General features: G+C 35.9%; 1 protein-coding gene and 1 long non-coding RNA gene across 2 annotated transcripts; both read right to left on the reverse strand.

The window, feature by feature from the left end:
* Positions 1-11131: 11131 nt before the first annotated feature.
* Positions 11132-25025, reverse strand: LOC5574514. Its single transcript, XR_002500344.1, has 3 exons — positions 24779-25025; positions 24121-24626; positions 11132-11331 (listed from the first exon to the last, which is right to left on the reverse strand). It is a non-coding gene; the product is annotated as an uncharacterized LOC5574514 (long non-coding RNA).
* A 5316-nt stretch (positions 25026-30341) lies between these two features.
* Positions 30342-44422, reverse strand: LOC110674256 (the record flags this gene model as incomplete). Its single annotated transcript, XM_021838522.1, has 3 exons — positions 30342-30435; positions 43643-43714; positions 44355-44422. Coding segments are annotated over 3 exons (234 nt in total), but the record flags the coding sequence as incomplete, so codon positions are not given.
* Positions 44423-72089: the final 27667 nt, after the last annotated feature.

The raw sequence follows: 72089 nt of genomic DNA on the forward strand, positions 1-72089 counted from the left end.
TACAACCTAGCGCGACTGGCCCAACCGAACGTCGCTGCCGCATACGCGCAGCATCTCGAGGTAGCGTTGCCGGAAGAGGGCGAGCTTGACGAAGCCCCTCTTGAGGACTGCTGGAGCAACCTAAAGGCAGCCATCAACAACGCAGCCGAGAGCATCGTCGGGTACGTGGAAAAGAGGACATGTGACGATTGGTTCGACGATGAATGCAGGCAGGCTTTGGAGGAGAAGGATGCAGCGCGGGCTGCAATGCTGCAGCAAGGAACGCGACAAAACGTGGAGCGATATAAAAGAAAACGAAGGCAGCAAACCCGCCTATTCCGGGACAAAAAGCGCCGCCTGGAAGAAGCGGAATGTGAAGAAATGGAACAGCTGCATCGTTCACAAGAAACGCGAAAGCTTAACGCATCCTGAAAAGGCTTCGTGCCGCGAGCCGAAATGTGAAGGGATAAGGACGGAAGCATCTTGACGGACGGACGTGAGGTGATTGAAAGGTGGAGGCAGCACTACGATGAACACCTGAATGGCACGGAGAACACAGGCGCTGAGGGTCACGACAGCGGAGGAAGTGGCTACGTCAGCACGGCGGATGAAGGAAACCAACCTGCCCCCACATTGAGGGAAGTTAAGGATGCCATCAACCAGCTCAAGAATAACAAGGCCGCTGGTAAGGATGGTATTGGAGCTGAACTCATCAAAATGGGCCCGGAGAGGTTGGCAGTTTGTCTGCACCGGCTGATTGTCAGAATCTGGGAAACGGAACAGCTGCCGGAGGAGTGGAAGCAAGGGGTCATATGCCCCATCTACAAGAAGGGCGACAAACTGGAATGTGAAAACTATCGTGCGATCACTATCCTGAATGCCGCCTACAAAGTGCTATCCCAGATTATCTTTCGTCGTCTATCACCAATAACAAATGAGTTTGTGGGAAGTTATCAAGCTGGTTTCATCAACGGCCGCTCGACAACGGACCAAATCTTCACTGTACGGCAAATCCTCCAGAAATGCCGTGAATACCAAGTCCCAACGCATCACTTGTTCATCGATTTCAAAGCGGCTTATGATAGCATCGACCGCGAAGAGCTATGGAAAATCTTGGACGAGTACAGCTTTCCCGGGAAGCTCACAAGACTAAAAAGAGCAACGAAGGACGGTGTGCAGAAAAGCGTGAAGATTTCGGGTGAACATTCCAGTTCGTTCGAATCCCGCCGGGGACTTCGACAGGGTGATGGACTTTCGTGCCTGCTGTTCAACATCGCGCTAGAAGGTGTCATGCGGAGAGCCGGGTTCAATAACCGAGGTACGATTTTCACAAGATCCAGCCAATTTGTTTGCTTCGCGGATGATATGGATATTGTCGGCAGAACATTTGGAACGGTGGCAGACCTGTACACCCGCCTGAAACGTGAAGCGACAAAAGTCGGCCTGATGGTGAATGCGTCAAAAACAAAGTACATGCTGATAGGCGGAACCGAGCGCGACAGAGCCCGCCTGGGAAGCAGTGTTACGATAGACGGGGATATTTTTGAGGTGGTTGATGAGTTCGTCTACCTCGGATCCTTGTTAACGGCTGATAACAACATAAGTCGTGAAATACGGAGACGCATCATCAGTGGAAGTCGCGCCTACTATGGGCTCCAGAAGAAGCTGCGGTCGAGAAAGATTCACCCTCGCACCAAATGTACCATGTACAAAACGCTTATAAGACCGGTAGTCCTCTATGAACATGAAGCATGGACAATGCTGGAAGAGGACCTGAAAGCACTTGGAGTGTTCGAACGAAGGGTGCTTAGGACGATCTTTGGCGGAGTACAGGAAAACGGTGTGTGGCGGCGGAGAATGAACCACGAGCTCGCTAGGCTCTTCGGCGAACCCAGTATCCAGAAGGTTGCGAAAGCCGGAAGGGTGCGCTGGGCAGGGCATGTTGCAAGACTATCGGACAACAATCCTGCAAAGATGGTGTTCGCGTCGAATACGGTTGGCACAAGAAGGCGAGGAGCACAGCGAGCGAGGTGGCTTGATCAGGTGCAACAAGATCTGGAGAACGTGGCCCAAAATCGAAGTTGGAGAGACACAGCCATGGACCGAGTAAATTGGCGTAACATCGTTAACGATGTTTTATCAAATTAATTGATGTAATACCAACTAAATAAATAATAATAATCAGGCAGATAGCGCAATGTTGGTACCTGAGACAAAAACATGTTCCGCTGTGAAATTGAAGAACCTGAAAGAATCTATAATAGAGGACAAAGTGTTCTAAAATGTCATCAAATTGTTTATCCCTAACGATTAATCGTGGGTCATGATTAAATATTTACTGACTTATCATATTTTTGTAGCATGAAAAGGCACAACGTGAGTCTCGAAAATGTTTTGCATGGCTTATCTTCTCAATACGACAATTCCGTATTTGGATGTGTATAAACCGATGTAGAACACCGTTCGAATAAACTTCTGTCTTGTTTCGTACGTTCGTGAAACTTTCAAGCAGCTAACAAACAACCTCCGCTCCAATAATTGTACCACGTACCTACACCCTTTGCCTCCTTGCCATGGCCCAAGACACCGTTTATACCGAGAAGAAGGCAGAGATATCGATCGCTTCAGCCAAAGAAGCGAATATACTGCGAAAAGAATGAATAATGAAAAGATCCGGCCTCCGAGCTTGAAAACGACACCTCGAGAATCAGCAACTGCTCCTGGCCCTGATGTACAATAAATGTAGTGTATATGTAAGTACGTACAGTATTGGACAATACATTTGCAACATTTTCGATTTTCTATATAAGATGGTCAACATTAGAGGGTTAGATCTGAAAAAGATCATAATCTGTTGTTCTAGAATTAATTACTGAAGATCATATCAGTTATTGGTTTGTTCGATATAGCAGATAAAGGATAATAAATAATACATATGTATAAGAAATAAGTATGGTATGGAGAAGTTTGTGAATGATATTATAATTAATAAGATCAAAATAATACGAGGTAAGATTGTTGGTTGACCATAGAGTAAGGTGGGGCAAAAGTTCGACCTTAGTGGTATAATCAAAGTTTTCAGGAAAAAAAATAGCAGTTAAAACAAAACAAATACCATACAGTGAACCTTCAACATATTGGCTATAATTTTGCAGAACAAACTTATGTCAAAATATTTACCCATTTTTAGTTATAACAGTTTCAATATTGATTGTCTTATTCGAACTTTTGCCCCACCGGTGGGGCAAGAGTTCGAATCTAGTGTGAGGCAAAAGTTCGCTGGCTAAAACACAAAATATCGATCCTTTTATGACAGACATACTTTACACCAGCCGTTAACTTAAGTTTGACGAAAAATACACACTAAATTTTCATCAAAAAATTGCCCAAAACTGGGTTAATTGTAATATACCCAAAAATAGCAGTTTTTCGCAAAACTAAGTGGAAATGTAAAATTATAGTGACAGTTTTCACACGATCAGACAAATTTAACTAAATTTGAAGATAATATGTGGATTTTAGGCAATTTGCAAATTTTTCATTGATTTCATACATGGGTCGAACTTTTGCCCCGCTGATTCGAACTTTTGCCCCACTATGGGCCAAAAATTGTTTTCAAGCATTTATGCATAGCAACCTTAGGATAGGCCTAGAAACGCCCTTACATAAAATATTGAAAAGATTTTATCTTCAATTGGTTCCATGCAACGAAAGTTTGACCAAAAATTACAATATTCACGCCGAAAAACAACAAATAGCCATAACTTTTCCAAATCTCAATCGATTTTTATGATTTTTGGATTGAAAGTCTCTTGCTTGAATAGCATTCGAACCACCATGACATTTATAAGATTTGTTTTGAATTGAGCTAGAAATCTTAAAAAGAAACTCTTTTGCAATTTTAAGGAAAACTTTCCGTTTTACGGTTCAACGAAAAGCTACCGCAGCTGTCACATCACTGATTTGCACTGGTAAATTATCAGTAGGCTTCAATGATACCTTGGATACCGTCTTGATGATTGTTGTTTGTTGCTATTTTTCATAGCGTTTTCTCGTTCAAGCATACTACGATTGAATTTTTGCTTCAATGATGGAATGATTTCGAAGCCTACGGTAGAACTTTGACAGCTGCGGTAGAACTCTGCGGCTATCGCAAACTGGAAAATTTTCTTAACAACTGTAATATAAAGGGAGAATGTTGCTGGCATCACTATCGGAACATCTTTTGCTGGAGATAGGCGGGGCTATAAGTGCATAAGTGAAAAAGTATGCAATTTGACCAAAGACGAAATAAAGACTTCCATGTTCCATGCAAATGCCAAAAATTTTATGGCACATAAGATAATAGAGCAAAATCTAGAAAGTCATGAAAAGTGTACAGCGATCTCTCAAACTTGAGTTGCAGTACCAAGGGACCTAATGCGAACCGACTACTATGTCTCAATTCAAAGACAACAAAGGGAACAGCAACCAAATTTGTTAATTTTGTATGGAAGATCAAAAAAGTTGCAAATGTTTTGTTCATTACTGCACGTATGCTGCTATTATGCTACTCACCACTGCTTTGAGATTCTCAGTACTTGCCCAAGAAGCGGCATGCGAATACCTTCACGATCACACCGTTTCTACCCATTTAAGGCCGGTGAAGAAGCTCGTTCTGGCTTTCTTCCGAAAATCGTTTACAAGCAACATTATTACCCCGCAAAGTCAAAGACGAAATAAAGACCATCATGTTCTTTGCAAGTTCCCAACATTTTATAGCTCATGAGGCAATGGAGCTAAATCTAGAATGCCGTGTAAAGTATACTGCGATCTGTTAAACTTTGGTATCGAGTGTAGTACCAAGGGACCGAATGTATGTAATACTAGAAGTGTTCCCATTCTGAGCCCGACTACTATATCCTCAATTCCGTCTTTGGCCCAACGGAACGTTGGATGTAAAGGATAAGCGAAACACACGTTGGCCCCCAAAACTCGGCACATCCGCCGAATTCGGCCTGGTCGGATGCACGCCATTGAAAGTGATCATCATCGCAGACAGACTGGCAAATTTATATAATTATTGGTTACAAATACATTTTCTGCACGGAGCGTTCGTTCGCAATGCGTCGAGAAACGTACAATGAACTCCCCTGATACCTGGATGTTTTCCGATGAATCGAACGCATTTTCGGTTCGCGTAACCTTATCGCCTATTGCGGAACGCATTGTCACCAATCGTAGTAAGCCCGGTAGCAAACATCTCGATGTCGAATGGCGTTTCCTGGTAGAAATAGGCTGGCTATGGGATTTCCCCACCTGTGTAACGTACCGTACCCCATGGGCTGGGTTCCGCTTATCAACGTGACGTGAACTGGATTTATTCTAGGCTCTAGCTTACACTATCGGGAAGATTGACAAGCGGTGTTGCCAAATAGTAGTTTACGGAACAAGTTACAGAATGATGGTTTTTACAGCACGAGTCGTAAATTCATCCTACGAGGGTTGCCGAGTAGGATAATTACGACGAGTGCTGTAAAAAACGAGTTCTGCAACGAACAACAGTTTTTGCAATTTCGTAGAAGACCACTTGAGGGTACCGTAAAACGGGGTAACTTTGATAATGCGGGTAACTTTGATAGTGCGAGACCCCCAACATAGTAAACGAAATATCGAAGTTTCTGTCAATCAGTTAAGGAAAACGAATGCAAAAGTAAAGAGTATTGGTATAACACTTCATGTCAAAGCTATTTTCGTTGAAATCAAGTGCATTTGAGGATTTTTATGCAAATATTTAAAATTTACAAGATTTTAGCATTTTTGCAACGCTTACAAACAATCTGTTCTACGACCACTATTTGATAAAGTCATAATGAGTTCGTCACTTACCCATGACAGCCTAGTTATAGTAGAACATGAATACGGTCTCAAATCTCTTAGCGAAAACCATTTTTACAAACTGGGACCATTTTTGTATTCTAAGTCAGAAATTTCCATATAGCGTTAAACGCCTAGAGGTATGCAATGCCCTATAAATGTTCCGTGATTCATTCAATCTTGTTCGATTTATACTCCATTATCAAAGTTACCCCAAAACAGAAAACCGACTTTCGATTATATGATAAATTATATATCCATTCAGAATAAATCTTTTGGCAATCTATCAAGTGCAATCGATAGCTAGGATGTCAGTACTTGTTTTAAAAATATGAAATATTATTATTTGATACAGAATGCATAAATATTGAAGTTTTCTTCGAAAAAACTATCAAAGTTACCCCGTTTTACGGTATCAGAAATTATATCGGAATGCATCCACCATCTATTTTATATCAATTGTTGTGTAATGATTCATTACGCAACTCAAAGCGTTGCGTAATGAATCATTACAGCACTGGTTTCAGTTGCGTAATGACTATTCCCGCACTGCACTGATGGCGTGATGAAAAGCAGCCTGTTACGATGAGAAATTGCAAAAAGATATTATTCAAACTCGAAATCTTTGAAAATTATTAGCATATCAGTTTTCTCGATTGATTTCAATGCGCATCGTATTTTCGTGCTGAGCGTAAACAAATTCTTTCCGCAGTCCGAAATTTTGAAACGTCCTAAAGCAATAAAACAGTGCTTCTTAGAGTAACATTTTTACCAATTAATCGCTTAATGATCTATCCCAGGTTCTTCAATCAAATGATGAAGCAAAGGGTGCCGCCAATCCTGGACAGTATTTGCGAGTTTGAAGGATTTAGGCAGGAGATCTTGAACTCCAATCCGGGATCAAGGTTCACATCCGAATCGTTAAGAAAGGAGACTGTTGCAATAGGGTCCTAAAGCCCTGTCCCAATATTAGTGCCAAACGCTTAAGTTTAGGACAAAAACACTTGTTTACTCAATTTTATAATGTTTTTCGTTTGTCTTAGCCCAAAAAACAGTTTTTTTTTATGTTTTCAATAGATACCCCTTGGCTTAAACTCAAATTTCGGGTGTATTTTGTTTTCTGTGTTCACTCCGATATGTCAGATAGGAACAACCCCAGTGTTAAAACTAAAAGCCCTGTGGTGTTTTTGTCGACTAAGCGAACGTCAAACATGATCTCAAGTGTCAATGTTCATTTATGGATCCAATTTTTAAATTAAAGTTGAAATATGATATAGCCGTTATTTGAGCGGGAAAAATTGCTATAGTAGCTGCAGTAACATGCTCTTTAGTGTTATTAAATAAAAACAAGATTTCATTAAACATTTTAGGACCCTATTGGCCGGAAACCCTTAAAGATTGCGAACTTTTTCTCCAACAACTTAGAGAGAAGAAACACAAATTTTTACTTATGACGACAAAATTTAACGTCAAGTCAAGGTCGTCTAGTAAGCCCGGACAACCAGAATTCGCATAACAGTTTAAGATCAAAGTCGTTGTTTATACAAATTGTAAATATTGCACCCGCACAACATGGTGGATGGAATCGTTTGATTGGTGAGTTTCCTCACATAAAACGGCATTTTATGACGTCATATGTGCATTTCGTTTCGTTCCGTACGCTGCACTCGAACAAAGTAAGTCTGATCAATATTTAGCAGCGGCGAAATCAACTAAGTTATCATAAATTTATAAGCATAAGAGCACAGATGGATTCGCAATAAAATCATTGTACGCTATTTTCCATAATATAGAACATGCGACAACTGGAAACTTCATCACATGCTACTTTAGAATTTAATTTTGAAATATCTCCTGTTTTTTTGAAAAATTTCACCGATAATTCCTGAAAATCCTTGATCATTTTCTGGAGATATACCTAGGAAAACGATTGGGGAAATTCTTTAAAGACATCGTTGGGAAATTTCTCTAAGAACTTCTAGAATAAGACCTGAAGGAATCTTAGGAACAATCTCTGGAGTAATTCCTGAAGAAATTTTGTGAATGAAATCTGAACGATAATTTTGAAGGAAATTCAAGAAAAGCCATGGAAAAAATACTTGTAGAAATCTTGAAGATGCTGTAAACGGGACCTTGGTAGAAATTTTAAGAAAACGGTGGTAAAATCATTGAGTACAATCTTGGAGTACTTATGATTTTCTTGAAAAAATCCGAAAGAACCTTTGAAAAAAATCATGAGGTAACTTCTATTGTTAGGAAGTTCGTGAAAATTACAAAATGAACTTCTGAAAATCTTTGAAGTTTATTTTGTTTGAAATTTATTTAAAGCAAACTTTGGACAAATTTATTCATTTTGGAGGCTCGTACTGCACAAGGTACACAAGCTTGACAGATCCCAAAATTTTCAGGGCTGATAACGAATCACAAATCCAATTTTTTCTTTAAACATTTTTTTTAATCCTCTAGATATCTTGAAATACATATATACCTTAAAATATCCTTCAGGGATTTCTCCAGGAAATCCTGCAGAGATTTTCAGACATTCGTCTGGACAAACTTCCAGAAATTCCACGATGGATTTTCCAAGAAACCCAAAAACTCCTTAAGTTTAAGGTTTAGAAATTCCTTTAGAAACTCTCTCAATGATTCTTATATGAAATCCTCGAGGGATTTTTTCGGAATTATTTGCAGCGATTACTCCGTGTATTCCTCCCGTCATTTTTTAAGAGAATACTCTAGAATTTAGTCCAAGTATTCCTTCAGATATCTTTCAAAGAATTCAATCTTACCATTGAAGAATTTCTCCTAGTTTTTTCTCCTGGAATTTCTCAATACGTGTCTATCAGATTTCCTCCAGAGATTTATCCAGGAATTCCGTCAAAAAATCCTCCAGGGCTTTCTCCAGGTATTACTCCAAACGTGTTTCCAGGGGTTCTTCTATTAATTCCTATCCTGTAGGATACTCCAGGGATTTCTCCCAAAAATGCTCTAGGGTTTACTTACGGAATTGCTCAGGAATAGTTTGAAAAGTTCCTGTAGAGATTCTTTGAGAAATTACGCCAGGGATTCATTAAGAAATTTCTTCAGTTATCTTATCAGAATAACCTCCAAAGTTCTCCTAAAACTTCCTGCGGTAGTTCATACAGCTAATGCCTTAGAGGAAAAATTCAAGGAGTTTCTTTAGAGATCGCTCCTCAAATTACTCCAGACATTTGAACAACAGTCTTTATCATACCTCCCAGTTTCCTTAGGAATTCCTAGAGGATTCCTCCAACAATTCCTCTAGGGGTATTTTTTTGAGGAATTTTTGAATACATACATCTTCTGAGGAATTCCTGGCAGTGGTATACCTGGAGAAATCTCTTGGCGAGTTTCTTAAGATGTTTCTTGCTCAAAAGCTCAATAAATTCATGAACAAAATTTCAAACGAAGATTTCCTTGCTGAAACTATGATGTAATTACTGAAGGAATTGTTGGAGAAATTTGCAGGAAAGTCCATGAAAAAAATCAGGAGAGATTCGTGGAGAAACACCTGGAAGATTCTATGTAAAACTTGAGAATAAATCTATTGAAGAATTTTGGAAAAAAGTTCGTGGAGGAATACCTAAAGAAACTCCTGGGGAAATCATTGCAAATATTTTGAGAGGAGCCTCTGGAGGGACTTCTGAAAGGCTCTGAAATCCCTGACGTTGGCATGCATGGATGAATCGTTAGAAGAAATCCAAGAGGGAATTCCGGACGTATCTCCAGAAGAATTCCATGCAGAATATCTGGAATAATTGCGAAGTAATCGCTACAAAAATTTCGGTAGGAATAGCCGGTCAAAATTATGAACAAATTCCTAGATGATTCCAAGGAGAAATATCTGGAGGAATTTCTGAAGTAAGCCAATGAACAATTCTGCTCAATAGTAGCTCTTACCTTTTTTTTTGCAATTTCTCATCGTAATAGGCTGTTTTTCATCCCGCCATTATGTCATGAAACGGCCTACTTTCCTGCACTGAAGTATGCAGTGCGTGAATAGTCATTACGCCACTGAAACCAGTGCTGTAATGATTCATTACGCAACGCTTTCTCGTCGTAATTATTTTACTTGGCAAGCCTCGTAGGACAAATTTACGACTCGTGCTGTAAAAATCATCATTCTGCAACTTGTTCCGTAAACTACTATTTCAGTTCAATAAACTATTGTTCAGCTACTAATGTTACATGGGAATTCTTGTAGATATTACAAAGGAATTCCTGAATGATTCGCAAGCGAGCGACGAGAGAAATGAATAGAAGTTGTAGAAGAATGTAGAATCTAATTGGCAAAGAAATTTAACATCAGTTCGAATAGGATCACTTGGGCAAATTAGGGGTATGCGAGATTAGACGCGAAAAAATCCAATAAGTAACGTCCCTTTCGTATCAATCTCCGGATATATGCCAACGATCGATAGAACTGTTACATACGCTGAACAACATCTACAACATCTAGCCGTTCAAGACCAGGACGTTAGGCAACGGTTTGTCGTTTCGATTGTGTTGTTCACACACATGGCCCTCTGTTAAAACAAATTTTCAACTTCTATCAATTTCTTTCGTCGCTCGCTTGCGATTTTATCCATCTTGTGATTTCATTACTTTCGTTACTCCCTTCCACTCTGAGTATAGGTATTGCATTCACCGAAAAAAGCCAATAAATTTTCATAATATTAAATTCTAGAAATAGTTACTGACTGAATTTGTGAAAGAAAACTGACGGAGTCAATGAAGAAGCTTATGGCAGAATTTCTGGAAATTTCTAGTGGAAGCTTTGAAGCAATTTCTAGAAGAGAGATTGTGAAATTTCAGAAGCAATCTCTGGAGGAATACATACACAGCAAAAAAAGTTGTTGAATATTACATCGAAACCGCTGCAACCAAGTCGTTCCCTCGGTTGGGTAATATTACACAGCTCGACGTACTCGCGGGCTATTGGTGTAATAAACGCGACCGATGTAATTTGCCCGATGTAATATATTCAACGTACACAATTCGATGTAATCGATGCGATGTAATAGGAAAGCTATGTAATCTAAGGGATTTAAGCAAAAAAAAAAAACGATCGCAAATTCTGTTCAATGGCTGATTGAAATGCTTTTTTATCCTTTTACGCTCATAAATTTAATCTTCAGGTTTTAAAAAATTGTTTACTTTAATAAAACAGTATCTTAATAACTTTCATTAGAAATAAAAGGATAAATAGCATTTCATTCAGCCATTGAATAGAATTCTTATGTAACCAGATACATAATAATTGAGAAGAAGAAAATGCGTTGATTTATCATATTCTCTTTATTTTTCACTATTTATTATTTACATGATTTTACACGACAGATCGACGGCCACCTGGGTCATATTTCCAAATGGATGGATATATGCCTGAAGGACAAATACAAAATATACTTGTTCCCTTAAAGCAGACTATGGAACGGGCAGTACAATTCGATCAGGAATTCCAAACTCGTTAACCTGGCAAAAAAAATAAAAGAAATATTAGATGAATATAGAACCTAACATTTACGTGTTTGAAGATAAGTAAGCTGATAACAAAAAATATTATATTTAAGTACTTCCATTTTCTTGTAGAAATGCTAATAAAAAGTTCTGGAAGTGTTCCTACAAGAACTCAACCAAGATTCTTTTCGCATTTTTATGAGGATTTGTTTAGGAACTCTAGCATTCATTAGAAATTCTATAATACTTCTTATAGTCTGTTTAACATTAAAAAAAAATGTCTTGTACGTTTTATTAACCCTTCTACCGACAGCTTCCTTATTTTACTACAAAAAATAACGATAACTTTTTATTTTTCGATATTTTTTCACACGCCCTCAAAAAACGCTTCTATTTTTATAATCTGTGTCAATATTGAAGATATTTAGATGTTTAGGGGATCGACATTCGCCATATAAAAATTGTTTCCCCATATAAAATTTATTTATTTATAATTAAAATGTGGGCTATAGGGTGATCGAAGTATTTTGGACAGACCGTTACACGTACATAATTTGACCATTTGCGGTAAAACCAAATGGAGGTGGCCAAATTATACACTCGTAACGTTCTGTCCAAAATACATAAAACACCCTACAATGTCAGGTTATAAGGAACTTCTACGAAAATATCATGGAAATCGGTTGAGTTGTCTTCAAGAAATCTAAAAATTACAAAATTATGTTTTTTTGAAGATTTCAAGATTTTTATACGGCTCGAACGGTACCAGAAACAAACATTTTCATTACTCCAAAACTGGTGCACCAATTTACTTATTTTTTCACATCAGTCTCTCATTGAAGTATTGTTTCGAGTATCGAATGATCGAACATGAGAAAAATTCGGTAGCCTGAGATATTTACGTTGGTTATGGATAAACGTCGGTCCCCCAAAAAAATTCGGAATTTCTCCGAAACCAGATGACCAATGATCAATATCGACACAGATTCTTAAAATAGAAAAGTTTTTTGAGGGCTTGTTAAAATAGAAAAGTTTTTTGAGTGAAGCTGCCGATAGAGGGGTTAAAAAAAGCAGAACGCACCGTAAGATTTTGAAATACGTAATTAGGACCTTGCGCATGAAACATTTATTTTGTTTGCTTTAACGCCGGTTTTATAAATAACGCATAGTAATTGCTCAAGATATTTTCCTGGAAAGTTCTTAGTGAACTTTTCCGGTCATCCAGGATTTCACCGGATTTTATATATTACATTTATTATTACATTATTTAATATTACACAACTAACTCGTGAATGCAATAAATATTGTCAGTGAAGACAGAATCAAGTTTTCTTATATTTCAATATTTCTTCCAATCACGAAAAAAATCGCTCAACTAATCATCACACGACGAAAAGCTAGCTGAACACTGGTCATTTTTACGTGTTGGTGTTCGAGCGACACAGGCAATTTCAATACGTCGCTGGACTGCTCTTCCACGCCTAATTGTCCCATGTTCTCTGTAAATCTTATAGACAAATATAAGGAGAACGGCAGTAGAGCACTAAACGGCGAAGCGTTCGCCAGTCCAACGACGCGATTATTGAGCGATGTTGCAGCATTACTTGGATGTACTAATCCCAACAATGTTTTTTGTTGCGGACTCACAGAAGTACAATCTGGATTATTTTCTCATCATCATATTCCGTCGCCAATTGCCGCAAAAATTCTGTACGGAAAATTTCAGCGAACTCTTCACGGAGCTTCTTTACAAATTCCTCCGGGCTAATTCATTTAGAACCTGAAATATTAGATGAAATATCAGTTACAAATACTTTATTATTTTTAATATCTATTCAAGAGTTGTAGATTTTGAGATTCGTATGTACATAAATATTGAGAGAAAAACATATATAAAATTTAAGATAGAATTTGTTTAAATAAACACCTAGGTTTAGCGGATACTTAACTATTACTTTCGTACAAGATTATGGTTTTCGAAATTTACAAGCATTCTTTTTTTAAGATTTCAAATGGATTTTTTAAAATTTAACCACAGCTATCAATAGGAAAATGTCTAAAAATTTACATATTTCTCAGATAATTTCAAGTAAACACTTTGCATTCTGTTCAGAGTTCCTCTGAACTTTTCGCACGATTTTTTCCTATCAAAAAAAAAACTTTTATAATTTCACCCTTAAGCGAAGTATGCACTTCAACAGAAAAGTAATCGCCTATCTCGATGCGTGGGAAATTTTTTGCAAGAAATGCTCAAGAAAGGCATTTTTCTTTGATCGCAGTACGCAGTTGAAAAAAAAAAATTCAATTCAAATGGAGCTCAATGCAGAAAATTTCTTGACCATTTCTTGGGCAGAAATTTTTACTTTTCTTGAGCGGAACAGCATACCTAGCTTTGAGCCCGATTTGCTACTGAAAAGGAATCGCTAAAGAAATTTCCCGCCGATTCTTTGCAGAAATTTTCTACAGCGACTCCCATTTGAACTGACCGAAAAAAGCGCATTCTTGATCGATTCCTTGCAGAAATTTCCCATGCATCAAGATAGGCCTAGAAATTACTTGTCAGCAGCGAATCAGGCTTTAAGCTAAGTATGCTAAGTAGCTATGATGTTTCGCTCAAGAAAAGTAAAACAAAATCTTGATTGAATGGGTCAAGAAATATCCTAAAGAAAGCCCCCTTTGAAATGACATGTTTTCTAAACTGCGTACTGCGACCAGAAAAACGTGATTTTCTGCACCATTTCTGGGAAAAAAAAATTCCACGCATCGAGATAGGAGATTCCTTTTCTTGTCAGTAACAAACCAGCCCTTAAGCCTTTTGGTATAACAAGCCTGCTTGAATTTTGACGTTGCGTTTGAATTGCGCGCATATCTTCTGCTGGATGTAGATTTAAAATAAGATCCGAAATAAATTCTTACATAGGAAAGTTTATGAAAATCTGGAAAAAAAAAATCCTACAATACATAACGATTATAAATTATACCAAGACTCGTCAAACATTCAAAAAAATCTTTAACCTTCACAAGAATGTTTGTTTTTTTTTTCAACTTTCAAGAGTGTACAAGAATTTTTAAACAATCGACTAAAGGCTGTTTTTTAACTAAGGTATCTTAGTAAGTTTTACATCTATGAAAGAAACGAGAGAAGTTTCAATAGAAATTTGATATTGATTTCTGGTGTATCTTCTTTTTTTGGCATTACGTCCTCACTGGGACAGAGCTGGCTTCTCAGCTTAAATGAGCACTTCCACAGTTATTAACTTAGAGCTTTCTCCGCCTAAGTTGCCATTTTCGCACTCATTTATCGTGTGGCAGGTACGATGATACTCTGTGCCCAGGGAAATAAATGAAATTTCTATTACGAAGAGACCCTGGACCGACCGGGAATTGAACCCAGACACATTCAGCATGGCTAATTTCAATAGTAATTTCCAGAAAAGAAATGCGTGGAGTATTTTGAGCGGAATTTGTTTTCTATTGTTTTGGACAGTTGCTATCAGAACCCATGAATTTCTAGAATTGGTACAGAGACTTACTTGTGACGTAGTTTGGGGACGAAGCTCTCCAAAACTGAACAAAATGCAATGTGTTCCGAGCAAATGCGCTTTTTTCACTTGTGACTTAGTTGGTGCGTATGTCAGGTATTTCTAGGAAAATCTCTATTTTAACCCTTTTGCTTAAACGCTCATGTTGTATGTAGAGCACTATCACTTTTCGACGAATTGAACAAAAACCAAAGCAGTTGAATATTATAAAGTAGGGTAATTTTCCTATTATTGCGGTATGAAAATTTAACGCTCATTATAAATTCAAAACTCTATTTTCTATGAATATTATTGATGGTGGTGATAAAGCTAATAATGAAAAGCTTGTATTTTTAACCGGTCCCTCTTTCTGCGGAACTAATATCATAATACAAACAAATACAAATAAGCGTGAATTTTTAAGTTAAAAACCAAAACATTTATATGCTGCGGATATATTAGTTCACGATGAATATAGTTACATGATAGACGTTGAATTTAAAAAAAAATCTATATGTTTTTGAATAAGCATATACTCTAATAATAGGACAATGAAAATAGCTTTTTGCCTATTATTGCGGTATATGTAGATTATATTAAAAAAGTCGAAATTTCAATAGTCAAAATGACTGTTATTGATAGAAACATTTTTTATATTATTAGGATACTATTTTGTGACATTGTGTTATTTATAAATTTATACATAAAAACAATCTGTAATATTTACCCTGTCGTTTCTCCTATTTACAAATGTATTTCAAATAAACACAATATTTTACCGAAAAATTACGAAAACTGAATGTAAATCGATACACATGCCAAAAATGCATTGAAAAACTAAGATACAAAATGATTACAGAAAAGCAATATTTTAAAATTGTATTAATCAGAATCAGAAAGAAAACCTGCTGGTTTAGACATAACTTTTTCTTCTTCTTCTTGGCATTTACGTCCTCACTGGGACAAAGCCTGCTTCTCAGCTTAGTGTTCAATGAGCACTTCCACAGTTATTATCTGAGAGCTTTCTTTGCCAAAGTTGCCATTTTCGCATTCGTATATCGTGTGGCAGGTACGATGATACTTTGTGTCCAGAAAAGTCAAGGAAATTTCCATTACGAAAAGATCCTGGACCGACCCGGAATCGAACCCAGACACTTTCAGCATGGCTTTGCTTTGTAGCCGTTGACTCTAACCATTCGGCTAAGGAGGGCCCCTGGTTTAGACAATATGAAAAAAAAAACTCCAAGAACTCTTCGAACAATTCTGTCTGCTGATTGTCACTGGTTGAAAATAGGAACATTAGAGACCTTTTGCTCTGAAAAAGGGACCGAACGATGACCGTAAAAGAGACCCATTAGAAACCACAGAATCAAAAAGAAACATAACAAAAAAATAAACAAAGTTTGATTCCTCATTGAATCCGATCGGATTTTTTTTTAAATATTTCTCAGACTTTTTTGGAAATCCCTCGTGACATTACAAATATCACTGGATTTCTCAAAATTTACTGGTTATTTCATCAACAATTATATCAGATATCTAAATCTTCACATATCTTCAGAAGTAGGTTGTTCTACCGATTCCCTAAAGGAATTCATTCAAAAATTTTGTTTCACAAACTTTCAAGAATTTAACATGAAATAAAAGATTTTTTCCTAGAAATCACACAAATTTTCGTAAGGAATTTCTTCAAAGATTTTTATTATTGTCAAAAATTGATAACCAGAAGAGACTTCAATAAAAATGGAAAAGAACAGAGACGTTCAAACATAAATATCAAAATAATCAAAAACCAAAATTCATGAATTCGCGTAAAAATAAATCCTTGCCGAAAGCAAGAAATGATATTTGGATTGAATATAAAAAATATGTATGTTCTGTCAAAAATAGAGACTTTTTCGAGACCTACATCTCAAAATAATGACCAGTAGGAGAATTCCGGCGCGTATTTTCTTCGAAGAAAAGAAAATTTTATTGCTGGTACGTAATGGACGAAAATTTCTTCTCTTCGAAGAAATTGTTCGCTGGAATTCACCTAAAGGTCTATGAAGAAGGTCTTCTACCCGCCTTTTTGAGATTCCTTAAGGAAGTTTGTTGCCGAAGAAAATTTCAAAGATTATATCCTGCATTTTTTGCGGGAATGTCTACAAGCAATAGGGTAACGACTGTTTATTTCGTTCTTAAACACTAGCAGTTGGCGCCAGCGGCAAAAAGTACAGGCAACAACCTTTCGAACAATCAATTTCTCTCACTGGCCGCCAAGCAGCGACACTGATGTTTGTATTCCACTCACTGATCGCGCTACGCTGGAATCTCAAATTTCTCGAACCACCAATTGAATTCTACTTAAGATATCACTCAACAAATGTGTAGAAAAACTGCAAAAGTAATCCCAAACGAATTTCTCTAAAAACTGTGCGAGTATTTTTAGAAAGAAGTCTTGCAGGAATCACTGGAATATCTGCTAGAGTAACTACCTGACATATTGACGAAAGAATTAGTGGAAAATCTGTGGAGGAAATCCTGGGAAACTTTCAAAGTAGTCCTTGGGAAAATTATAGGAAATAGAATTTCTTAAGCTTTTTCTCGACATTTTTGGAGAACCTATGGAATAATCGCGTATTGAGAATTGTATGGAGCTTGCAAAATATCGGACTAGGATTCACTGCAAAGAGAAAAAAGGAAACAAGTGACTAGTATATTAAGCTACTTGTATCAGTATTTTTTAGATACTTGCATCAAAAGTGATTAAAACTGTAAGGAGATACCTGTACCAGCCATAGCTTACACTTTGAGAGCTTCTTCAAGGCATAAATTCTTAATTTAATCGGGAGACCTTCATTCCCTGATTAATGAAAAACTGGTTTTATACGAAAGTTTTAGGCTTCTTCCAAAGATCTCACTAGAAAACATTAGAAGGTTTCGTCAAGAATCCATAATGGACCTTCAAAAGAACCTGCCAAACAATATTATTATGAAATTTCCCAAAACATTGCCAGCAGAACTCAAAATAAAATTATTTTTAAGCGATGAATTCATCAAATAATCTCCAAATAAGTTATCCTTTGTTAATAACTCTCTAAGATCCAACCCCGCCTTAAGACGAAGTATTCTTTCAGATTTTTTTGTAAATATTTATTTCGTAGTTTTGAGGTGGAAATAATCATTTTTCCGATTAATAGGTTGGACTTTAACATGCATATCAGGAAATTTTTTTTTATGATTTTAGAAACATTTTTGTATGCTTGAAAATATTTGAAAAATTGTAATATTTCATAAACTTTAAATGCCTGATTGTGATTTAAAGTGTAATATAAAAATTAGTACAATTAAGATTCTTCCACAATCAATCTAACAAAGAAAGAAAACCTGGTGGAATTAAATTTATTTTAAAGGCCGATTTGCTGCTGAAAAGTAGTCACTTATGAAATTTCTCAACGATTCATTGCAAAAAATTTTTACAGCGACTCTCGTTCTAACCCTCTAATACCCAAATTTTTAATTTCAATCTAAATATAATTTTTCGTTATCTAAAATCGTTCTAAACACGTTTTGGGCAATGATTTATTTTTATTCGCGAATTTATGATTTTTGGTTTTTCATTTTTATAATGTTTGTTTTTGAACATCCCTATCCTTTTTCACTTTTTCTTAAAGCCTCTTCTGGTTACTGATTTTTGGCAAATAATAAAAATTCCAGTTTTTAGAAAACTTTTGAAAATATTATTTTTTGATTTTTTTTTCTGGAACATATTTCATTTTCCGTGTATCTAACGGAAAAACAGATTTGAAATTATTTTAGTATCACCAAGCTCTTATGTGATCGGTTGATTGTAGAAAAATATAAAAGGTACGATTTTTTTATATTCCACGTCACATGAACCCCAGGCCTTTGTAGGTTACATAAAAATACAATTTTTCATTTTTTTTTAAATACAAAATAGTTCCAAAAGTCATAAAACACTTTCCTTATATGTGTTATGAGCCAAAGTTTAAGCCAAAAATAAAATCATTTTGATTTCCGAGCTACGAAAAAAAAAAAACACAAATTCCTTGCATAAATTTTCTACAACGATTCCCGTTTAAAGCTAAGTATGCTGTTCCACTCAAGAAAAGTAAAAATTTCTGCGGAAGAAATGGTCAAGAAATTTTCTACAGCAAGCTCCATTTGAAATGACATTTCTTTTCAACTGCGTACTGCGATCAAAGAAAAATGCTTTTTTGACCATTTCTTGCAAGAAATTTCCCACGCATCGAGATAGGCGATTACTTTTCTGTTGAAGTGCATACTTCGCTTAAAGCCTGATTCGCTGCTGACAAGTAGTTTCTCGTCCTATCTTGATGCATGGAAAATTTCTGCAAGGAAACGATCAAGAATGCGCTTTTTTCTGATCGCAGTACGCAGTTGAAAAGAACTGTCAGTTCAAATGGGAGTCGCTGTAGAAAATTTCTGCAAGGAATCGGCGAGAAATTTCTTTAGCGATTTCAGTAGCAAATCAGGCTTAAACTGACTTTTTTTTTTCTAATTTTTTTAGTATCATTCCAAACATTACATTCATTTCTTATATCTAGGTGTTCTGTGTTATTTGACAACACTATCATCCTAATTTGGTAAAACAAATTTGAGATTTTATTAACATTTTGTTAACAACATATTACATTTCATTTGCCGTAGCAGTTCAGATTTTTTACAGGTGAGTTGATTTCACCTGCTTATAAGAGAAAAAAAAACGCTTTGAATATACTTAACCTAACTTAACCTAAACATATAAAGCATTAATCGTGGCAATAGAAGATTGTAACGATTTTTGCCTGAAATTATTAATTATTTTATTTGACATTTGTTCCAATGTTTCAATATTGGATATTCTATGTAACTCATTGGTACTATACCAGGGAGGAAGTCTCAGAATCATTTTCAAAATTTTATTTTGAATTCTCTGCAAAGCTTTCTTCCTGGTATTACAACAGCTAGTCCATATTGGTACAGCATACAACATGGCTGGCCTGAAAATTTGTTTGAATATCAAAAGCTTGTTCTTAAGACAAAGTTTTGATTTTCTATTAATAAGGGGATAGAGACATTTTACATATTTATTACATTTGGCTTGAATGCCCTCAATGTGATTTTTGAAAGTTAAATTCTTATCTAGCATGAGCCCAAGATACTTAACTTCATCTGACCAATTTATTGGAACCCCTCTCATCGTGACAACATGTCTACTTGAAGGTTTCAAATAAAGAGCTTTTGGTTTATGTGGGAATATTATTAGTTGAGTTTTGGAAGCATTAGGAGAAATCTTCCATTTTTGCAAGTATGAAGAAAATATATCCAAACTTTTTTGCAATCGACTACAGATGACACGCAGGCTTCGTCCTTTGGCGGAGAGGCCTGTGTCATCCGCAAACAAAGATTTTTGACATCCCTGAGGTAACTCAGGTAAGTCAGATGTGAAAATATTGTATAATATTGGTCCCAAAATGCTGCCTTGAGGAACCCCAGCTCTTACAGGAAGTCTTTCAGATCTGGAATTCTGATAATTAACCTGAAGTGTACGATTTGACAGATAACTTTGAATTATTCTAACAATGTATGTTGGAAAATTAAATTTTTTAATTTTACAATCAAACCTTCATGTCAAACACTGTCGAATGCTTTTTCTATGTCTAGAAGAGCAAGACCGGTAGAATAGCCTTCAGATTTGTTGGAACGGATCAAATTTGTTACACGTAAAAGTTGGTGAGTGGTCGAATGTCCATGGCGGAATCCAAACTGTTCATTGGCAAAAATTGAATTTTCGTTGATGTGGGCCATCATTCTGTTCAAAATAACCTTTTCAAAAAGTTTACTGATGGAGGAAAGCAAACTGATTGGACGATAGCTAGAAGCTTCTGCAGGATTTTTGTCTGGTTTTAAAATTGGAACAACCTTAGCATTTTTCCATTTGTCAGGAAAATATGCTAATTGAAAACATCTTAAACTGACATTTATTTTTAACTGCGTACTGCGATCCGAAAAAGCGTTTTCTTGGGCGGTTCCTCAAAGGAATTGCCCATGGTTTAAGATAGGGTGAGAAATAACTTGTCAGCCGCAAACCAGGTTTAAAACTGTTCTTCCGTTAGGTACACGAAAAATAAAACATGTCTTAGAAAAAAAAATAAATAAAATCATACTTCTTAAAGCACCGTAAAGCCTAATTTTGTTTCTGTCAAAAACCGGTAACCAGAGGAGGCATCAAGAAAAAAATAAGAATTGATAGCGATGTTGAAAAATAAAAATTAGAAAAATTAAAAACAAAACTCATTAATTCGCGAATAAAAATAAATTATTGCCCAAAGCGAAAAATAACGTTTAGATCAAAAATAAAACTTTGAGTATCAAAGAAATATTCCAAGATTTTTCCCGAGCACTCAACATTAAAGAAGTCTGCAAGTCGCAGACGCAATGAAATAATTTACTGGTTTAACCTACTAGTGAATTTTAAGAATTTTCCTGTTTTTCTTTTTGCAAAGTGCTCTTAAATATTCTGTTACTACCAAAAGTGAATGATTATTGCTAAAATGTTCTTATAAAAGATATTTTGATTCCCTTTATTTTACATTTGCTAATTGCCTATATTTTCCCGAAGTGAAAGTAATTTTGATGGGTTATACTGCCGTGAATCGCAAGTCAGTCCCATCTGCATTTTCGTCAAAATTGAGTTCAGTTTTAAACATATATTCCAATGCCGTTTCAGCTGTACTAATGAAATAAAATAATTTGTTCGGAAAAAAGAGGAAAAAACAGCAAGTCAAATTGTCCCATAATGAAAAGTAATTGCATATCAGTCCCACTACAGACTTTCGCACCGTGGAACACAAAAATGCAACTTGTTTTGATCATCTTTACATTTTTCTCGGAAAGATATTGTAGTGAAAAGCAAGTTGTGAAAGTTTCATTAAGATTGGAACATGTGCCAATTCTCAGGTATTTTTTGAATATTTGTATGAAAAACGAGGTTGCAAACTTCACAACCCATTTTATCAATGTCTACTTTTTACAGATGGGACTGACTTGCGATTCACGGCAGTATAGCCGTACTATGCAATAGTTTAACCAGAATCATTAGGTCAGAAGATAATATCTGAATTTTGAAATAAAAAGGTTGACATTGCTTTGAAATTTACCCAATATCTAATCAAAACTACTAACGACAGCGATCAATTATCAAAACTCATCGCTCCTTGGAAAATATAATCCAAAGCCCAAGGTATTAGGAGACTTGCTTTGAAATGAGCTTGAGCTTGAGCTTGAGCTTGATTGGCCGCCCGTAGATGCTACTCCAGTATCGCCAGATCAGCTGCACTTACACAAGGAACCAACCGAATGACTGCTTGGGACTAACAGGCATCCTCAGTGTATAAGTGCTGGTGATCTTCTATTTTTAGCGACAATGGTGCCTGCCACGTCAGAATGCAGACCAATGTGGGGAAGGGGGAGGAATTGATGATGCATTATACTGGCTCCCACGTAGACCGTATATACCACTGCATCTACGCCAGTACATGCGGGAGTGTGTGGATTGGGGGAAAGGCATGGCAGAGAGGCTTGCTTTTGTGGTTAGCAGACTGCCTATGAATCAGGCGTAAGGAAAGACATGCGCGTGGAAGAATGGAAGCGTTAGGGAAACGGTTTCTTGTCCGTCTCTGGTTCTAGCGTTTGCTATGAACGAATAGTTTGAGTGTGATAGATTTAGAATGGAAGATAGAAGCAAGTGAAAGATATACAACTACAAAGTACGAGGAAAGGGACGGGCCTGGGATTGAACCCATGACCTTCTGCTTATGAAACAGAAGCGGTAGCCATCAGACCACCAACCCCGTCAATTGTATTAGGAGACTTGCTTTGAAATAGAGACAAAGTCTCCAAAAAGACTTGCTGCCAGCCTGGAACTATTGAAAATTAAGTTATTGAGGTATTAAGTTGAAGATTCATCGAAGCCAAAACACGAATTTTCAAGAGCACAAATGCAGAAAACCAGACAACAGTTTGCGCTGAAAATTTAACTCACTGTTCACCACCAGCGCGTGACATATGAGTTAAATTTTCAGCACAAAGGGTTGTAAGGTTCTTTAGATTAGTTCTTCTTCTTCTTCTTTCTGGCGTTACGCCCCTACTGGGACAAACCCTGCTTCTCAGATTAGTGTTCTTATGAGCACTTCCACAGTTATTAACTGAGAGCTTTCTTTGCCGATTGACCATTTTTGCATATGTATATCGAGTGGCAGATACTCTATGCCCTGGGAATCGAGAAAATTCGAACCCACGACCCTCAGCATGGTCATGCTGAATAGCTGCGCGTTTACCGCTACGGATATCTGGGCCCCTATATTTAGATTAGTAGTGCTCTTGAAAATTCAAGGATTGGCCCCGATACATTTTCCACCGAAATGCTGTTAACAAAAGTTGTATTTGAATCATTGTATTTGGAATCTGAGGCAACTAATAGTAAAGCAAGGATTGACGGCAATATCTATCTATAATTTAAAACAAGTATCATTCAAAATTTAAGAGAACACCTAGCTTTTGTCAAAAATTCACTTTCAATGTTCAAAAGAACTGAAAGTTTTTTTTTTCGAAAATTATTGAAGGTATTTCCCTGCTGACTACCTTACATGATATGCAAAAACATACAGACGCTGCCACCCACTTTCCTCCTAACGCAATTTCCCAGCAGTTTCCAATTGAGTGAAGCTGATTTTTCGTTTGTGATTGAGGCATATATAGTATCAACTTATCACCTACCAAATATCACTAGAATAAATTAAACGACAGCTGAGAAATCGCGGTGGGCGTAAAATGGGTGGCAGCGTCTAATAGGAGACTTCCTAATTTTCTTGGCATTACGTCCTCACTGGGACAGAGCCTGCTTCTCAGCTTAGTGTTCTTATTAGCACTTCCACAGTTATTAACTGAGAGCTTTCTTTGTCAAAGTCGCCATTTTCGCATTTATATATCATTTGGCAATACTACCAGGGAAGTCAAGTAAATTTCCATTACGAAAATATCCTGGACCGACCGGAAATTGAACCCAGACACCTTCAGCATGGCTTTGCTTTGTAGCCGCTGACTGTAACCACTCGGCTAAGGAAGGCCACAAATAGTCTAATAGGAGACCTGACTAATAATTAACAAGGAATGTAGAGCCCATAGCACACTAAGCTGAGAAGTAGGGTAAGACCTAAATTGATCGTAACGCTAGATAAAAGTAGAAGTTGAGGGAGAGATTAACATGAATAATTACCCTCATCGCTGGAATTAGGTTCATTAGGTTGCACATAGGCAACGCACTAAATCGTTATGTGGAACGCCTACCCCGGGTAGAACCATCCGTTCCGGCCTGTGATTTTCCAGCTCCTTGAAATTGCGACATCCTTCTGCTTCTCGCCAAAAAATATACGTCGATTGCAAGGCCAGCTTCACTAGAAAGCCATCTTGTAGCGCGGATCGGAAGCGATCACCACACCGACGGTGCAAAACAGGTCGAACAGATTCTCCGACGCAATCCGCAATCGATTCGTAGATTATGTCACCTGCATATAGTTGCCCCTGGCCAGACTTATTGCACTGGCGGAAGATCCTGAATGGGCTGTGAAAGCGGTGGCATCATAATGAATATGTACTCCGGGGACACATGTGTGGTTAATCTGTCCGGATTGCTGGCACGGCTCCCTTCCAACTGTGTTGTTGCCGCTGGTGCTAACGTAGATGGTCAGCCTAGCACCGGATGAATGCAGCTTCTTCCTGGTCCTGTTAAAATTTAATGTATAAGAAAAAAAAATCATGTTAGTTTTTGGTGCATTTCGCTCCAACGACCGCTGGGTTATTTCATTTTAACCACCGGACGATCGAAATTCTGATCCCGTCGTATGGTTTACTTTTTCACTGAAACCGATACTTACCACAATTAATACACGTAGTCATGGCCTGAGACACTATTTTTTCAATTTTATTATCAAATTTTTGTGATAAAACCACTTAAACACAGATTTAAACGCGAACAGCTCCAAAAAACAAATGGCGCCGTCGTTTCTCGACTATCAAACAACAACATGCGGACAGTGTTGCGAGATTTATTATCGCATTGAGATGGAATGTGAAATAACATCGGTTTTGTGTAATATCACTAAACCATGTCGGAATGATGTGGTTGCAGCTGTTTATGTGTAATATTGTACGTGTTTCATATGTAAATATTACACAAGACCAACGTACTGCTGAGTGATTATGTCATTTCAATGTAATTTAAGGGCAATGTGATATCACACCGCAGTTGATGTTATTATGCATCTGAAATTTGTGATTACATTGATTTTTCATTACGTCGGCATTATTACATCGAGTCATATTACATAATTTTTTGCTGTGTAGAGGAGTTTCCGAAGTATCTTCTGGAAATATTTCTGGATGTAATGGTGATAGTGGATAATCCTTGTAAAACCCTTGCAATACTTAATTCCTACAGATATTCCTGAAGCAAATCGTAAAGGAGTTCGTGGAAAACAACCTGAGGGAATTAGTTATCAATATTCTCGAGATATCATTGGATAAATTTCTAGAGGAACTGCTGAAGGAATTCTTTGGAGAAATTCTGTAAAAATCGCTGATGTATTTTATGGAAGAATCGTAGAGGAATCTCTGTAGGAATTTTTGAACGAAACCTGTGCATGAATTTCTGAAGAAATCCTTCGGAGAATTCATAGAATTTTCTGATTCCCTGTACAAATTTTTAGAGAAATTCTTAAAGGAATGCCAAGGAATAATTCCTGGTTACATTCCCAGAGGAGTTTTAGAACGAATTCGAGGAGGAATTTTAGAGGAATATGTCAAGAAATTTGATGAGTTCTTTCAAGAAATCATGTGGAGGCTCTGTAGTAATTTATGAAGAAGCTCTGTAGTCAATTTATGAAAAAAAATCTGGATAAATCTCTTATGTTAAACACTGGAGGAATTTCTGAAGTCATTTATCAAGAAAACTCTAAAAGAATCTCTGAAGAATTTTCTGAAGGGTAAATGGAATTTTCTGCATGAACCGTCAGTGAAATTTCTAAGGAATCTCTTATTATCCAGAAAATTCTGGATGAATCACTGAAGAAATTTCTGGACTAATCCAGAATATTTCCATAATGAATCCCTGGAGGATTGTGTATAAGTGGAATCTCTGGAGGGATCACTTAGAAACCTCTGGTAAACCCCTTGAACTAATAAAAAAAGGAATCCCTGGAAGATTTTCTGGAGGAATTCCTGAAGAGTTCCTGAAAGAGGAATACCTTGAGGAATTTGTTGGGGAATTTTCTGGAAATCTTTGTAGAATTTCCTGGAGAAATCTATAAAAAATTTGCTGAAAGAATCCCTAAGGGATTTGCTTTAGAAATTTTTAAAGGAATCACTGACAGGAATGCTGGAGGATTTTCCTAAGAAAATCATGATAGAATTTGTGGATGCATTATATCTCACGTAGTAATCTCTAGAGGGATTTCTTAATGAATTACTGCAGGACTTCCTGGAGGATTTACCGGAGGAATTCCTGGTGCAATTTTTGAAAGATTTTCTAAATTTTCTATTCAGCTTAAAAAATTTGTGGAAGTTTATTTTTGTAGAAATTACCAGATAAATTTCTGATATAAATATCTGGAAAATTCCCTGGTGAAATTTCTGAAGAAAAGGAAGTTAGAAGGTATTGGGGTAACCGTGGTGGACCATTCCAATTCCTGGCAGAATTCTATGTGAAATTGCTGAAGAAATATTTGATGTTTACTTCTGGAGTCCCTAAGACATTTTCCGGAGGAATGCATGTAGGATTTTCTGAAATAATCCCTGGTGAAATTATAGAAAGATTTCTTGAAGGAATTTTTGAAGGATAAGTTTCTGTATAGCAATTCGTGAAGAATTTCATTTAGGAATTCCTGGATAAACTCCTTCTTTAAGCATTCTTAGTAACATCCCAAAATTCAATAATAAACTCCACTGTAGCCTTCAGAAACACCCTCAGTAAAAATTTTAGATCCAAGTGGAATAAAGAACTGTTTCTTGATTCACTTTTGGCACCTAGGAGATTTTATCGGCCGAATTGTTAAAAATCCTGCTCCCTACATGTTTCCAATGATCAAATACTGGTGTATGATGATGAGCCATACAAATCGCGTATCAAATTGTTCAAGTTTCATGTTTCAGCCACTATTTGTTTGAATGCCGATGCTTTTCCGCTGCTTCGCATTCACGCAACAATCGAAAATATTCTCCATTCCGGTTTCATAATCACATCTATGCTATACGAGCAGCGATCACTCGAAATATGGTGAATTATGATGATACAACAAAATCTGACAGTTCGTCAAGCGGTCGTACGAACATAATTTGATTTGACAAACTTAGTAATTGTCAATCATATCAGCTCTACTTTCAATTATCCATAACACTAAACACCTGGTTATAAGAAATATTATTATAAAAATTCGGCGATTCTGGCAACCCTGGCCATGTCGATAACCGCTGGCCCCTATCTCCCGGTGATTGCGGTTGCTATTCTTGACCAGGGACACGATAAGCCCTATCGATGCTTCCTATCAGCGCGTATTCGAATAGGGTAGGTGTACCAGTTATGGCCATAGTGGTTCCCTATTTCGCCATACGTGATAATCTGAATGTCTTCACATTTTGAAAAGTTTTGTGTGTTTTACTAGTAAGATATAGGATGTATCTTGATGTTGAAACATTCAAAAAGATTAAAAATGTGTAAGTCATCGAAATTTCACATATGGCCAAATAGGGAACCACTATGGCCATAACTGGAACACTTTCCCTATATCACACTCCGATTACATACAAGTGGTGGAGAAATGTTGATATTTTTTCGCAATAAACGACGAGGCGTGCGACCTCGTTTACGTTGGCGTCGTCGTCGTCGTCGGTTCAAAACAACCCAAGCCAGAAGGTGTTGACCGTATTGACCAAAGTGGCGCGGCGCCTCCGATATCAATCATCATCAGCACCATCGAAGCGATAAGCAAATGTGAAGCATGTTGTGTCCATTGGATTGTCCTCCATACGGTTTATCGCACCTCTCCACGTGAATCCACTGTATTCTTCTCCGCTGAGAGAGTTTTCTTCACCTAGAGATCTTGTGGAGACTTTCGCGCAGGTAAACGGATTCGATCAACGGAGGCGTTGAGCGAAAAGTAGGCGTTGAAAGGGATCGGTTCTCGTTTTCACAAACTACTGCGATGTGGATATTTGATTCAGGGATTTCCGACTTTCGCCACTTGCAGGTGTCGAAAAAACAAATGGGTAACGGACAAAAAGGACAAGGTGATTATCCACCGGTAAGGCCATCGACGGACCTGAGCCGGGGAATTCCGGAAATGAGGTTATCGGTCGGTGCTCGGCGTAATTGTCCACCCGGTCGATACCCATGCTGCACCACGGAGAAGTAGAGTAAATGTTTACTTTGCCGAAAACCAGGTGACAAAAATTATGCAAATCGGTTTGGCTAACGAGGTACGGCAGTTATATTTTTAAGGCAGCCGTAAAGTGCCACTCTTAAGAATGGGTAATTATTCATGTCAACATATCTGCTTGGTTTGGTTCGTAAGACTGAATATATATGGGTGATTGAGTAAAGAAAAATAACAACTGAAATTGATGATTAGGTTTTATGTCTTTTATCAATTTTGCAACCACTTATAGAAAAAGCCAAAAATGAAATAAAGATGAATAATAATAACCATAGCTTGATCGTGTATCAAACTGAAGTTACCTACGAGATTACCTTACGAGTTCACAGTATGTATGACGATTTTTTTTTTAATTTCTTTATTAGTGAGGCTTACAGCCACAGGCTGGTTCGCCTCCAAATGTATGATGATTATATTAATTATAAATTATTATCCTGAAGTCACGTCCACGTGTCTTTGCCAGTACTACACAGGCCTTCAACTGGTAGAACAAATAACTGAAACGCCACGTATTCCATACAAGCGGAAGAAAGCGTGACGTGATGTCAAAGTGACAAATCGTGCGCCAACTGTCATCATCTAGCAATCATGCAAAGAGACAGAGAGAGAAAAAAAAATGGCAATCAGCATCACGCACTGAGGCAACCGGCGATCATAGCCTACTCAGTCGATGCGATGATGGACGACTTCGCTGATGCAGTTGCAAAGTCAAGTTCCATCCGTCAGACCCCCAGACCAGACACAGTCCGCTAGCCAGCGCCTACTTGACTGACTGACTGACTGGCTGTCTGTGCTCAGACTTGTGCCGTTAATTGTGCATATGTGTATAAATAATTAAAAACAATTGAGTGGAAGTAACGATGAAATAATTAACAATTAATCATCGGCCAAGAATTCCGTCGAACGCGATTGAAGTGTGGCTCGGCCGTGCTGCGACAGAGTGGCTGAGGCGTACCGTCGAATGCACGAGAACCACCACTAGGTGGATGTGTGTCGATATATGTACGACTGTATGTGCTACTAATTAGCATGCAGATTAACTAAATGAAACACACCTTTTCTGAGTTCATAAGCAAGCTGTTTAACCCTATCAGGACGATTTTTTCTACATACGTTTTTTAATTTCACTGTTCGGTTGTATCATAAATGTCATAGAAAACTATGGTTGAGCATCTTCCCTTTCACCAAAGTATACCCAAAAGGCCCCATTTAGTTATAAAAAAAGTAATCAAGATATTGTAGGTTCCCTAAACTGTTTCAGAGTTTAAGTCTCTCAATCTACCAAACCAACCATGATTTTAAATTTTTTTTTTTTTGTTCAAATATATTTTCTTGTAACATAACTATGTTACGTATATGACCAATGATACCAATGATGAAGATAAACAAGACGTTCTAGATTCTCTAAACTAGCTTTGAGTTCAAATCAAAATCACTGAATCTACCAGCGCTAACAACCAGCACTTGTGAGATGTGACATGGGGATCTGATGAGGGATCACTGATGAGTGAAAGACAGAGAATGATCTGTGTGCAGAACCCTACTCATTCAAAACATGTCCAAGTGAAAAGTAACCTTAGTGTTGACTGGCTGCTTATGTTTTTCACTGCTTATGCGTGATTGACAAAAGTCAGTGATTATTTCAGAGAATATGTACTTGAAGATCGAATAGAAATACTCATGATCTGTTTTACGACGCATAATACAGTATACCAATTTCTACTGGGTCTACAACAGTGACGGCCACGTCCTTGCGATAGCTAAGCTTGTTCCCTAGAACTTAACAGGTGGCATATCAAACTTCACTCGGTAAATCGAAAAAGTTCAAAGTTCATAGGTTCAAACTTTAAGCACAGCTTAAAGCTCTGTGCTCTAATGATGTATGGATTTTACAAAATAAGTCCATAAAAAGCGTTTTCGGTTGACTGGGCAACATGCCGGATATGTTCCGGATTTCCTGAATTGACCTCTTGAAGGGAGGTTCTTAAACTGGGTTGCGTCATATCAAAAGTTAAGCGTTAGGAGCGAAGAACGACGAGGGAAGGCGTTGGGTGCCATATTGACTGCCATCTTTGTACGGCAGGAAATATGTCCTTAAGTGTGTGCTAAAAAAAAAGGGTGTAACATGATCGATTTCTCTCCATCAGTCCTCTCTTCCGCGATTAAAAAAGACAAGATGCAGATTTGTTGGAACTTTTTTTCACAGGACGCAAGATTACCAAGCTTCTTGAAGTGTTATAACAAGCTTGCATCTTGTCACCTGAAGTAGACTGTAATTAAATACAAGTTAATTGTGAAATACAACAAAGTAGGCTATTCCCACGTGTAAACAACGATTTTCCATCAAAACATGTGTCATCATTCCTATCATCCTATGGATCAATGCACGGGTTCATTATTTGACTTTTTAGCGGTGCCGTGCTATTTATGTGGCCATAGCAACGAGTGAATTCGGCACCGCTCAAACGTCAAATTAGTGAACTCATGCATTGGTCCATAGCATGAGGCCTTGAGGATAGTAAAGGAGAGCAGGCCTTGCTTTCTTTTGCATTCGTTTGAGTTTGTGATAAGAATGACGTCACTGCCAAATGTCAGTTTTCGTAGCATTATACCTTGCTTCTTTTTACCGTGATTGTGACATAATAAAGTATTACTTGCTCTGGACAACACGTCTTTTCCTATAATTCAGATGTGGGATCAACATCTTACGCGATTTTCAATAATGATGAGCTAATTTCAAACCAGAAACGGAAACGACGAGAAAGATAAAACGCGAGCCAAACCACTTCCATGGTTGTTGGCGAACGCGGAGGTGTTACGGTTGATGTTAAAGTTTGTGAGAATCGAAATGGGCGTAGAAGAATTTAGGAATGATTATTGACAAAACTATGCAACGAAGCCTTTGCACACGGTATTGAAATTTTGGATCGAAGGAGTGGAAGATGTTGTCGGCGGATAAAACCATCAACACTTTTGAAGAATATAGTCTAAATTTCAAGTTATCAGAGAAAACGATACGCGAACATTGTGAAGCCGGTAATTAAAACACACAGAGAATTAACAGCTATTCAAAATAATCCCAAGCAACCAATAGTTCGGATTTTACTTAAGCAGTAAACTCAAAAGTTCACTTCTAGTAGATTTTGAGTTCCAATTGAACTATATTGCTGATCAAGAGAACACAACAGATGAGGGATTCCACGGAGGCATGCAAGTCGATTCTGATCGACCATTTCAAAAATATCTGAAACTTTGCACAGTTTTTCAGTTCCATCTAAATCGTCATTTTCCGATATCAAATCTTCAAGTTGAGTCACGACTAACTTTTCAAAAGGGTGTATGTGAAAATGGTTCAAAAATATTCAAAAAGCTGCACAGCAAAAACGGTTCGTTCGATTGTTAGACAACTAAAGAAACAAAGTTAGACAACTAAATAAAGATTCAAAAAAAAATACACACAGTAAAAAAAAAAATTTTTGCATTAAAAAACATCATTTTTGTCACAAAAACTCAAATATCTTAAAACCCTATCGGAATACCAACGTAATTTTTTGAGGGAAAACGGTCCATTATATTACCATAAAAATTTGGTGATGGTAAGCCAATAAACAAAAAAGTTATGACATTTCAAATATTTCACAAATTTGACACTTAGTGAAATTTTTTTTTTTCATTGTTAATTTTTTTTAGGACCGCAGTTTGTTGCTGAATTTTTTGTTAAGGGTACCACATGAGGTTAACAAGTTGTTTTCATGATATTTTATTTAATTATTCATAACTATTATAGCATCTATTAGAAAGTTAGACGCGATCCAGTGTTGTGATCTAAAGTCTTGATAGTGTCATATTTTTTATTGTACGTAACTGAAGAAAAATTCTGTCAATAGTGTTGAAACCTTTTGATAAAAGAAACCTATAAGAAATCTAATATTGAAGACAAAAGCTACAAAAAAAGTTTTCTATACAGGTATACGACTAGTTTACCTGCAAAAAGTTTACCTCGTAGAGAACAAGGCGGGTCTATACCCAGGTGATCTAGTATACGTAAAGCAGGTCGGTTTTCTCGGCGCTGGTTTTCTCCACAAAGTTAAAATCTGATTACACCTGGGTATAGACCCGCCTTGGTAGAGAATAGACTTTGTTAATCATATTTGGGAGAAAGCGAGTAGCTTCAACAACATCAAAAACATGATAGGTACATACCATGAACATACTCACGAAAAAGCTAAAAATATACTACCACTATGGTTATAAAAGATTTAATTGTAAAATTTTTCTTCAGTCAAGCAAACGACACCAAACTAGTCAGTAAAAACTTAAAAGTGATTTTGTTTATTAAAATCTAACGAGCAACATGAGTAGTCGCTTTCTCAACTGTTGCAGGCCGTTTGCAGAAAAAAAGTGTTCGAAAGAGCTACGAAATCTCACCGAAAGCACCATAGATAAACTGAAAGCGGCTGGTTATGCTCCAATGCACTATGGTCCAGGAATCAGTTTTACGCGGAAAGATGCATTCTGAGCTTTAGAATGAAACATTAGACAAAAACGGTCTTCTACAAAGTTGTTTGTATTAGTTGAGCCCTTTGTTTGGTTTTATTGAAAATTAGGGTGGACCACATTTTCATAGAAATGATTAAACTAACTTTCTTATTTGTAGAAATTATTTTATACATGCTTCAGCAAAGTTATAGACCATTCAATTTCAAGCAACTTTGCCAAAACAAGTTTTATTGTATCTCTTAAATTGACCGATTTAGAGCTTTTTTCCTACGGTGACATAGGGTGGTCCGAACAAAACTGGTTTTCTGGCTCTAGAGTTTTCAATTCAAGTTTCTCATGAAAGTAGTCTATGAGCTAGATAGATGCTTTGATAAATGCGTAATTTGGTGAGTGAAGAAACTCGCTATCTCCTTCCGTTTAGGAGTTATGGTTGTTTTTCTTCCAAAAACATGCCTACTTTGATTGTGAATATCTCTGATTGGGGCAAACATAAAAAATATCTTTTGACGGCGTTCGACAGACAAAGTAAAATTGTATATTATATCAAAAATTTACAGATGTGTTATTTTTGTAACTCTAATAAAACGTCTTGAAAGTCAAACATTTTTTATCACAAAAACGTTGATAACTTTTGAACTAAAATAGATATTAACAATCTTTTTGCATGAAAATTTGCGTTTTGTTGAGTTCTAAAAGTCATCCATAGACGACTTTGACGAGAAAATAATATTAAAAAAACTAGAGTTAAAAAACTTATTTTTGTTGGACCACCCTGCGATGATTAGGAAAAAATGCTCTAGATTGGTCAAATTTTGAGCTACAGAAAAACTTTTTTTGGCAAAGTTGATCAAAATTTCAATTTCTACCGCTTTGCCTAAGAACATATACCAGTATTTTTGCAAATAAGAAAGTTGATTATATGATATGTGTGATATTGTGGACCACCCTAGTTTCAAATGACGCAGTATGAAAGCTTACATTTTTAGAAATAATTTTGTAGAAAATCATTTTTGTCTTAAATTTCATTTTCATGCTCAAAATGTAAAATAATAAAGAAATACATACCATGAAAATCTTCAAAATAGTTTTAGAGCCCCATTTTTCTTATTTCAGATTTCTCGTCAAAGCGGTCTATGAACGACTTTTAGAACTTAATAAAACGCAAATTTTCATGCAAAAATATTGATGATATCTATTTTATTTTAAAAGTTATTAAAGTTTTTCTGCTTAAAAACCTTTGTTTTTCAAGGCATTTTATTAGACTTACAAAAATAACACATCTGTAATTTTTTGATATAATATACAATTTTATTTTGTCTTTTGAATGCTTTAAAAAGATATTTTTTATGTTTGCCCCAATCAGAGATATTCACAATCAAAGTAGGCATGTTTTTGAGAGAAAAACAACAATAACTCCTAAACGAAAGGAGATAGCGAGTTTCTTCACTCACCAAATTACGCATTTATCAAAGCTCTAAAAGTGTTTCATAGACTACTTTTATGAGAAACTCTAGAGCCAGAAAACCAGTTTTGTTCGGACCACCCTATGTCACTGCAGGAAAAAAAGCTCTAAATCGGTCAATTTAAGAGATACAAAAAAACTTTTTTTTGGCAAAGTTGCTTAAAATTGAATGGTCTATAACTTTGCTGAAGCATGTATAATATAATTTCTACAAATAAGAAAATTAGTTACACAATTTTTATGAAAATGTGGTCCACCCTAATTTTCAATAAAACCAAACAAAGGGCTTAACTAATACAAACAACTTTGTAGAAGACCGTTTTTGTCTAATGTTTCAATATAAAGCTCAAAATGCATCTTTCCGCGTAAAACTGATTCCTGGACCACTGTGCAATGTCTACATTGAATACAAATTTACGCATTTGTACGTCCTGCCGTTTAAACGTTGACAAACGGGCAATCTGTACATCATCGGTGGATCAGGTTGCAGGAAGTTCGAAAACAACAACAACTGAGGAATTACTAGATGCACCGACAACAACTGAGGAGTTACCAGAAGTACCAAGTGCAGATAGTCTTGCCACGGTACCATCAGCGACATCTGTTTCAACAAATCAATCAGAAGATGAGTGCATCCAGAAGGTCAACATCGAACGCTTCAACGAAGGGATAGCTGGAATAAAAGTGACTCCGATTAAATGGACGAAGATGGGTTACGTCAATTATCCCGAGAAAAAATACCGTGAAATCAACGAAGCTGTACGAAGAAACCTCTTCAAATTAGGACCTGAGGATGTGGAAAATACAGACTACGATGAGATAATTATGAATATGAAGGAAAGGTTCTCGAATCTAGCCACGGAAGGAAAGAAAAATTATTGATTTTGTCGATGCTGCCAAGCTCGTGGTCTATTCAAGACGCCATTGATGAGTTCAAAACCAATAGAAATACAGCAAAAGAGGCAAAACAATTCAAAAATAACTGTCTTGCAACCAAAAATGCTAGGTCGAGTACTTCATTAACAGATGAGACAAAAGAAAAAATAATTCAATATTTTGAAGACGATGAAGTAAGTAGAGCTATGCCTGGCCAAAAAGATTATGTATCTGTAAAAAAAGATGGAAAGCGTCAAGCAATCCAAAAACGATTAATGATGACTACTTTGAAAGAAGCGTATACACGCTTCAAGGAAATTAACGAAAATATTAAGGTAGGTTTTTCCTCATCTGCAAGCCTTCGTCCAAGGCAATGCAAGCTTCTATCCAATTCAGGAACACATAATGTTTGTGTGTGCACAACACATGAAAATATTAACCTAATCTTACATAGTTTAAAAAGAATCAATTTATCAAAGGATATTAAAATGTTAACTGGTAGTCTTTTGTGTGAAAATACAACATCAAATTGCTATCTACGATCTTGTTCGGATTGTCCAGATTCTTCATCATTGGAAAATACTTTATTCGCTGAGTTTGAAGAAAATTATATTGATCAGTTATCATTTGAGCAATGGGTGACCACGGATAGGTGTGACCTAGAAACTATTGTAAAACCTGTAGATGAGTTTGTGTCATTTTTTTGCTTGAAATTAGAAAGTTTATTTCCTCACGACTTTATTAAAACAGAGCAATCCCGCTTTTAAAAAAATACGAAAAATACATTACAAGATGGTGAATTTTTAGTCATTTGTGATTTTTCTGAAAACTATAGCTTTGTATTGCAAGATGAAGTGCAGTCCCATCACTGGAACGTACAACAAGCTACAATTCATCCATTCGTTATTTATTTCAATGGAAGTACGCAAATTGAACATTTTAGTTTTATTGTAATTTCCGAAGATTTAAGACACGACTCAGTATCTGTAAATTTGTTCATTGCCTAAATGATTAACTTTTTACGCGTTGATAAGGATAAAGAAATCAGAAAGATATATTTCATGTCTGATGGAGCAGCATCGCAGTACAAAAACCGTAAGAATTTTTCGAGCCTATGTCAATTTAAATCAAAGTACGGAATTGATGCAGAATGGCATTTCTTTGCTACGTCACATGGCAAAGGTCCTTGTGATGCTATTGGAGGAACCATAAAGCGCATGGCCACAAGAGCAAGTTTAGCCAAAGAACGTGAGCATCCAATTAAAACTGCAAAAGAACTATTAGATTGGGCGAATCGCAGAAAAGAAGATTTAACAAAATTATCATTTTGTTTTACTACTACTGAAGAGTACGAATTAACGGCATCAGAGCTCAGCGAGCAATATAATAACGCGAAAACGATCCAAGGAACCCAAAAATTTCACTGTTTCATTCCATTGTCAGAAAATAAAATTAAAGCAAAACTATACTCGAACTGTACTGATAATGATGCAAAAGTGTTCGATATTGTAAAAAAATTGAATAACAATAAATAAATAAATAAGTATTAATAAAATGTTTTCATGATCTCATAACGCATACCCAAATCCAAAACTTTTAAAGTTTATATATAACATTTAAAAAATATCCTGGTAAAAAAAAATTTATTTTCGTGTAATCTGTTAATTCATTTTAATTTATACATATATACATATACATATAATATTTATACATATACTTAATATTTATACATATAATATACATAATACTAATAAATACATGAAAACGACTTGTTTAATTCACGCAAGGCCCTTAACAATAAAATCAGCAACAAACTGCGGTTCCCGTAATAATTTACACCGAAAAAAAAATTTTTTTTCTACTAAATGTGAAAATTGTGACATGTTTGAAATGTCATAACTTTTTTGTTTATTGGTTTACCATCACCAAATTTATGGTAGATAGCTAATATAATGGACCGTTTTCCCTCAAAAAATTACGTTGGTATTCCTAAAGGGTTTTGAGATATTTGAGTTTTTGTGTCAAAAATTATGTTTTTTAATGCAAAAAATATTTTTTTTTACTGTGTGTATTTTTTTTGGAATCTTTATTTAGTTGTCTAACTTTGTTTCTTTAGTTGTCTAACAATCGAACGAACCGTTTTTGCTGTGCAGCTTTTTGAATATTTTTGAACCATTTTCACATACACCCTTTTGAAAAGTTAGTCGTGACTCAACTTGAAGATTTGATATCGGAAAATGACGATTTAGATGGAACTGGAAAACTGTGCAAAGTTTCAGCTCAATAGAAAAAAAAATGAATTAAAAAATATACCAAATTTTGGTGCTGTTGCTTGGAATCACTCAGATACTAACAGAACTTGATTCTCCAGAAAGTAACTCATACACTTATAAACAACAAGAAAGTTCAGAACAAGATCGAATCAAACTTTTTCTCGACTTTATGGTAAATATCATTCCATTTAAGCATTTAATTGAACTTTATGTGAACTGAAGTTCGGTTAATTACTTAAAAAGGGAGCTGCTTAAGCCAAAACATGCCTTTTTGTTGGAACTTTTGGTTGCTTGGGATAACTATTATTTTTGTTTTCAATAAACCTTTTCAATTTGTTGCCATTAAAAAAAAAATGCGTTGAAACAACAATATTTTCATCAGAATGAACACAAATCTTGTTGAAGCAATCCTTACAAGAAATTTGTTGAAACAACAAAAGAAAAACTTTACATCAAATTAAAGTTTTATTTGTTTCAATTTCTTTCATTGTTGATTCAATTTATCATGCGTATAACATAAAAACTGGCCTGCCATTTTGGTTTTATTTGGAAACGGCGAGAATTAGACCAAAGTGCAAGACGTGCAGAAAATGTATGTTTATGGAGTTCAGGTAGTCGATTTTTCATCACAACTTCGCAGTATCCACAAACTATAATCTACACACTTAATTTGGAATGCCAAGTCTCGGCTTATTTTAACCGAGATCCGCACAGCTGAGTAGTCGGCAAATGAATTTCCTGGGATCTCAGCAAATAAAAGCCGAGTATCAGTAAATCATGCTTCGTTGCTAAGCAACCGGACAATTTGTTAGCTGAGTCTCGGTTAAAATCGGGAAACCGAGATTGGCACAGCCGAGCTCGTGAAAAAAATCTAAGTGTATAAGCTATTAATGGTAAGTTTTAATAATTCTCTCTAAATTTTTGTTTTCACGAAAGAATTTTCAATTATTGCAGTCAACTCCTACATGAGTTGGTGATTTCTTCCTCTTGCTTTGTCGCGGAGCGGATAAAGCTCATCTTCCAGTCAAACGGATTATGGAGCAAGTTTTGTAAACTTACGTAAAATTAAAATAAGGTAGGCTTTTAAAAGCGATTATCCTAATTTATTTCATTTAAAAAAAAAACGATGTTTCAGGGGACTGGGACCAACAAAAATGAGTTTTTATTTCAAATAAAAACGTTTTCGCATAAAAAACATTGTTATTTGTTTCAAAAACGATAAGTTTTATTGAAATGCAAAAAATTGTTGTTTCGAAAGAAACAAAAGTTGAATAAAAAAAAGTTTTGCGCCACAATAAACCCAGCTGTCAAATTCAACAATAAATATTTCTACACCAAATTACGAGTTGTTATTGAAACAATGAAAGGCAATTATAAGCCGGCAAATAATACAGATATATTGTTGTAATGCTACAGAATACATTTGATTTTAAAATTGTTTTCTCTGCGTGAAAGATTATCTGAAGCGAAATCAAGACGGCGCATTACTCTCGAACTTAAAAGTATACGAGAGGAGCTTGGAGAGAAACAGACTGTACTTAGTCAATATGTTGGAACATTATGAGAAATGTCGTTAGAGTTGCCGTTTACATCGAGGACGATGTGTTCTGTCAAGATGGCCGAACTGTAGTGGGCTGTAATTAAATACAAGTCAATTGTGACATAATAAAGTATTACTTGCTCTGGACAACACGTCTTTTCCTATACACCTTTATTCAATGTAAAGAAAATCTATTCTATTCTAATTCTTTTCTAAGTGCTTGCATAGCCAATAATGAAAAGCATCCTGGAAATACCGGAGCATCCGTTAGTTTCTTGTCAGTATCAATATTTGCAGCATATCGATGATATGATACAGATATCCATATGGCCAGGACTTGGGTTTAAAGATAATTCGAAAATTCGGGGTGATCAGATTATTCACGAACGAATAACATTATAGTCAAGAACTAAAAAGAAGAAACGGGGACAACCGTACCAACCGTTCCATTTTGAGGATATTGACAAATCGTTGGGAGTGGCTTTGCTAGGTTAATGCACACTCCGTTTATGTTCTGTCTCCGTTTTTTGGGGATGGGACACTGGTATTTCTTCCTCATGTCCTGGCTGTAAGGCCTAGGCTTAAGCGCCATTGCTCGGAAACTAGGAGACAACTCATATTGATCTTAGAACTAGGAATGATAGCCAACAGGTCGTATCAATTTCGTCTAACGAAAACTAAGAACATATATGGACTCGTGGAAACAAAAGGGAAAACTACAAATAATCAGGAACGAAGTATCCAAAATAATTCTTCTAACAGCTGAAATGCAAGTTGACTGTCTTAGATGCTAGTTCACTTTTTCGCCCGCATCAGAATCCCTGATTCAAACAACTTTCAAGTATATCTCATATAATTACTTTTATTCTTGACTTGGGCCATCCCGGTACACGCGCTTTTCACGTGTACAATTACACAATCAGACTTAAAAGGTTCGCATTGTTGTACTAGTTATAGTTATATAACATATTGATTGTTTCCATTAACATGTTATATTTGCACCAGCCGATGTGAGATACTACCAGCCGAAATTAATTCATATGGAAGTTCGAGAAAAAACGTGACAGTAAGAACCACGGTATACACAACAAGGTAGGCTATTCCCACATGTAAATAACGATTTTCAATCAAAACATGTGTCGTCATACCTATCGCCAAGCAGGATAGTAAAAGAGAGCAGGCTTTGCTTTCTCTTGTGCTCGTTCGAGATTGCGATAGGAATGACGTCACTACCAAGTGTCATTTTTCGGGATATAATACCTTGTTTCTTTTTATCGTGAGTAAGAACAAAACACACCCACACGCGCGCGGCTTGCTGCGATCTATTCAATGAAGAGAAAATCTATGAAGTAAAATCGATCATGTTAAAAATAAGACACCGAAACTTTAGGGTAACGGTCGTATTTTAGACCCCCAAGGAAGTGATTTTAGTTTTTTGTCCCAATTGATTAATTGCACAGCGTAACCAAGTTAACCCGTATAGGCCTGAGTGAAGGCAAAAATTCTAAAACCCACACCGCTCAGCGAATTCTTAATGGATTCAAATGATTTTTTGTCAGTTTACTGGCCCACGTATCTAGTTTCTAGAAGTGGCCAGAGAAACTCGGGAATATTCCTGTGGCCGGAGTTATTTCGGTGGGTCACTGGGTCAGGTCGGGTGAAAAGGTCACTGTGCGTCTGTGCCCCTGGAGGTAGGCAAATTTCAAGTCACAGATAATTTCCAGAATCGGCTTTAATGAGGATACTATATGTCAGAATTTTAAGAAAATTGCATCATTGTGAACCTTTTGAGAAAGGATTGAATTGGATAACTATGAGTTTTGCATTTGATTGATGCTATAAATAATCATTTTCGGGTCCCGGGACGCCTCAAACTTACGATAAAGTGGCCAATTTGTATCTGAAAATCTGTGCCAAGCTTATGGGAACGCATTTTAGTGCACAATTATGTTTGATTTCTAGTTTTCGAGAATTGAAACGGTTGAGTATCCAACAAATCTATAGCCGGTTCATCCGGGCATTACGTCCGAATTGCCACATCCGGTTTATTTTAAACGATGCAAAACTCTGCATTCGTAATGTTGAATATTAGACATTAATGATTTATGTAAATTAAAATGATTGTCATTGCAAATAATTAAAGGTATTTAAGCATGTCCCAAAAATAGCCCTTTTTTACCCGACTTGACCCAGTGACCCACAGGAATATTTCCGAGTTCATCTGGCCACTTCTAGAAACTAGATATGTGAGCCAGTAAACTGACAAAAAATCATTTGAATCCGTTAAGAATTCGCTGAGCGGTGAGGGTTTTAGATTTTTTGCTTTCACTCAGGCCTATACGGGTTAAAGAACATGCCAAAATGTAGAGAAAAACTTCCTCTTCTAGATAAAAATGCGCATACGGTCATGTAGGATCCCAAAAAGCTCGATAATAATTGAATTTTGAAGCACTGTTTTTCATTATTTTGGACACATCAATACATTTTGGACCCTCAAAGTATATATTTTGGACACCCGGCATTTTTTATCGTTTCGCGGCAAACTCCACGACACAGTTTGTATAATATGTTTGTCCATAGTCTAATCAATCGATTGACAATGGAAAACCGAAGAAATTCTACGCTTTTAGTTCGGAAATTTGAAAAAAGTTTTTGTTTACATTTGAAAATTTTCTGACAGCTACAATTTCTGTGTATAACGTTGCATGGATGAACCGAATAAATTAAATTAATTTCAGATAAAATAAATACATTTTTTATGCACAAACGGTTGATGCAAGTGTGGATTAGTCCTATCATTCCAAATGGCATGCGAATTGTGTTGGTCTTTCGATTTTAACTGGGAAATTTGCAGGAGAATGGCCCAGGGGGTCCAAAATATATTGGTTACCCTAAAGCTGAGAGCTTTCTTTGCCAAAGTTGCCATTTTCGCATTCGTATATCGTGTGGCAGGTACGATTATACTCCATGCCCAGGGAAGTCAAGGAATTCTCCATTACGAAAAGATCCTGGACCGACCGGGATTCGAACCCAGACACCTTCAGCATGGCTTTGCTTTGTAGCCGCGGACTCTAACCACTCGGCTAAGAAAGGCCCAGGAAGGCCTAATCTGTGACCTTATGCGACTTAAATTATGATAACAAATGTTGATTTGACAGCTGCTACGGATTGATTCGATTTACTTTGCACGAGTGTACGGGACGAAACAAAATGTATATATGAACCCAGGAAAAGAGCGTTTTATGCGAGGAAACTTATCAATCTGACGATTTTATCCACCGTGTTTTGCGGGTTTGATTTAAATTGTATGAGTTAACGAGTTATTACGTGAACTTTGATGCGACTTCTGGTTGTTTGGGGAGTAATTTCCACAGGGATTACTATGAAATGTTTTCTAGGCACTACTCCAGTGTTTGGTCCAGAGATTTTTCCTCTAATTCTAACTCAAGAACACCTTTGAAAATTTCCTTCAGTAGTTCCAAGAAGATCCTCAAAGCTTGACTCCACATGTTTTGAAGAAATTCGTTTAGAAATTTTGTGCAGAAAACTTATATGAACTCCTCCACCATTTCTTTTGCTGGAGTTGCTAAAAGAATTCGTCCACGGATTATTCCAGTAAAATCTATTAAAAACTCCTCCGGGATTTTTTTTAAGCAATCAACAAGAGATTTCTCATGAATTTCATACAGACATTTCTCGTTGAATTTCTGCAGGGACCTTCGTTAGCCGAGTGGTTAGAGTCCGCGGTTACAAAGCACAGCCATACTGAAGGTGTCTGGGTTCGAATCCCGGTCGGTCCAGGATCTATTGGTAATGGAAAATATCATCGTACTCATCGTACCTGCCACACGATATACGAATGCGAAAATTTGCAACTTTGGCAAAGAAAGCTCTCATTTAATAACTGTGGAAATGCTCATTGAACACTAAGCCGAAAAGCAGGCTCTGTCCCAATGAGTATGCAATGCCAAGAAGAAGAAGATCATTATAAGCAATAAGTTCACTAGATAACTAGCTATAATTCGATGTTGGTTTGTTGTTTTCCGAAATCAAATAGTTGTTGATAAAATGTATATGTTTTTGACGATATGTTCTTTCTAAAAATGATTACAAGCTATAGTAAACAAAGGATTTTTCGAAGGATTTTTTTTTTCATGAATTGAGTGGGCTTATAAAGTTTTAATGGATGTAACAGTTAATGTGGGCTTCGTGGCCGTGCGGTTAGTGTTACCAAGCATTTATCCGCATCGTGTCAAGGAGTGTGGGTTCGATTCCCACTTCAGTCCGGAAAACTTTTCGCCAGGAAAGTATTTCGACTGTGCCACTGGGCGTTGCATGCCAGTCCGTTGTCTAGTGTGGTGCTTCCTTCAAAGGGCAAACCGTCCACTGGAAGCATTAACGTGTCGGTGTCTTAACAGTCACAATTTTCAACACAAGACTCTAGTTTGTTTTTATTCTAGTGCTTGAAAGGATTGCTTCGATGTTGGTAAATATGATGTGAATTTCATGTGAAGCCTGACGATTAAAACGAAGCCAACAGATATTTTTTAAATTATTTAACTCATTACGCGTGGTAATGATGGACAAATTATTGGTGAAATTAAGAAAAAAAATCCACGAGCTCGGCTGGGATTTGAACCCAGGACTCTTGTATGCTAGACGTTATTAATAACTGCCCTGCAATTATATTTGCAGTTAATCGTACAGCTAAAGTACCAGGCTGAATTATATTACTAACTAGTGGTCCTGGCAAACTTTGTCTTGCCATCAAGTAAACTCATTAGCGTATCAAGTAAACTCAGACCTAGAGGGGGCTTGACCCATTTGATCAAAAAATCCCTTAAGCAAGATACGAACTTAGCATGAGAGTTTAAATTTTCTAAGGGGGCTTGAATTTTCTAGGAGGGGCTTAGACCCCCCTAGCCCCCCGTATTTACGCCAATGAGTAAACTGTTGAAAAACGCTACGAATCGTCCCATACAATATAATCGTTCCGTTCACACTCGTTTTTTCGACTTTCCCGGTGAATATCCTGGGATTTCTATACACACATACACGTCTTGAATAACAAAACACATACACACATACAACGTCTTAACTAACAAAACGGAGAAAGAATCATCCAAATCCGTTGACCCGTTCGTAAGTCATTTCGTGACATACAAACACCAATCCATAGATTGTTTCAATACATACTATAACTTTTTTAATACAGGAGCAGTTCCTTGTGGAGCAAAATCAGCAAATATATGTTGTGTATGAAAAATTCACCCATAAAGTATGAATCTTAATTGTAATGAGAATGGTAAAATTTATGTTAAAGTTAAATGACTAGTATCGATAAAAATATAAGGTAATAATCCTAAAAAATACTGAACATAATTAATGAATGTTCTTCCGTTATGACCATTTGGACCTGAAAGGGTTTTGAATTCCTTATGAACAATTATTATAAATTATTATAAATAATTTGGAATCGTTTAGGTATTAATCAATAAGTTGATGAAATCCAGCTTTTTACGCTAGCTATAAAACGACAGGGGATGATTCGACATTTCTTGCATAGCCAAGTCGAGCGAAATTTTTGGTCGACAGTGACTCCAGTCGAGTCGTTTTTGATCGACTCGACTTATAAAATAGGGCCCTAAGGCTGTTCAAAATTTAAAAAGTTTGAAAATTCAATCTCCCATATCTTTCCTACAATGCTTACCATAAAAATAGAGTTCGGTGAAATTTTCAGCTTTCTAGGTGGTGATTTAAAGGTGGCCCAAAGACGATGTAGGTTTATATGGAAATGACTATGGAGAAATGTTGAAAAATGTTCCAAGCACGTTAGTAGGTACTGAAATGTAATAACAAATTTATCATCCCAAAGTAAAAAATCATTTTTCAAACCATAACAAAGAAGTTTGCTGAAGAGAGCAATTCAATCCGACCGAAAGGAGAAAAGATATTCATGAGTTTGTTAGCTATTAATTAGCTTCATATGGTATTATAGCCCTGCAAACATCCACAAAAATCCCAAACAAAAATAGCTTAAAACGGATTTGTTTCTTCAGCAACTTCCTTCATTAGGACTTGAAGAATAAGTTTTCCCTATGGGATGATAAGTTTGTACTTACAGTACTAACGTATTTGGAACATTTTTCAGAATGTCTCCCATATTAATTTTCATATAGACCTACATCGTCTTTGGGCCACTTTTAGATCACCACCTAGAAAGCTGGGAATTTTTTATGGTGAAGAATATTAGGAAAATATGGGAGATTGAATTTTCAAATTCTTTTAAAAAATTTGAATCGCCCTAATGTTACATACATGTTGGACCAAATTGAAACAATCCATATATGATTTCAAGTTGCATATAAGTGCAACATTTTCGCAGTCTTCTTGAAATTGTTAATAGCTGGAGTACAATTTCAGATTGTTTCAGCCGTTTTATGGAAAATGTTATGCGATAGATGTTACGAACAATAAGGAAATGTCGTGTTTATTATTCAAACATTTTGATTATACGGATATATGTGGCAAAACATGGTTTTTCACCATATGGGAATAAAATAAGATGAATTTTCCTGAATTTCCATTTTATTATTTTTTGTCCCCCCTTCGACACATTTTGATAGAAGGTGACCACGGTGCTCCCTTGACCGTTATTTTCAGAAAAAATCTCCATCGAATCTGTGCTCACCAGTCGTTTTCTATAGCTAAGCTGCATGTCTGGGCAAAATTTCAAAAAAATCGTAGGGCCCGTTTTGAAGCTACGCCCTTTTTATTGTATAAGTCTACCAATTCAAAGGAAATCTAAGATGTTTGAACGAATTTTCATTGGTTGTGATTATCAGAAGAAATATACCATCAAAATTTGGTTCAAAGTTTGTTTGGATAGTTATTTTTAACCCTTTGGTGGAGTTTTGAATGAGAAAATTGGCGAAATTTGAAGTTACGCCCTTTTTGAGATGTACCATTAAAAACACTAATTTCAAATAGATTAATAAGGCATTTTAATACCGATAAGCATGTTCAAATAATTTCAATGACATATTACAATGCCAGTGTTTTTCACAATTGATTAATTTTCAAAGGCTCAAGGGCTGAAAGGCATTACGGAGCCATTTTTTGTGACATTATTATTATTCAAAAATTATTGTTATAGCCCAACTAGCCATCCCTTCGGCTGTTCCGCCTAATTTTGTACTGCCCTAGAACTTGAACTTCAATCGCTTAGTAATGAACTATTGGCCAAACTATAGAACTCTAGACCACTGTCAATACTTTTGTGATCATTTGTAAAATGCATAACTACATTTAGATTTTGCATAAATCTACTATTTTCCTTTGGGTTTCCGATCTTTTCGATTACAAAAACTCATAAGAGCCCTGGATAAATACTATTCTCAGGCTCGTGAAGGGAAAGCACCAGTACTTTTTCGGAACTCACGGTGATGGTCTTCAGGTATTCTGAGTAATGGATCTCAAAGTTAAGGGGTGCAATTTTAAAGAGATATATTAAATATGATAAACATATAGTTGTTCATGAATTCAACGTAAATTCCAGTTTTGGTTACCAGAAAATTTTAAATTGATCTGTGGCCTATAATATGGTTTTATTCCTACACAAACTGAAGATTTATATGTAAACTTTTTTTTGTTTATCGCGAGCTGTGCTTGTGAAGTGAAGACACACACGCTGATATGACCCTTTACAAACGGAAAAATCATACTTTGGAAGCTACACAAATTTTTTCAAACTAACAAAGACAAATATTTAATATTAAGCTCTGCAAATGCTACGATTTTGAATTCCATTAAACAAAATAATAACGGATGTTCTAAACTTTGCATTATATTCTTCCATTTTGAATCGCTGCTTCCAACGTCGTTGATTCTATTTTATTCCATACACTGCTACCCATAACCGAAAATTTAACTCGTTAAGTACTTCTTGACGTATGCTTCGAATTTGATATACAACAGGCAGCAATCAGTAGCATTTGAATTAATCTGAATCGTGAGTACATTGGTTCACCAACCTATCCAGAATATTGTGCTACAAGAACTAATTTGGTTACATGATGAAATCAGCTCCGTAATGCCTTTAAGCACTTGAGCCTATGGAAAATCAGTTGATAGTGAAAGATTTTTGTGGTATGTGAGTGCAATGTGTCATTGAAAACATTTGAACATGCTCAACGGTATTAGAATTCCTAATTATTAAGGACTGTTCATTTAAGAAAGTGGACATCTAAATATTAGTATTTTGGTGTAAAAATTCCATAAAAACAAATAAAATTTTGTTTGAGTGTGATCTCAAGTGTTTATTTTGACAGCAGACAAAAGTTGACATAAAAAATTATAAATTCTAAACGTTGGGTCGAATTGACATGGCGACTCTCAATTTTTTTCTGCACAAATTGTGTACAGAAAAACTGCCGTTCCGAGATTTGGCTTAAATCGCGAAGTGTCCAAATTGAATTTTTTCAACGCTGTGGCCAAAACAGATATTCCTGACGACGTACGATACATCCCAACAGAAAAATTTGGGAAAAATGATTTGGTATGGCAAGCATGCGGTATGAAAGTACTACATATTTCACGACGGGTTCAATCAACGGCGAAAATTACAGAACTGAATGCATTAAAAATGGCTTCTGCCCATCTACTGAAAGCATACCATGCCTCCATTGTTTTTGCCAGACCTAGCATCGACTCACTATGCTTCAGCTACTTTGGAGATGCTCAAGAAGGAATAAGTCGAATTTGTAGAAAATTGATCAAATCCATCAAATTGCTCAGAACTACGCCTCATTGAAACATATTGGGCAATAATCAAACGGCATCTTAAGAAGGATGGAAGAGAAGCAAGCTCCATCGATTTTTTCAAGAAAATGTGGTCAGCAGTTCAAAAAGCAGTTCGAAAAGTTCCGAAAAAAGTTGTGCAGAATTTTATGGGAGGTATCAAAAGAAAAGTAAGAGCATTCTCCAGCAATGCTCAATAAATGTTCAAATTTATGTGAATTTGATCGAAATTACGTTGATTTCCATGTATTTTAGGTAAACTCATGAATTTGTTCGAAAATAAACAGTTTACTGTAAAAAACACGTGTCCACTTTCTTAAATGAACAGTCCTTATGTTCAAAATTAGTGTTTTCAATGGTTACACCTCAACAAGGGCGTAACTTCAAATTTCGCCAATTTTCTCATTCAAAGCTCCACCAAGAGGTTACAAATAACTAAACAAACCAATTTTTAACCAAATTTCGATGGTATATTTCTTCTGATAATCACGGCCATTGAAAATCCGTTCAAATATCTCAGATTTCCTTTGAATTAGTAGACTTATACAATCAAAAGGGCGTAACTGTAAAACGGGCCCTACGATTTTTTTGAAATTTTGCCCAGACATGCAACTTAGCCATAGAAAACGACTGGTGAGCACACATTTGATGGAGATTTTTTTCTGATAATAACGGTCAAGGAAGCACCAATTAGTCCAGGTCTCGAACCACAAATTTGATTCCTATTAATTCGTATCCAATGCACACTGGTCCAGGAAGCCAATTTAGGCGGACATGAGGTTTTCGTCAAAATTTATTGATTTTAGAGCCATAGTTTCTTCTGAGAATATGTTCAGAATTTTCAGTACTACAAAATGTACAAAATTTTTACGGTGATCGCAAAAGTGACGTATACGCCAACTTTTTTATTTTAACGAATCGTAAGTTGGTATGTTCAGCAAAGTTGTAGCAAATGATCATAGAAACAACTTTGCCGAACAAACTTTTTCTTGGTTTTGCTTAAGAGCCGAGATAATTAAGTATTTTTATTAAAAACTCGTTTTTTGCTCTTAAGTGTTTTATTTTCTAGTTTTATTGGCCTACTATGTTTTACGAAGTTTTTATACTTATCATTTGCTACAACTTTGCTGAACATACCAAAGTTGTATTTCTTATGGTTTTCATGTTATTTGAGTTTTTCATCTTAAAATTAGCTATTTTGTATGCCTTGTATCTCAACTATGAGCACCTCAAAAAAATATGTCTTTCCACCAAATGATTTTGCAGTCTTTCGAGTACATGTTAGCAAAATTTGGAAAAGATGATATTTTTCTATCTCGTTTAAAATCGATTTTACTTATAGACGATATGAGATAAATCCAAATTTATTGAATATTCATACATGTTCAACTCACAAAAGTCATGGCTACCTAAGCACATCAAACCAAAGGTAACACGTGTATTTATGTAGAAAGATAAAGTACATCGGTTTTCAGTTGTTTTCGAGTAAGTAAGCACTTTTATTCACACTTTCGCACTTATGAGGCCGCACTTTGCAGTCCAGTAGTGAAAGAAATACATAATATCTACTTCCCGTAAAAAGCGGCGTGTCGTGTTACGACCATTTGAGTTCCTAGCAGCTGGAAGAGGTTCGTTCAGTCTCAGCCCAACCTTCTTTTGAGGGGTTTTCGTGGCGATCCTTTAGAATGCTGTTACACTTACTAATACGCCTACAACTATTGCACGCAAGTGGTGTTGTCCGGCATGCCGCATTACCAAAGTAAAACATGAAACATGGAATCCATCAGAAGATTCTGGGAAAATCATGCCACAGAATTCAATCGGACTGTAAATTTTGTATATGTATTTTATACGGCTTATGTTGACTTCCAACCGGATGATCTTGCTTAGGAATAGATTAAATACTGGTAGAGGAAAAGACGATAAATTTCATGCAGAAGCTTCCAAGTTAGTCGAAAACAACTGAAAAACGATGTACTTTATCTTTCTACATAAATACACGTGTTACCTTTGGTTTGATGTGCTTAGGTAGCCATGACTTTTGTGAGTTGAACTTGTATGAATCTATATAAATAAAAATGGAGTGGTGTTTGTATGTCATGAAATGGCTCACGAACGGGTCAACGTATTTGAATGATAATTGCTCCGTTTGGTTCCTCAAGGGTTCCGACGTGTTTGCATGTATAAAAATCCCAGGATATTTACCGGAAAAGTAGGGAAAACGAGAGTGCACGGAACTGTCATTTTGTATGGGACGATCCGAAGCATTTTTCAACAGCCTCAGAAGAAACTATGGCTCTAAAATCAATAAATCTTGACGAAAACCTCATGTCCGCCTAAATTAGCTTCCTGGACCAGTGTGCATTGGATACGAACAACATGTCTACTTGAAGGTTCCAAATAAAGTGCTTTTGGTTTATGTGGGAATATTATGAGTTGAGTTTTAAAAACATTGGGATAAATCTTCCATTTTTGCAAGTTTAAAGAAGAAATATCCAAACTTTTTGCAATACAGATGACTCGCAGGTTTCGTCCTATGTCATCGGCAAATAAAGATTTTTGATACCTCAGGGACTCATGTAAGTCAGATTTGAAAATATTGTATGATATTGGTCCCAAAGTTCTGCCTTGAGGAACACCAGCTCTTACAGGAAGTATTTCAGGCTTGTAGCTCTGATAATCAATCTAAAGTGTACGATTTGACAAATAACTTTGTATTTTTTTCAACAATGTTCGTAAAAAAAGTTTTTTAATTTTACGATCAAACCTTCATGCCAAGTCCAGAAGAATAGACATCAGATTTGTTGGAATGAATAATATTTGTTACACGTAAAAGTTGATAAGTGGTCGAATGTCCATGAAGGAACTGTTCATTGGAAAACAATGAATTTTCGTTGATGTGAACCATCATTCTGTTTAAAATGACCCTCTCAAGAAGTTTACTGATGGAGGATAGCAAACTGATTAGACTATAGCTAGAAGCTTCTGCAGAATTGTTGCCCGGTTTTAAAATTAATACAATCTTGGCATTTTTCATTTGTTAGGAAAATAGAGAGAGGTTTAGGAATAGAGGGAATTCTTGGTTGATATAGTTCACAAGTTTTTCCAGCCTGGAATTTTACACTATCAAGAATATAATAAAAACCGTCCTGAAAAGGTTTAAATGTGAAAACCCTCCGAGAAGAACAAGGTATTTTTCCCCGCTCGAAACATGTGCGCCTTTCTAATCAGCACCCAATTTGTACTACACTCTAATCTGCGATAAGCCGCTCAACGACGACGACGGTGACGGAGGCGACCAGAAGTGTCAGAGCTCGAATGGAGCGCCACGATCGAAAGTTGACACACCTCCAACTAGCCAACCTCGCGAGAATCAATCGCGTCGCGAACCAGTCAGTCAAACGAACCGAGCAAAGGCAAGCAACCATGTAACCCACCTTACCTAGCAGGCAGCAGCCAGCAGCGGCTCGAAACGAGAAAAATCCCAAATATTTCAATCACCACATGTAATTATTTGTATTGGCTGCAGGGGTACCATGAAACGGGGTAGCTTTGGTAGTTTTTTGGAAGAAAATTTGAATATTTTCATTATAAATTTTTCAACAAGTACACGTACCTTTGTTATTGATTGCAGTTACATGATTGCCTAACGATTTATTTTGAATAGACCTTTAGTTTTTCATATAACTAAAAGTCAATTTTCAGTTTTGAGGTAACTTTTATAATGGATTTGTTAAATGGTGGGTCCCATACAATCAAAGTTATCCGCATCATCAAAGATACCCCGTTCAACGGTACCACATTTGTACGACAGCACGTCCTCCTCGACCGCGAACTCAGTCAGTCGCTCCGCTAACCCACTCGCGCGCAACCCGTTCATTACCTATCGCACTCCTGCTCCTAATCCTCCTCCGCAACGCTACCACGAGGCAGGCGATCGCCACCAGCCAACGCCTGCTAAATATCTTTGAATGTAGATCCGAATGAGTCGTTCGGTGAGTGCATCTCACTCTCAAAAACGGCGATCCGCGGGACTCCGCGAAAGATGAGTCACACCTACACACTCAGTGCTGCTAAGTAGGCTGCGCAGCAGCGATGCCAGGTATACGGGAATTTCTGTATATCTACGGATTTGAAGAGTTTTTACGGATTCTGTAGATAAAATCTACAGCAATCGATTTTTAGCAACGGAAATCAACCGTTTTCTTTGAAAAAATTCAAACAAGAAGACAAGAAGAAGATTTGAATTTCAAAGATGGTACACGGTAAAAAATAAGCACCATGCTATCAATAGTTCTGCACTTGGTTTCGCACTACTGTTGAATCTTGACAAAATCAAGGTAACAGCACTTGAATTAAACGTTGCATGTTTTGATTTGAAATAAAAAAAAAGTTAAAATAAACATTTCCGCCTGACCCAGATTTGAACCACTAATCTTCGGAGTGCAAGTATAGTGTCTTACCTCGACACCAACTCGCATCTGTTGAAAGGGGTTAAGTTGATCTCAATCAGTTTCTACAACGAGCTGTCAATGATTGCTTTCATACAAAAGACATGATGTTCAAAATCAACGACTTTTCACTTCAGAGTCTAGTTCTAGAGACAGTAGAGCAAATCCAAAGTTAGAACCCTTCAAATCATGGTGATTGGTGTTTTGAATTGAGTAAAGTGATCAATCTATTCAATCGAACGTGCTGATTTTTTACCGTGTAGAAATCTATTTCCTAAAATGGCTCGTACACATGAAAAAAGATGATGATGATTTTTCTTAAAATCTCTAACAAATTTATTTCCTGGAATACCGATTGCGGTGAAAAACTATATGATCAATAACTTCATAAGTTTCACCACAATCACATAAATAAGAATCATTCATATTAATACGATATAAGTGTTTATTATACATATAATGATTATAAATTATTCTCGATAATGTACAAATAAAATTTCTTTCAACAGATTCATTTTTGAACCATGTAGTTTGATTGATAATATGAAAAATAGAATGACACCACCATCCTTTATCACGAGAAATCAAAGAAAACTGTCAATTGTTTCAAGATTTTTTTTTAATTCAGTATAATATTCAAATGATGCAATTTTACGATCATACCACAACGAACACCCAATTCAGCTAAAGAATCAGCTTGCTCATTACCATGAATACTGGAATGAGAAGGAACCCGAACAAATTTAATAGTGTATCCCTGTGTATGTTCTTCTTTTAGTTTCAAAATAATATGATGAGTTTTGCAATTGAAATTGATAGAATCAATTGCATTCAAACAGCTCAAGCTGTTTGAACATATGACAAAAATATTGGATGACATTTTTTTTTATCAAAATTAACGTTTCACATGTTGAAAACACACTAAAATGTGCATGTTTCTCGATGGATTTTGTTGAAATTTCCAGAACTTCCCTGAAAACTTTTCTAGCTTATGGTCTTAGGATTATGGTCCAAGTGATTCCGGAGTTATTCCAGATTGCCTTGGGGTACCAAAATTGGTTAAATCATCCATTCAACGGATACCTCAAGATCCTGAAGAGTTAGAGTAGTTAGGTGTCTTCGGCAAAGCTGTAGAGCTGATCAAGAACTATATAGCAGTAACAAATCTAATTGGGAATTTGTCCAATAGGTGGCGCTAGCAACAAATTTCCTTCTAGCTTCTATATTCTAAGACCCTGATGAGCTAGCAGTTAGTTCCTTCGGCAAAATTGTGTAGGTGGCAACAAACTTTCTACATTTTTCTATATTACGAAATTATTATTTATTTATCTTTATTAGGGAGATTTTCAGCCCTTAGCTGGTTCATCTCCGTTTAAAAATATATTACGAAATTCGCATAAGCTTTAAGATTAGTGTCTTCTGCAAAGTTGTTCAGCAGGTGAAGGTCAGCTACAAATCTTATTAGAAATTTATCGGCTAATGATAAATTTTCTTCGATCTTCTGTATCTTAAGATCCTGACAACTAGAATGTAAGGGTTTTCGAAAAAATGAGTATTTGAGCGGTTCCACAGAAAATGACTACTTTTTTCCCAAATTTCATTTTTATATTTTTTGATTTGGATGAAATTTTGCACATGCTTTCTTTATGCCCAAAAATGCCTTTTTGCATCATCGGTTCGCCATTTTGACTCTAGCCTTACTTTTGAAAAGGGCATAAGAAAAAATTTCTTAATAATTTTCAAAAAATTATAACTTAGAAACGGTTTGTCCGATCAGTTTGGTGTCTTCCACAAAGTTTTAGGTTATTGTTGAGAATATCTGGAAAAAAATATACACTGTAAAAAAATATTGTAATTTTTATAAATCGAGCTTAAGCTTAAAAATCAATTTTCTCAAAAGTCGTATTTTTGATTTTTTTTAATTATTTTTATATGTTAAATTAGAAAATAAATGAAGTCTTTTGGACAGTGGGCCAAGATGGAGAAATCATGGACAAAAAAGATTTAAAAAAAAAAAAAAGGTGATTTTTTGAAAATGGTCATAATAAACTTTTTAAATGTTTTTCAACTCGATTTTATTAAAGTACGCAAAATTTACAACAAAAAAGGTATACTGGAAAATCTGGCTAACTTTTACCGTTTAAAAGATACAGCGATTTCAATACAAAATTATGATATAATTTTCAATTTTCGGTCGAGGCTCATAAGCCTAGAAATTTGTGCATTATCTGAAAGAGCAGATAATTTTTGACTAAAATGTTTGAAAAAATATTGATTTGGTAATTTGTATGATATGAGGCGAAATAAAAAATGTGCCCTGTAAAAATGATTTATTTATTTTTTTAACGAAACACAACTTCAACATTCAACATTGTGATATTTTGAAATGTAATTATCAAGAAAATATGGAACAAAATGTTAAAAGTTAAAAAATAACAAAATAACGAATGTAAAGCAATCAATACGTGAAATGCATTTATGTCGATTTAAGATAATGAAATATTTCCATTCGAAAACAAAAGCTTTATGAGTAGAGGAGTAACGTGCCCAGTTGTCTCACACAAATATACCTGATGTTTTCTTAAAGTACAGCACGTTGGTATATTTTTGTGGTCGGACAGAAACGTACCTAATAGTTGATTCAAGTACCCATGTTGGTATAAAAAAAGAGCTGATGCAGCAAAGACACAAGCAAGTGATAAACAAGCAAGTGATATTCAAGTGAAAAGTAAAAGATAGCTTAGAACAATTAAGTATAAAATGAACACCATCAACAAAGGTTGTGTAAATGTGTTTTCAAAAAAGTGTTCAAAAAGTTACCGAAATCTCACGGACAGTAATATTGCCAAATTAGTTGAACTAGGATTTGCAGATGCAAATCAGCTTAATAAACAATTTAAAATTTGCGATTCGTGTCGTTGACAATTGGCCAAAAGAACAGTATTATCAAGCAGTGATGACTTATCAAGTAGTGAAGAAGAAGATGTTTGCATGGAATAGGAAACAATAAAAGCATCAGCATCAACAACTTCAATACAGTCATTGGAAGCAACGTCAGCAACTTCAATAGAATCAACGAACTCCAACTTGAATGTTTCAAGTAAGGAGACATTAGAAGCAACATCCCATCAAAAATGCCAAGGAATTATTTGATTAGGCTCAAAAGCGAAAGGAGGAGCAACTAACACAAATTTTCTTTTCTTATGCAACTACAGCAGAGTATGAACATATCAGGGAACAGCTTAATGAACAATATTCGAAAGCAAACTATTCAGGAAACACAAAAATACCATTCATTTATTCCTGTTTCCGTAGATAAAATAGAAGTTAGGCAATTTTTAAACTGTAATGATAGTAATAAAAACATAAACATTATGAAAAAGTAAGAAATCTGTATCAAAATAGGACGCTCCATCATTGTATAAGAACATGAAATAAAATGCTTTCAGAAAAAAATATTCTTTATTTTATCAACTCGAAAAACAACCAAAAGTTGTGAATTTTCAGTAAATTTTAATTTTAAAATCGCTGTATCTCGGAAACGGTAGCAATTCGAAATATATTCTCATAGACCTTTTTTGTTGCAAATTTTGTGTACTTTCCTAAAATCGGGTCGAAAAGCATTCAATAAGTTTATTAAGACCGTATTGAAAAATCAACCTTTTTTTAAAAAACCATAACTTTTTTGTCCTTGATTTCTCCATCTTGACCCACTGTGCAAAAGACTCAATTTTTTTTAACATATAAAAAAATATAAAATATATAACAATTTTTGAGAAAATGGATTTTTAAGCTTTATTTTCGAAATAAAAAATATAACATTTTTTTTACAGTGTATATTTTTCCAGATAGTTCCAACAATAACCTAAAACTTTGCGGAAGACACCAAACCGATCAGACAAATAGTTTCTAAGTTTAAATTTTTTGAAAACTGTTAAGGCTTTTTTTTCTTAGGCCCTTCTCAAAAGTAACGCTAATGTAAATATGGCGAACCAATGATGCAAATAGGCATTTTTGGGTATAAAGAAAGCATATGCCAAATTTCAGCCAAATCAAAAAATACAAAATACAAATGAAACCGCTCATTTGTAAGCAGTTGTATTGAAAAATTCTAGCTTTGATTTCAGAGGAAAAACGGTCTTTGAAGGAGTTATAGGTAACTTTTTGAACTATTGCTGTGTGCGTTTGAAATGCAAACATCAAATGCGGGAACACTAAACGCGGTAAGATTTTTCACAAGAAATGCGATGTCAAAGATAGATTTTTCTTGCTAGGGCGGCGGTGATTTATGTAATCGTTGCTAGGTGTGCTTTGATTATTTTGTGTTACCGCATGTTACGACGTTTACTCAACATTTGCATTTCAAATGCAAACAGCAATACAAGAAACATATTACATACATGCATATTAAATTACACTCTAACCCAATTTTTATTGTTTTTAAACATTCATCATATTGTATTCTTGACAGGATGTTTACGACAAAGTTTCATAATGGAAACTTTTTTATTAAAAAAGTTTTTCTAAAAGCAACATCTAGTCGCATATCTAACTGCTATTTTTTAAGAAATCAAATCGCTTTGATGATGAAATATGAATCTTAAATACATTATGAATCTTGAAGATAATCACTTTTCTTGAGGTAGCAATTATTGAGTTATTTCAAGTTAAATGCAACAATGTATTTACTAAATCCAAACTATGATTAAAACATCTCACCTGAATTTCTCCAAAAATGTCTCTAGCCGTATTCACAGATTTCTCCAGAAAAAGTTATCCATATATTCCTTTAGCAACTATTACATTTTTTTGCAAATTACTCAAAAGTTTTGCCTTAGAAAACATGATAGGCTTCATCAGATTCCTTCCAAAGCATTTCATACGTTTTTTTCAGGCGATCGTCCAAAAATTTCTTCAAGAATATGACAAAAAAATCTTCCGGGGATCACTTCAATCAAGTTTCGTGAAACTTTAACACAGATTCAGCAAAATACTTCTCTATTAACTCCACCGGATTATTCAGGAACTCTTCAAGACATTCCCTCAAATACTCAGGCAAAACAAAAAATGTTTTTCAAAATGTTTGCAAAGATTTACACAACGTTATCTATTCATGAGTTTCTGCTAGAATTTTCAAGGATTTAATGCTAATTTTTTCCGAGATTTCCATTAAAATGACACCAAGTTTGTCTCTAAGAGTTCATGCAAAAGTTGTCTCATGAACTTGTTCATAGATTATCCCAGAAGTTCTCTTGGGATTAATAAAGCATGAGCATGATCATAGATGGCCGTACAATTCGTAGTTGCTACTCCGTGATTGACCAGAACAATCGAAGTTGCACAGGGAAATAATGAATGGGGCTTGGGACTAGCTTACCATTTTTCAATGTGCACAAATCGAGAGCTCAAATATTAAGAGTCAATAACGGCGCCGGCCACGTCCTGACGGTCATCGGGGAAGTGAAGGAATATTAGTTAGACAACCGTTGTTACTAGAGACCGAGTATACCTCTGCATCTCCACAGTTGTCATGGAAAGGATATTGGGTTAGTGGGATAAGGTTAAGATCTGGAAGTCACCAATAATTGGTGATGCGATCCATGATATAATCACGCCTAATAGGAATCGCGAAATAATTCGATTATCGCATTATACGCCGAACAAGTGTTCATCATCGCCCACGCAGGAGTAAGCGACGCGATCAATGGATCAAACACTATTAACTACTACGATCCGCGGTGCGTTTTCACTTTCACTCGACCGACGCACGACGTGTTTGATCGCCCGCCCCCGCAGGTGCAAGCGTCAAGGTCGAAGGATCAAACACAACTAATGGATCGCGTTTTTTTTTTCACTTTTCCAGAAATTTTCTCAGGATTAATAAAGGAAAAAAATTCCTCTTGTAACTGTTTCAGTCATTTTCAAGCACACTTATCAACTCCATCCACAAAACCCTTCTCTAGAGTCCATGCCCAAATTCCTTCGCAAATTCCTTCTAAGATTCATTCAGAAGGTTGGGAATAATTTTCTAGATATTGTCACATAAATTTATGTAAAAAATTATTAGAGAGTTTTTTTTAATTTTCAAAGAAATTTCTCACAGTAACCATAAACAAAATCCTCAAAGAAGTCCAAGGACATTCCTACATGGCCTCTACGAACTTTTTCATTAAACTTCCCAAAGATTTTTGCAGAGATACCTTCAGAGAATGTTCTATGAATTCTCTCGACAATTATTATAGATATTTCTAGAAATGTCTTCACAAACTTCTTCAAGTATTCTCCGAAATACCTATTCCTATCTTCTAAGAACTTACTCCATGTTTTTTCTATTAATGACACATAGGATTCCCGTAGGTTCTAGCAAATCTTGCAAAAATTTACTTTTGGATTCTTCTAAGAACATTTGTCAAGCGTTGAAGAATATCTGAAAACATTCCTAGAAGATCGCATGGCAATTAAGGTATCTCCGGATGAGGCAACCCAACAGTTAGAAATGTCGGTAATAATCTGTAAGGGGAATGATGTGTAGAAAATTGTTCAAATTTCTGAAATTATCCTTTAGAAAAAAAAAACATATATTAAGTTCTGTGATAAACTCTGGCGGATTTTTTTAAATAAAAAATAAAAAAAGCCTTGGAAGTAACCAATACGGATTAATGAAATTTTCCCTCGGTACTAAGCAATAAAGTAATAGTATTTTTGATAAGGTATCCTGTCCTTTTTTCGTATTATAAAGCCTGATTCGCTGCTGACAAGTAATTTCTCGGCCTATCTTGATGCATGGGAAATTTCTGCAAGGAATCGATCAAGAATGCGCTTTTTTTCTGATCGCAGTACGCAGTTGAAAAGAACTGTCACTTCAAATGGGAGTCGCTGTAGAAAATTTCTGCAAGGAATCGGCGTAGCGATTTCTTTTCAGTAGCAAATCAGGCTTAAGAGAGTGCTGCCAAATCCAAATAAAATGTGCGAGAAACTGGCCCATGGCTTTTTATACGGAATTCTCGATTGAATCAAGTAAACTGATTAGAGAAAATTTTTTAGTTTTGTTTGAAAATGACACGCTAAAAATTTTATTTTAGACAAGGAAAAGTTTTTGCCAGAAAACTGTTTTCCTTGGTTATACCCATCCCGCCATACATGGACGATTGGTAGTTAACACAATTACCTATCTTACAGTCAAATAAAAATTGGCCATTTTTTAAATCGACTTCAAATTTTGAATATAATTTTATTCAGTGTAGGTCACAAATGAGAAAATTTTCAAACGAATTTTTCGATGCTTCATTTCTCTGAGAACTTTGTGACTTTCATTTGTTTAATTTTATTTGAAAATGACACGCAAAACTATTAAAGACAAGAATAAGTTTTTGTTGGAAAAAGTTTTTTTTCCTTAAAATTGCCCATCTCGAAATGTATGGACGATTCGTAGTAAAAATAACTACGTAACTTGAGACAAAATTACATCAAAATAGGAAAGGTTTATTTTTTTTTTAATTGACTTCAAATTCAGAAATTCATTCTATTTTTTCAGTGTAGGTCTCAAACGAGGCTTTTTTCAGTATTTTTATTCACACATTTAGACAATTATGTTCAAGTCATCCATTGCCATTTTTCGATTACATTATTTGAAAGAAAAAAGTCGGGTAAAGTAGTTTGGCCCTTTTCAAAAGATAGTACAGATAGCTTCTGGAAAAACTAAGTTGCATACTGGCTTAGTTAGTCAAGGTGCGTGAGAAATTACTTCCATGAAATGGTCTAGAAATTCACATTTCTTTGATCGCAGTATGCAGTTGAGAAGAAATGCCGTTTTAAATAGAGCTCTTTGTATGAAATTTACCGACCCATTTAGTCAAGGATTTTTTTTACTTTTCTTGGGCGAAACAACTGTAGTTTTTTAAAGAAAATCTAAACTCTTATCCAAAATCACAACATATTTTAGTTTTTATTCTAGAAACCTTCAACTTGTTTTACAAATAACTTCAGATCCTTCTGAAATATACTGCTTTCTACTGAAATTCTCCTTTTCGATGAATTTATATATCTGGAATCAACCTTTTTTTCGAAATTTCGGGCCAATTTTTGAATAATATAATCCTTTCTAAAAACTTCCTCCAAAAATTTGTATCTCGTAGTTCAACAGTAAATTGCTGGATCTCGTTGTTTGGATTGAATGTTGACAGAATTTTTGCGTTTACTATTTCTCATAAACATTCATATGAATCATATGAATGAAATCTTTGGAATTGATGTGAAAATCTGGCATCGTTGCTTTGCAGTAGATGCGGGTGGATGACGTATTCCTTCGTATTCCGCCGACGAAGTAACATCTAAACTCTCGTAGGTTTTTGATTGAGTACCACGTTGAATCTAAATCACATCGAATGTCGTCTCCGACGACGAAGGAACACTTCAAAGAGCGCTTATATTCCCGTCATTGTCGTGAATTCAGTTCGCTGCGCAAAAATTAGCAAGTCTCGCTCTCGCGATGGCACTCACCAATACGGGTGAAAACTTTCGGATGCAAATCCGACCAAACGAGCCATGTGGGTGGGTGGATGGGTGGCAAGGAAGGGTCATTTTCCGCGAGCACCGTTGCTTGCGATTTTCTCTTTCCGAGCGCGAAGCGCAAAAAGAGGGTGAGAGTCATCCTCTCTCGCGAACCGTGGTGCAGTCGCGCAGCAAACTGCGCTGATGCGCGACTACTTTGATGAAGCACTCACCCGCCAATGTGAAACGTTCGCATGTGCGAAAAACTTCATAGCTGAGAGCGTGGCGTTCGGGGCACTCCTCTTTTTGACGGCTCCCGGCTGCTCGCTGGAGTGAGTGACGGGATGTGGAATGGGTGGATAGTGTGGCGCCGGGACAGAATCGATCGTATGTTTGGCGGCACAGTAGAGACGATGATTGTAGGTTTGATTGTGATCAAGCGCACGAGTATTTAGAAACAACATAAATTAGGGTGTATTTTGATTGATAGGTTTTGGATAAACTGAGGAAGCCGCGCGTAGCGATCGTTGGTAAGGTAAGCATTGACGATCGTCGAGTAAAGAGGGTGGAGAACCATTAAAACGAAATAAATCATTGCTATCTTTTTTAGCAGAAACTACAGAATTAGAACATGTTAAAGCGATTCATAGAATGAAATTCATTTTTAGTTGTATCAATTCATATATCTACCATCACCCCACAACAAATTAAAAATCATAGCATTTGAATGTAGTAGTACAAATCGTCTCTTTTCGAATAGGAACTTCGGATAGTAAACAGTTTAGTGTTTATTCAAAATTACACACAAAATCTATCAGTTGCTGAAAACAGCATTATGGATCAATTTTCACATAATGAATTGAAATATAATATGACACTATATAGATTAATATGCAAAATCGACATTTTTTAATTCTATTAATTTACATCGCAGTGATTTTGCGTAATTTATCAATGCATCAAATATTATACACTTCCGTGCAAAATTTTTGGGTCACCCCCTCAAAAACATACAAAAATGTTATGTCCATATATTGTATCACTTGTTGGAGCTGCTAATATTCAGAATTCAGAGAGCCATGAGTTAGGAAAATTTATGTTCAAAAATGAAATCATACTGAATTTAAGAGGTGAACAAATCATTTCCATTCAATAATCGATTTTTTTTTCATATTTGAGGGCCTCTGAATGTTGAAGATACAGTGGGATTCCGTTTTTGGCATGCTCCGTTTTTGGCATGCTCCATTTTTGGAACCCCCGATTTTGGCAACTAAATGGATCCGTTTTCTGCAACATATTTTAATATCATTAAAATTTGTAAATATTATTGTTTCTTTAGGTTTAGTCATCTGAAAAACAAATCAGCTGCACGTTTACCGCATTCCAGAGCTCAATTTTTATCGATATTCCCCCAAATCGCATCAACTGATAGAGGTCTCGTATGCGCCTATTTATTGCAAGATGGTCATGTGTTCGCAATGTTTCACGAAGTCATCAAGATCTATGATTATCTCAACTAGAGCTCCAACCTCTCAGGCATTCGTGTTATATGACCAGCCCACTTGGGTATGCCGATATGATATGATAAAATAATGCAATCACAGTCTATGCTACACTTTGTTCTCAATAGGGTGATTAGAGCGTGTGATGATTACGATAGAAACTCTGTATGATGTTCGATATTTTAAATAAACGATCTAATATTCTAAGCTTTCAAATTGTTGTCCGAATGCTTATTATGGACGCTCCCGGGGTCCATAATAAGAATTTTTAGAAATTTTGACGTTTCCTATTATGGACCCTCCATTTGAATCCGGCTCGCTGCCGACATGCCTATTATGGACACACCTGAAAATGCGAATTACACACTAAGCTCTTACGGTGAATTTCACCGTAATCTCAACTGCTGACTAACAAAGCAATCGTGGTTCCCCTGGTGGATTCTCATAGGAATAAGGTTGCTTTGAGTGTTAATTTTGTGTTTTTCTGTAAGGGGTCCATAATACGAAAAGATTCCATAACCGGCATCGACTCCCTATACCATTGGTGGTCAGACTGTAGTGTACTGGTTGTCATATGAATCTCGACATGATCAAGGATGCGGATCTCATGAAATGTTAAAAATGTTCTTAACGATATCCTGGTGATCCCAAGCTGGGTCTAGGAGTTTTCTAATTGGATTCTGGAGATTATCTACAAGATCCTATAGATGTAGGCTTCTGAAAATTTTCAGCGAATTCTCAAGGATACTGAGCGAGACCTTAGTATTACTATCGGACATTAGATATTGCTTCTGAGAATGTATAATTAGTTATTGGGCGTTCATTGTAAACTTCTAATATTTCTAAGGCATCCTGTTAATTTCTAGTTGTGTGGTACTGAATGAACATTGTCATAGATCTTGTCTTTCATCCCTGTCAGCCATCATGACAATCAAAAACCTGTTGAAAGAAGTCCGAGAATGTAGCGTCGGATCGGACATCAAACGATCTAGTAGGCATGGCACAACTTCGACGCCTCACTCCCATAGTAACGTCAGAATGTAATGAAAGGTACTTCGTAGGGCTCCCGCTTGCCAACAACGATTCTGAACTCCACATTTGGCGAACCTGCCAGAATTTGAAAAAAAAATTCGTGTTCCTGGAGAGCCTGGATTCGTTAGCAAGCGGGAGTGTTCACTAGAAAATGTGCTTGTGTCGATACTTCTTAAACCGCGTGTAAAAATAAGTGTTCAGAGTGATTGTGGAGTGAAGTTTGAATCTGATAAAAAAGGCATATATCTGTAAGTAAACAGCAATATTAGTCGCTTTACTACCCGTTGAAGCAGCAATGTTTCTCTCTGTTCTTGTTGTTGCTCTTGTTGAACACCAGCATCAGCTCAACTATTTGAGTTGCGCGATGCAGGCTTTGAAGTGAATATTTTGTTTAGCTTTAGAATACAAACAGATTGTTTCGATGGAAATATTTGAATGTAAAAAAAAATGGAGAAAGTGTTTCATCTGTTCTATCCAATTCAAAGATTATGTTCATTTCGAGCTGATTCATAAGTTATGAAGTGCGCATTTTGCTTTTATCAGGGACCTATTTTCTGCATAAGTTGAACGGAAAAAGAATAACGTTAGGAACTGAACTATTATTTTTGCAGAAGGCAATTGAACATATCCGTGCAACAAGTGTATAAAAAATATCGTATAATAAAGTATAATTTGTATAATAATGTGATTTTGCAAAAGAAAAGTGAAGTGTTGAAGCTCTATTAGTGGTTTTCTTGAATATTAATCATTTTGTATAACTTATCAATTAGTATTCAATCGATTTTTTTTATGTTGAAACAATATGAAATCCTAATGCAAGGGATTTGGTCTTATTTTGAGCCGTTGTTCTTGTAAATTTGCTTAAGAGTAGAAAAATCGAATCGATACAAGGGATTCGATTTAATATCATGGATCTGACAGAAATAAGGACAAACATTTTATTTAATATATTTCTTCTCAATTTCCAAGTGTCGCGACTAATATTTGAATAGTGCGCTGTGTTCATCAACATCGTAAGAATGCAGCGCCACACATGTCATAATGACAGATATGTCGGGAACGAGTTAAACGTCGCGTGTCCCACACGCGCGTTCCGATTTGGTGGGCGCGCGACAATAAACGAATCGATTCGTCGCGACGTATCGAATTTGAATCGATCCAGAATTATCGATGTTTTGGTCAAATTTGCCCAATAGTGCACATTATTGTTTTCTTTCCTATTTGCTTCAATACATTGTGTATCCAGTAATGTTTACCGAACAAGTGATTTTTCGTGAATTTTTTGTCGATAACCGGTGAGATCCAAACTATTCAAACCTGCTTAATTCATTATTACTTCTAAATAAATGCCATGTGTAAAAAAAAACATGTTTGAACGCGAAAAAATGTCCTTAACGCGACTGGTGGTTGCAATGAAAAGAAAAATGTCCTTAACACAACTGGTGTTTGCAATGCAAAAAAATGTCCTTAACGTGACTGGTGGTTGCAATAAAAAAAATCTTGCCGCTATTGGTGATTGCAATGAAAAAAAATGTCCTTAAAAGCGACTGGTGGTTGCAATAAAAAAGTAATGTCTTTACCGCGACAGATGGTAGAAATCAATATGTCCTTAAGCCAAATATGCTGTTTCGCTCAAGAAAAGTAAAAATTTCTGCGGAAAGAAATGCTCAAGTAATTTTTCTAGTGAACAGATGGGATATCCTGAATTCCTAAAAGCTTTCGTGATGACGAAAACAATGTGAAAACTCATGATATGTGGTACTGAATGAACATTGTCATAGATCTTGTCTTTCAACCCTGTCAGCCATCATGACAATCAAAAGCCTGTTGATAGAAGTCCGAGAATGTAGCGTCGGATCGGACATCAAACGATCTAGTAGGCATGGCACAACTTCGACGCCTCCCTCCCAAAGTAACGTCAGAATGTAATGAAAGGTACTTCGTGGGGCTCCCGCTTGCCAACAACGATTCTGAACTCCACACTAGTAAAATAATTGGAATATTTAGTTTTATTTCAAAAATTTCTGGCAAAATCTTGAGGATTCTGAATAGGTTTCGAAATTAGAAGATTGCTAGGGGTAATCTGCATGAACCATTAAATTTCTTCGGAGACTTGAGAATTTTCAGCAATATTGCAGCGAAATCTCAAAACTCTAAGCGAATCCTAAGAATTCCTGGCAAGTTCTTGGCCAGATACCAAATCCTATCTGAATCCTGCGCAAGATCCTGTGGATTCCTACCGAGCTTCTTCAGAGGTCTAGCGGGCTCCTCAGGACTCTTTACCGACATCTGAAGATTCTTATATTTTACTTCATAGCGGGATTCTGCGAATTTCTGTTGAATTCATACGGTTGGTTAACATACAAGCTCAACTTCTAAAACACAAATAAAACTAATTTCAAATTGAAGTGATATGAATCTTATTTGTGTATTTTTTGTGCAAATATTTAAAATTTTATTGCTTATCAATTATTATATTTTTGTGTACAGAAATTGATTTCAACTGTTTCTGTGTGCAGATTTGACTGTAGTCAATAATATGATATAAGATGCTTTGTGAAAAGCCATTTTCAAATTACCGAAAATTGTCTTTGCTCAATGAATTCTAAAAACAAAAAATATTCAGTTTTGTAACACGTAGCACTATTTTCGTAAAAACGTTTATAATGAAATGTGTTGAATATCTGTATTCTTACCCTATTTTAAGGTATGGAGCAATTATTGAATAAAGATTACTTATGCGATTATTGCTTTGGCTTGGCATATGTGTACTAATGATATACATTTTATAAGCTTAATGTAACTCATTGAAGATACTTCAGTGTGTGGAATGTTTATAACAAATAATTTGACGTGTCCATAATTCCATAGTACAGTAAAACCTTCATGAGTCGATATCTGAAGGGACCATCGACTCATGGAAATATTGAGTAAGGGAAACTAATGCCTTGGAAAGCTATTTGAGGGGACCATCATAGTAATAATGAAATTTTGTTTTTAGTATGGTTCCATGAGTCGATATCGAGTCATGGAACATCGACTCATGGAGGTTTCACTGTATAGCCATATCCTAAGGAAATCTGCTTTGAAGTGGACCGTTAGGAAGTCTGACCATCATTTGGTACCATAATAATGATGTTACAACGTTCAAATGATTTTCTTGACATTGAAAAAATGGGTTCCGATTTTGGCAACTGAAAATTTCGTTTTTGTTGCCAAAAACGGAATCCCACTGTATTTCTTACAGCAAACGGCGATATTCTGAAAGTTGTGTAATACCAACTAAACATTTATCAAACCTCCATTATTTTGAGGTTGCCATTACAAATGATAAGAGACTATTAGTATGACATGGCAAAAATCTTTCTTAAGCGAACATATACCGGGTGAACATATACCGGGTGGTTTGACCACATTTAATCTGAACACTTTTTAATTTGTACCCCACTAATTAGCACATCGTTCAGATTAAAAATGGTTCAAACGTCATACTGCTCATGGAACGAAGTAAAGTGAAATGGAACATTGCGAAACCGAACGCAGAATCAAAACAAAACAGTGAAAGAGGTGACCAGAAACACGTTTCTAGGGTGACTAGATGTTCAAATCAAAAATGAACCCCGATGGTTTGCATGAGGCATCGTTCAAATTAACGGGGGTATACGCTAAATCAATGCTAAAGTGATCCATAACCGTCTGTGATCCGTAACTGTGTGGGTATGGTAATTCCAGACACTTGATTCTTATTTGAATACTGATTTCTGAAAGTCCATCAGCAATTCCTCAATAAATTTTCAAAGTAAAGCAAAAATTTTCTCCAAGTAGGGTGCCGGTGCCATTAGTGGACTACCTAAGCTATAAAAAATCATAACAAAATAACGAAAAGCCTTAGCAGAGATCTTTTGGCGTCAACAGAAAGATTTCAACCTCTACTATATGGGAAAAATATAGAAAGAGTGATAAAACTAATTTTTTAACATAAAATCGCTTGAGCCACTATTGGTACACGTGTTACGTTGATGCGTTTCTCTTAAAACTCCTTGATATAGTGGCCACATTACTGCCGATTCTGGAAATAATCTGTGACTTGAAATTTTCCTACCTCCAGGGGCACAAATGCACAGAACCGTTGTCACCCGACCGGACACATGAACATTCCAGAGATCCTTTTAGACCACTTTTAGAAATTAGATATGTATACGAGTATACTGACAAAAAATAATTGCAATCCGTTAAGTATTCGCTGAGCGGTGCGAGTTTTAGTAATTTTTCTTTCACTCAGACCTATACGGGTTAATTCTACAAACACCACCTAAGCTTCTCTGTGAAGCACATCGTCAGGAATTTCGTCTACAAATTTCAGAAATTTGCGGTGAATTTTTGAATTTTCCGACAACAATTCAGCGATTTTTTTTTCCAAATTTAATTTAAGCTGGAATTGAAAAAAAAACAAATTCTTCCGAAATTCTACAAATTTGATATAAATTTGATATCGATATGGAGTAATTCCTAGAGCAATTTTTAAAGAAATCCCTAAAAAGTAATGAGGTACTACTGGAGTAGTTTCTGAACCAAATATGAAGAAAAGATTTTTTTAGATATTTATGGAAGAATCCCTGAATGAATATTTGGAAAAATATGGAGTATTCTTTATAACATGAAGTAATATTTGATGGAAATTATGGAGATTTTTTTTTTTGAGAAGTTAGAGAATGAATTGCAAATTTATTTAGTAAATCTGTTGAAAATTTTATTTTAAACAATTCCCACACAGATAAAACTATTTAAACTTCAATGTAGCGTAAACGGAAGAGTATAGTAAAAATAAATCAAATTCATCTATTGTTACAGCATCACGTTTAATTTTCAACTAAAGATGCTTGAATGTTACATGATCGTGTAAATTTAAAGCGAATTTGATTGAAAAATAAGCGATTTGTCGTTGACATTTCAGTTCTTTTTGATGCTCCAAATATGTGCATGAAAATAAACTGAAATTTACAACATATTTTTAGCTGTGCAGAGAAACCACTAATGCTGTTTTAATGTAAAATTCTCTGAAAAATACTTGATTGGATATCTGATGAATTTTTCGAAAGAATCCTAGTACGACATCCTAGGGGAAACAATAACATAATTCTCCGAAAAAAATCCCTGAAAAATTGCTCGGAATTTTTTTGGATACATTCGTGTAAGAGTTTATGTATTTCGCTAGAAAATTTGTAGAAATTTTCAATTTTTTCAAAAATTTTCTTGAAGAAATTTTAAAATAATATTTTCGAGAGAGAATGTTTAAGGAATGCGGGGAACAATATCAAACTGGTTTTTAGATAAATATAAAGATACACTTAGAGAATTTTCTGTGAAAAAAAATGCCGTCAGATCTGTGGAGAGCTTCTCTGAGAAATCGCTAGGAACGTCTTCTGAATTGAATCTTGTTTAATTGTGTACGAAAATCTTGTGGAATAATAGGAGGAATGCTTAGTACAACCTGGAAGAAAATGTTGTTACAAGTTTGATTTTGATTTTTGTAGGAAGCCCTGGATTATTTTTTCTGTGAATTTTTCAAACAATTCTTGAAGAATTTTTGAGAGATTTTCTAAAAGATTTGTTGAAGGAATCTGAAGATAAACTTCAGGTAGAATCTCGAAGATAAAGTTGGAAAGACAGTTGGTGCATTCTCTGAAGAATTTGTGGAAAGAATCCTTGCTTGGTGGTCTTGAAAATGATTTTGGTGAGTATTAAATCATTAATGAACAACTGGATGATATTTCAAACACACAATTAGAATCTATGTGCAATAAGTATGTAGAGGACCGTCATGAAGAAATGTTTTAAATGCAGAATTCTTCATTAATATTCTTTTAAGCAGTTTGATACAGATTCTTCGAGAAATTTTCTGGTGATATCTGAAAGCCTGAATAAACTTGGGGAAAAATCTTTTGAATAATAACTACTATTCCTGGGAATGATTTTTCGCGGGAATCCCAGGAGGAACCCAATGAAAACTGGTAAAGGAGTTCTTAGAGCACGCTTTGGAAAAGTACGGAATTCATGAAGAAATCCCTGATACCTGAGAAATTCGTGAAAGAATTACAAAGGGATATTCCTCGTGAGTTCTTTGGAAGAATTCTTGAAGGATATTTTTACTGGATTAGACGAAGAATGAATATACTTCGTAGGGAAAATTGAAATTTACAAATATCACTGATGTGCAGGGATATGAGACTAATAAATTCAATACAAATCTATGCAAACTACAAAATATGTGAAAATCGTGATTATTGCGATCGACATTACTTCGGCAATCCAAAAATTTGCTAGGCCCCCTCCAGGAAAAATCCTAGCAACGTCAATGTTCCTTGAGATGATGTAAATACTAAAGAAACTATAGGCAAAGAAGCGAAATGTTCCAATTGGAATTCCAAGTTTACTGTCAATGTCATTCCAATCAAGCAGGAGACTTGTCAAACACTTTTTCACACAAGCTGAAAACGACTCACACAAAAATGTTACCGCCCACGAAAATTTTGCTTCTTCTGAAGTAGCATATTTTATGAATACTTGAGTGTCGGTTGCAATTTTCATGCTTTGCATAAAGAATGCTCTACTCATTACATTGGTTTTCCACACATTCAGTCAATTTTTCATTCGTTACCCAAACCTGTGAAAACTCAACACATAAAACCTGTGACTCACTTTTAGCGTGGGAATCAACATTGGCAGTGCTGCGTAATAGATTTGGCATAGTTGCTAGCTGATTTATTTTGAATATGATCAGATTTCGTCTCTTTATAATTTAGACTCTTTAGTAAATACCGTTCAGGGAAGAATTCTGAGACTGACTACAGCACAATCATTCCAATTATTTGAGTATAATTCCAAGTGAGATGTTAGTTGATTTCTGAGAGAAACTGGGATGAAATTTTGGATACGAACTGTATTGTGAAAAGAATATATCGATATTGGAAGCAGGTCATTAGGCAGAATGCCGTTAGGCCGAAAAGGTTGGGCCGAAGGGTCTTTAGGTCGCAATAACATTGGACTATTTAAGGCGAAAAATACAAATAACTGTTTCATATGCCTAATGGGATAGAACATTTAACATTTGCATAACTAATTTTGTTTTTTTTTTGTCATGATAAACTTTCGTGGAACAAAATTTGAACTAACATGTACTCATTTTTTGAGGTTCTTTTGGAAAATCATCAAAGAGCTCCGGTATGATTTTATTTTACATATATATTTAAAAGAATCCATATATTTTTGACGGAAACCTCAGAGAGATTGCTAAAATAAACCACTGTAAAACTTTTCTAGAAGTGCTGTTGTAATTTTTAATTGTTTTTTTTTTTCTAATCCAATAATTAAAAAAATCCAAGTGTCTTCACAAATTCTGAAATGCCTTCCAACCTGGCATCCCTGTGTGCAACATCTAGTAGGCCACTCAGGGTGTGAGTGCCGCCCGTCCAGGAGGAGGAAAATGAGTGAGCAGACGAGTTGCGCTCAAACGGCAGCAGCTGCCTGCCGAATGCCAGTGGTGTTACAACTTTTTTATGGTTTTTGAGCTATATCTCGCGACATGATACCAAATGGAAGATAGGGAAGCGCCAACCGTTGCCTAATCGGTTTCAGTGGTAAACATTGATAACGACCGTTTTATGGGGGCTGCCGTTATGAAAAAAAAAGATGATGATGATGATAATGACGATGGTTCGCGGTTTTATTGCACTCATTTGTTGGGTGATATGATGGTTTTATTGACAACCATCCAGACGACAGGCAAGGCACGGCTCAATGGTTTGGGCTTCGGGATGATGACAATCGTTATCAGTTTTCCAGCGCAGAATGCGGCTACTTGTGTCTGCGCCTATCTGATGAACTAAAAACAGCCATCTATCTGCTTATCAAACTTCATGGGAACCTCTTGAGTGTGAAGCACCTTTTGGAACCGTTTACATTCACACCGAGATTCAGTTTATATACATATAAACTAGTAATTTTCAGATATAGTTATTTAATTAAAGACAAATACCAGCTGCAAGTTAGACGAAACGATAAACTTAATATATTTTAATTGTTGAACACTAAACCTCGATTAGGAAGTCGAAGTCTAAATTCGTTTTTTCACCTACTTAATGACATCACCAATCTTTTTGCAAAATTTGCGCATTCCTCAGATCTAAAAGTATTTCATAAACTACTTTGACGAAAAGTGTTGTAGTATCATGAAGATTTAGCCAAGGTACTTTCCTCACATTGTCGCGTTGATGTAATGGTACTTTTAGAAAAGTGCATGCAGTGAATTAGTTTCTACAACATAATAAAAGTGTAAAATCCTAATATAAATTGGGAATCCATCACTACTCACATCCTTTTAGTTGTTCCTTACGATCTTGAACCTCCTAATAATATGAACCACCTTTACCATAACAGCAAATCGATATGTTCATCGCTTATCAACCTAGCAAAGAAAAAATCGTTTTTTACCCAACATGTGTTGAAAAGGGATGCAAGATCGAAGTAAAGCCGACAGCAGGAAAAGTGGATCTGCTGATTTCGAGGCAAATATGAATAACTCAGAGCCTGCTTGATGCGCAAAGCCTGCTCAGAGCAAAGCTGTTCTCTCTCTCACGTTACGAATGTTTCAAATTTTTCAAAGTAGTCCATAGGTATATTTGTTTGCATTGTCCCTCCAGAAATGTCAGATAGGAATATACCTAGTGTTAGCACTTTTAAAAAAGTTAAGTAAAAGTCAATCATGATCAAAAGTGTCAAGGTTCAAATTTGGACCTACTATTAAAATTTGAGTTTAAATATGATAGAGCCGTCAT

Source organism: Aedes aegypti, chromosome 1 (assembly GCF_002204515.2).
Source record: "Aedes aegypti strain LVP_AGWG chromosome 1, AaegL5.0 Primary Assembly, whole genome shotgun sequence".
NCBI classification, from domain to species: Eukaryota; Metazoa; Arthropoda; class Insecta; order Diptera; family Culicidae; genus Aedes; species Aedes aegypti.